Source organism: Clytia hemisphaerica, unplaced genomic scaffold (genome assembly GCF_902728285.1).
Source record: "Clytia hemisphaerica strain Z4C2 unplaced genomic scaffold, Clytia hemisphaerica genome assembly, whole genome shotgun sequence".
In the NCBI taxonomy this organism is placed as follows: Eukaryota; Metazoa; Cnidaria; class Hydrozoa; order Leptothecata; family Clytiidae; genus Clytia; species Clytia hemisphaerica.
Window position 1 is genome coordinate 387,241 of NW_027104495.1, and position 72,089 is coordinate 459,329.

At 35.8% G+C, this 72,089-nt stretch overlaps 5 protein-coding genes across 5 annotated transcripts in view; 2 read left to right on the forward strand and 3 right to left on the reverse strand.

The window, feature by feature from the left end:
- The first annotated feature begins 15,968 nt into the window (after positions 1-15,968).
- On the forward strand, positions 15,969-41,022 carry LOC136821657 (mucin-17-like). The gene is made up of 9 exons (XM_067077866.1): positions 15,969-16,262; positions 17,562-18,484; positions 21,227-22,151; positions 22,819-22,997; positions 23,563-31,780; positions 32,138-32,309; positions 32,814-37,318; positions 37,512-37,592; positions 38,194-41,022. Exons 1-9 carry the CDS (start codon positions 16,214-16,216, stop codon positions 40,710-40,712), a joined length of 17,571 nt encoding a protein of 5,856 aa, XP_066933967.1. The 5' UTR covers positions 15,969-16,213; the 3' UTR covers positions 40,713-41,022.
- A 5,004-nt stretch (positions 41,023-46,026) lies between these two features.
- On the reverse strand, positions 46,027-52,495 carry LOC136821658 (beta,beta-carotene 15,15'-dioxygenase-like). Its single transcript, XM_067077867.1, has 6 exons — positions 51,863-52,495; positions 51,065-51,229; positions 50,591-50,696; positions 48,054-48,197; positions 47,280-47,524; positions 46,027-46,734 (listed from the first exon to the last, which is right to left on the reverse strand). The coding sequence occupies exons 1-6, from the start codon at positions 52,253-52,255 to the stop codon at positions 46,120-46,122; spliced, it is 1,668 nt and encodes a 555-aa protein (XP_066933968.1). The 5' UTR covers positions 52,256-52,495; the 3' UTR covers positions 46,027-46,119.
- A 5,539-nt stretch (positions 52,496-58,034) lies between these two features.
- Positions 58,035-61,636, reverse strand: LOC136821659 (uncharacterized). The gene is made up of 9 exons (XM_067077868.1): positions 61,458-61,636; positions 60,972-61,034; positions 60,668-60,739; positions 60,396-60,497; positions 60,042-60,101; positions 59,764-59,823; positions 59,254-59,306; positions 58,501-58,615; positions 58,035-58,207 (listed from the first exon to the last, which is right to left on the reverse strand). The coding sequence occupies exons 1-9, from the start codon at positions 61,634-61,636 to the stop codon at positions 58,159-58,161; spliced, it is 753 nt and encodes a 250-aa protein (XP_066933969.1). The 3' UTR covers positions 58,035-58,158.
- A 378-nt stretch (positions 61,637-62,014) lies between these two features.
- Positions 62,015-69,324, reverse strand: LOC136821652 (uncharacterized). The gene is made up of 6 exons (XM_067077861.1): positions 68,957-69,324; positions 67,955-68,000; positions 66,460-66,528; positions 64,198-64,260; positions 63,375-63,492; positions 62,015-62,542 (listed from the first exon to the last, which is right to left on the reverse strand). The coding sequence occupies exons 1-6, from the start codon at positions 69,215-69,217 to the stop codon at positions 62,275-62,277; spliced, it is 825 nt and encodes a 274-aa protein (XP_066933962.1). The 5' UTR covers positions 69,218-69,324; the 3' UTR covers positions 62,015-62,274.
- Positions 69,325-69,702: 378 nt separating this feature from the next.
- LOC136821660 (uncharacterized) overlaps positions 69,703-72,089 on the forward strand; it is a 3,725-nt gene continuing 1,338 nt past the window's right edge. Inside the window, exons 1-2 of the mRNA XM_067077869.1 lie at positions 69,703-69,850; positions 71,430-71,596. Of these exons, the coding sequence (XP_066933970.1) occupies positions 69,798-69,850; positions 71,430-71,596 (220 nt within the window). The 5' untranslated portion in view covers positions 69,703-69,797. The remainder of the gene's footprint in view (positions 69,851-71,429; positions 71,597-72,089) is intronic.

Genomic DNA, 72,089 nt, shown 5'->3' on the forward strand with positions numbered 1-72,089 from the left:
ATAAATGGGAGCCATACCGTTCGATCCAAGTTGGCCAGAAAGTCCGAATTCCACTTTTTCACTTTTTGGTTAAAGTCAGTTAGGGACACGTTCCTCGACTAACTGAAAAATTGCAAGCAGCTATGAACTTCATTTTTTTTGTAAAAGGTCACTAATGGGTGTAGGGTGCGTCCTTTCTATAAATGGGAGCCATACCGTTCGATCCAAGTTGGCCAGAAAGTCCGAATTCCACTTTTTCACTTTTTGGTTAAAGTCAGTTAGGGACACGTTCCTCGACTAACTGAAAAATTGGAAGCAGCTATGAACTTCATTTTTTTTGTAAAAGGTCACTAATGGGTGTAGGGTGCGTCCTTTCTATAAATGGGAGCCATACCGTTCGATCCAAGCTGGCTAGAACACTTTTCATAACCACTTTCGATTTGAATCTGATTTGCGCTGACGCTGACGCCACGAAACTGACGCTAGCTTCATTTTGGTGCTTACCTTAGTACCCACGGCCCTGGGGTTCCGAAATTTTTCTCGTTATCCCGATTTTAACCCCGATTTTATCTTTCTCGGAAAACTAAAACGAAAGCGAAAGTCAAAAATGGCGGGAGTTTTGGAGTGAACAGCGAAAAAGCCAGAAAAGCTGCACCAAAAGCAAGTCAGCACCACATTCGTAGCACCACATTCAACACCACTTTCGCAGCACCACATTCGGCACTTTCGTTTTCGCTCCAGCACCACATTCGGCACTTTCGATTTCGCTCCCTCCAGCACCACATTCGGCAATTCCAGCACCACATTCAACTTTCTGCCCAATTTTCATACTGAAGGAGAGTATTCCTATTCTGGAAATTATGATTCCTATCAAGCCTTATCTATTGGCTTCAATTTCAAGCAAAAATTAAGTCTCTATCACCATTTCTCTTCGTAGCCTTGCGTTTTAAAGACACCTCGGTAGAGTACCAACAATCCTAATTTTGGTGTTTTGAACTAAAAATTGTACTGAAGGTGATTTTTCCTACTCTGGGAAGTATGATTCCTATCAAGCTTTATACATTACCTTCCATTTAAAGCCAAAATGAAGTCTCTATCACCATTTCCCTTCCCAGCCTCACGTTGTAAAGACACCTCGGTACAGTACCGAAAATCTCAATTTTGGTATTCTGGCCTTTAAATTGTACAAAAAAAGAATATTCCTATCCTGAAAATTATGATTCCTATCAAGCTTTATATATTGTCTTCCATTTAAAGCAAAAATGAAGTCTCTATCACCATTTCCCTTCCCAGCCTCACGTTTTAAAGTCACCTCGGTAGAGTACCGAATATCTTAGTTTTGGTATTTTGGACTAAAAATCATACGGAAGGAGAGTTTTCCTATACCGGAAATTATGATTCCTATCAAGCATTATCTATTACCTTCCATTTAAAGCAAAAATTAAGTCTTTATCACCTTTTTCCTTCTCAGCCTCACGTGATAAAGACACCTTGGTAGAGTACCAAAAATCGTAGTTAGGGTGTTTCGGACTGAAAGTTGTATTGAAGGAGAGTATTCCTATTCTGGAAATTATGATTCCTATCAAGCCTTATATACTAGCTTCCATTTAAAGCAAAAATGAAGTCTCTACTATCATTTCCCTTTCCAGCGTCACGTTTTAAAGGCACCTTGGCATCCCGCTTTGTTCAATGTATTGTTGGTCCCATCGTTGCCACCTCCCACCGGGTCTGTGAGCAGGGATGTACTATATGGACATGGCCAGAGCTCTTTTTAAAAAAGTAAAGCGAAAAAAATAAGTTCAAATTTCAGCCCTGATTTTGATACAAATTATGGACGACTCAGTTTGCAGTTTACTCTAAAGAAAATACCTTTGCTCTCGCAGCAGTAGAGGGGGAGGGTTAAGAAAATGGGGGTACGAAATGCCGGTAATTTTTTCTTGAAATTCCTTAATCTCGGTCAAAAAATTCTCAAAAACAGGTTCTGGCAAAAAGTCAATTAAATCTGACAATACTGGCAATATCGAAACGAATCGCTGGAAACTTTTTTGTGTAAGCTAATTGCCAGAGGTTGTAGAGCTATGACTAGTGAGATTTTGCTAAGTACCTGACTAGAAATAACCGATGTTGTTTGATGGCTCCAATTGATGCCCCTGTTTTGGTCCCAAAAATGGAATGACAAAAAACATAAGTGACTGTAGACTATGGTTGGCGCCGAAGAGAAAACTTTTTAATTTTGACCCTCTTTTATTTGCTTCAATACGACCATAATTTGGAATGATTTTGCCAATAACAGAGGTTCTTGGAAGTCCGTTAGGGATTAAAAATTTCCTTTTGTTTTTATAAACTTGGGGAGACCAGGGTCCTCCGCCTGCAATGACTCTGGGCCCTGAATCACGCACTATGTATAACCAGGCTTTTATCATAAGGAACAATTTTCGTGGCAAATGAGGGCCATACACGCTTCCATCCAACCATGCTTATTGCTCTTATAATTGCTTTTTTAATTATTTCTTTAAAATAAACGTCAACATACTTTTTGACTTGATTTGCTAGCGAGGCTACTTATTTAGTCATATAAAAGGTTACGTGACCTAGTGAAATTAGTTTCGAATTAATTCATAAGCCATAAAATATATCATAACTAGCGTCCCAAACGTTGTCACAGACGACTCACAATCCAAAATATGCGAATAACCATAAAGGAAGGTGGCTTTGAAATTTTAACACTACCACGTAACAATAGTGTTTAGACAAAAAATACGGCAAATTCTCAAACCATTTCTTATGAATATTATGAATATTCATTCGACTATGTATTTCAAAATCTTAAAAGCAAAACATTTTCGGTACTCTACCGAGGTGTCTTTAAAACGCGAGGCTGTGAAGGGAAATGGTGATAGACTTCATTCTGGCTTTAAATGGAAGGTAACAAATAAGGCTTGATAGGAATCATATTTTCCAGTATAGGAATACCCTCCTTCAGTTATGATTTTTAGTCCAAAACACCAAAATTAAGATTTTTGGGACTCTACCGAGGTGTCTTTAAAACGTGAGGCTGAGTAGGGAAATGGTGATAAAGACTTTATTTTGGCTTTAAATGGAAGGTAATGTATAAAGCTTGATGGGAATTATAATTTTCAGGATAGGAATACTCTCCTTCAGTACAATTTTTAGTTCAGAACACCAAAATTAAGATATTCAGTACTCTACCGAGGTGTCTTTAAAACGTGAGGCTGAGTAGGAAAATTGTGATAAAGACTTCATTTTTGCTTTAAATGGAAACTAATAGATAAAGCTTGATAGGAATAATAATTTCCAGGATAATAATACTCTCCTTCAGTACAATTTCTAGTCCAAAACACCAAAATTAAGATTTTTGGTACTCTACCGAGGTGTCTTTATAACGCAAGGCTATGAAGAGAAATGGTGATAGAGACTTCATTTTTGCTTTAAATGGAAGCTAATAGATAAGGCTTGATAGGAATCATAATTTCCAGGATAGGAATACTTTCCTTCAGTACAATCTCTAGTCCAAAACGCCAAAATTAAGATTTTCGGTACTCTACCGAGGTGTCTTTATAACGCGAGGCTATGAAGAGAAATGGTGATAGAGACTTCATTTTTGCTTTAAATGGAAGACAATAGATAAAGCTTGATAGGAATAATAATTTCAAGGATAGGAATACTCTCCTTCAGTACAATTTCTAGTCCAAAACACCAAAATTAGGATCGTTGGTACTCTACCAAGGTGTCTTTAAAACGTGAGGCTGTGAAAGGAAATGGTGATAGAGACTTCATTTTGGCTTTAAATGGAAGCTAATAGGTAAGGCTTGATAGGAATCATAATTTCCAGGATAGGAATACTCTCCTTCAGTATGAAAATTGGGCAGAAAGTTGAATGTGGTGCTGGAATTCCCGAATGTGGTGCTGGAGCGAAAACGAAAGTGCCGAATGTGGTGCTGGAGCGAAAACGAAAGTGCGAATGTGGTGCTGCGAAAGTGGTGTTGAATGTGGTGCTACGAATGTGGTGCTGGCTTGCTTTTGGTAAAAGCTGCAGAAAAAACACTGTCTGAAAAGAAAAAGCTGGACACAAGACAACATCAATAATATCCATACAATTTTTGTAAGTTTCTATGATATTACTTAGATATGATTCTAATGATTTGGTTAGAAAATTTAAAAACATTAAAAGGAAAACTTCAGCATCAGTTTAGATCATTTTACTGACAACTGACAAAATTTTGGGTTGTAATTGGTATAATAGGGCCAGAAAGAAGGAGGTTATAAAATCTCTATGTGTACCTAATAACAATCTTTTTTGCTTGTGGTGTCCGATCCAGATTTTGATGTGATTTTCAAAAAGGGAAAATTTTTGAGTCATGACATGGTATATGTTATGTTTAATCATAGTATAATCGATTTGGATGTTTTTCACTAAGTTTTGATGTGTCCAGATGTTACTAAGCGAACGTTCGATTGTGATTGAAGTAATCAATAATGATTGATAATAGTCAAGGGTGGTCAGTGACCACCTATCGATTTTATTGGTGAACGAATACTCACTCTACTCCAAATTATGGCATTTTCTACCGTGGCTGATTTAGACAAGTGTGTTTGTGTTCTATTTTAAACGTCCGGCCGCGTGTCTTAAACGTCCGGCCGAGAGTTCAAATTACCGGCCGAGAGTTTAAAACTACCGGCCGGATGTCTAAACTCTCGTCCGGTAATTTGAACTCTCGGTCGGTAGTTCAAAAATCTGCCAGGAAAGTTTGTCATGTAGTAAATTTACGTAGGACGGCCAACTTATGTACTATAGTATCATCATAGCATATAATAGACGTATTATGCAGGTTATATGTATGTTTTGTTTGATTAGGATGGTATAAAATGTTGTCCCTTGAGTGTATTTTTGTGTTTTTGCTCAATCTCTTTCTAAGCTTTAGGGCTAAAGCTAGGAATCTCCTTGGCTGTCAACAAACCTAATACCCTCGATTTTCTGTCACATTATGATCAACATAACATAAAATACACAACCTGCACAGCACATCTATTATATGCATACATTATGGTGTACCAATAACAAACATAACCTGCATAACCCATCTATTATATGCTATGAGGATACTATAGAACATAAGTTGGCCGTCCTACGTAAATTTACTACATGATAAACTTTCCTGGCAGATTTTTAAACTACCGACCGAGAGTTCAAATTACCGGACGAGAGTTTAGACATCCGGCCGGTTGTTTTAAACTCTCGGCTGGTAATTTGAACTCTCGGCCGGACGTTTAAGACACACGGCCGGACGTTTAAAACAAAACACAAACACACTTGTCTAAATCAGCCACGGTACATTTTCTCCAACCACTATCGATAGGTTCGATTACTTACAATCATATTGGATACCTTTGATTGTATTGAATATGTTTCCTATAGCAGTGTGTCAGAATCTGAAATCGAGTTTATCTCGCCAATAAAAATATGCAATTCATGCGCGAAAACCACTTTAGTTTTCTCCAACAAATCAAAATGCGCGATATGAGTTACTGTACTTGAGAAAACCCAGGGTGAACGTATATACACAAAATGGCAGAGTAATTACTGAAGGTCATGCTTATTACCATGAGTATCAGAGGCCAAGTTTTCAAAGAGAAAATATTAATTTATTCGAGCTGTGATACTCACGGTACATGCTTATGGCACAAATTTTTTGAAATTTTGGTACTTGAAATTTGATCGTTTATTGATAAATGGTTGTTCGATTACTTTGATCATTATATATCAATTACTTCGATAATCGAATTTATTGATTAGTACCGTCTGGTTGTGTGATGACAAATCTTACCTTTTTATGATGTGTGATGGCCTGAAAAGGGATGCTGCTTGACTTCATTAAAAAAAAATTTTTCTGACCCTGCGGCCGGGTCATTATGGGTTCATCTATATGGTTCATCATAAAGAAAATCAAGTTGAACGTTCAAGCTATCAATAGTTGTTTGATTAGATATTCCTGCTTGTAAATCATATTGTAAATATTCAGGGCTTACTTCATACTGTTTGTACATAAAAGTTATCTATAAAGTTCTATTTCAATGATCTTAAGTTATCAAAAATAGCAAAACAAATAATTTTTCCGGCCGGCTGCTTGAGAGCTTTTTTCCTTCATCCGCATTCCATAAACACTACTTTTTTTATTTTCGCCTCATTGCAAAAAATTTTCGAAAAGGTCAATGGCCAAATGAAATACCAACGAAATGATAACATAATCTTTTGAAAGTGTTTGTAAAATCGACATGTTTTATTATTCAAATTTTCCCAAAATTTAATCCAGCTTTAAAATTTCCAAAATCCACTAGCCACCATAATAAAGAGATTATATTCCAACAATAGCCTTTTAAACTTTTGTTGTTTCAAATTATAAATTAAAATGAATATTGTTCGATGCTTCGAAATCAATCTTTGGATTTTTTTCCAAATTTCTTAATTTACCACCCCTTTAACAATTTAACCCCGTTTGACACCCCTTCTCACAGACCCACTGAGAACCCTTCCTACTGGAAAAATTAGCCATAATATCGTACCCAGTGGAAAATTATACTCTAACTTTTGTCCTCGCCGAAAGTGATCAGATAAGCAAATCCCACTGCAAAGTATTGTGCCTTTTTTCAATCTTCACCGAATTTTCTGGCTCAAAAACAATTGAATTCAAATCCCCAGTCATAAAATACATAAGAATATCAATCCCCATCAATTTTTGGTCTGTTATTTTTACCCCCATCCCAATGGCTGAAAAGATCCTTACAGGTTTCTGAGAAGTTCGTGTGTTCTTAAAGAGTTCAAAACAAGACAATGGGCAAAATTTTATACTTAACAATTTTGATGTTATTAGTACAATGAGAATTCACTATAAAGAACTAGCACAATCAATTCTTTTTGGGACACAAAGTAAAGCACATTTTCTTTTAGGATGTATATAGCATTATATTTGAAAGAATTGATCTAAGGGATGTATATATTCATAGATAAAGATAACACCTTTAAAATACTATTTATAATTATAAATAAATACTATTATGTATAATTTCAAAACAAGTGTTTACCAGCAACGAGATGTCTTAAAGCGAAAGTGAAATATGAAGATAGTAGATAATATAATATAATAGTGAAAAAAGAAATTGTTCAGATAAAGTTTTCAATTTTAGTTTAAATAATTTTCTTTAGTTCTTGGTTGGCTCAGTGATGTATTTTCCTTCGTACAAGCAAGCGTTCTCTTGTTCGTTGAACATCAAGTTTCCTGGACAAGCAACACATCCAACAGTGACTCCTTCCCAACATCCAATGTATTGTCGTGATTGGTGTGGGTCAGCAATGTTTCCTGTGAAATCTGGTCCACGTTCTGGGCATTTGTCTGGACATTCGAAGGTGGTGGCTGGTTCCCATGGTTTTGTGGTGACACATTCGTCAGCAGAAGAATACAAACATTGGTTGCATCGTGGACTGAACTCCAAACTGAGTGGCCAGCAAGCTTGACAATAAGCATTTCCTCCAAGACATTGTAAGAAGTAGTTTTTGTTGAGTTTGTAGGTTGATGGATCAGAGTAAGCAAAGTTTCCATCAGCTTTTCCTTTACACAAAGTGTTTGGACAATCAACAGCTGGTGGTGTGGTTCCAGTGATTGGAGGTGCAGTCAATGCATTGCATGCTACCAAAGTTGTTGCCAAGAGGATAAAAGTCTTCATTGTTGTTTGTGTTGAGTTCTTCTTTACTGAAGTTGCTATTCTTCTTTGAAGAGGAGTGAGTGAGTTTGATTGATCAAGTCGAAAATCAGTGCTTTTATACTGAAACACATCCTGTTTGTTATACAATCATTCTTCATTCATTAATATGTAATTGCTCTACCGGGATTTTTCTAAATTATAATTAGCCATTTGAAGTAATCAATTAAAGATTGCTAATTAAGCTTTGGGACATGTTTTTTAATGAACAATATCAGGTTGTTATACTTACAGCTGCACGTTTCTTTTATAAGAACGAGCTATATAAGAATATAAGGCTTTGATAGCAAAAATGTTAAGAATAAGTCGAGAACCCTTTATGGCTTCTTTGCAGACTCTAAAACAGTCAATTTCTTAAGAAAATGGGCAAAAGTACATATAAAAGGGGGAAATTAAGAACATGTTAAAAGTATTTTTAGGCTTGAAACTAAAAAAGTTAAGAGAACCATATCAATCAAGCCAAAACCCCCAAAAATCGCCTAACTTTTTCAAAAGAACGTTTTGACTTTAACAAAGGATAAATAAATGAGATCAACATATTTTTATTTGCTACTTTACATGCTAACTATTTTATTCAGGCTCACAATGATACATGCATTATAGTAGAGGTTAAGTGCTGAATTTAAAAAGATATTCCTTGGTCAAAGTAGGGTTAAGAATATGAGGTTAACTGGCTCTGAGGTTAACCTAATGGTCCTTAAAGATTGGCCAAAACTGGTATGAAATATAAGGTTGAAGCAAAAATAAATGATTGGGTTTTACTATCTAATGATTGCGTATCAAGGTAAGGCTAACATTTCAAGTAGATTGTGAAATTCGAGGTTATTTCACAAAAACATCCTATTAACGAGGTTAACAATGATACTTCAGTCTAATTTTGGATATCAGACAAACAGTAGCCTATTATCAAAAACAACTAAACATGAAAAAATATATTTTTATATTTTTTTGTTTTATTTTATTTTTTCATAAAAAGCATATCGATGTAAGCCTCTAGTATCATTTTATTTTTGTCCTATAACTTAATACACATTCTAACAGAAGATATGGTTAAGAATTTGAGGTTACTTGTTACCATTTCTTAACCTCATGAATTCCACCTTTTTTGCTGGAAATCTCAAACATTTTTTAGACAAGCTTGATATTTGAGGCCTTTTTTGGTGACTCCCTGGCAATTTTTTCCCTGATAATTCAATAAGGGTCTCCATATTTCGAGGTTAACAAGAGTCTATAAATTGTCAAATTAATCTCAAATAACAAACCTTTTTCAAGTTTTATTTTCATTTTTGGGTGTAATAAGTCATCAATTATGACCACCCCTCAAAATTTCAACCTTTTTAGATAAAAAATAAAGATTTTATCAGTTTTATGGCCAATAATGAAAACTTTCCACTTTTTCCTTAAAATATTTAAATTTTTCTTAGGCGACATTGAGTTGAGATGGTCCAAGAACATCGACCCCAAGGCTTCAAAAATGTGTAATGTTGCTAAAAGCAGCCTACTATTTATGTAACAGTAATGCGTCAAAATTTTTGGTCGTAATAGGGCCAGAAGGAAAGAGGTTCAAGGTTATAAAATCTGTGTGTACCTTTAATAGCAATTTTTTTTGCTGTGATCAAGATTTTGATTTGATTCCCAATGAGGGCAAAAATTAACCATCATAAAAAGATAAAAAGATATATATACCAAAAGTAGCCGAATTTTCTGGCTCGAGAACAATAGAATTCAAATCCCCAGCCATAAGAAAGATTGGAATATCAATCCCCATCGAGTTTTGGTCCGTCAGTTTTACACCCACTGAATGAAAAGATCCTACTAGGTTTGTGAGAGGTTGGTGTGTCCTTAAAGAGTTCAAAAGAAAATCATGGGCAGAATGTCATACTCAATAATTTTGATGTTATCAGAATACACTGAGAACTCACTCAAGCACCATGAAATTTTTTTAGGAAATAAAGTAAAGCAAATTTTCTTTTTAAGATGTATATAGCATTATATTTGAAAGAATTGATCTAAGGGATGTACATATTCATAGATAAAGATAACACCTTTAAAATACTATTTATAATTATAAATAAATATTATTATGTATAATTTCAAAACAAGTGTTTACCAGCAACGAGATGTCTGAAAGCGAAAGTGAAAGATGAAGATAGTAGATAATATAATATAATAGTGGAAAAAGAAAGTGTTCAGATAAAGTTTTCAATTTTTAGTTTAAATAATAAGGGATGATGCATTGCTCTTTTCTTTAGTTCTTGGTTGGCTCAGTGATGTATTTTCCTTCGAACAAGCAAGCGTTCTCTTGTTCGTTGAACATCAAGTTTCCTGGACAAGCAACACATCCAACAGTGACTCCTTCCCAACATCCAATGTATTGTCGTGATTGGTGTGGGTCAGCAATGTTTCCTGTGAAATCTGGTCCACGTTCTGGGCATTTGTCTGGACATTCGAAGGTAGTTGCTGGTTCCCATGGTTTTGTGGTGACACATTCGTCAGCAGAAGAATACAAACATTGGTTGCATCGTGGACTGAATTCCAAGCTGAGTGGCCAGCAAGCTTGACAATAAGCATTTCCTCCGAGGCATTGTAAGAAGTAGTTTTTGTTGAGTTTGTAGGTTGATGGATCAGAGTAAGCAAAGTTTCCATCAGATTTTCCTTTACACAAAGTGTTTGGACAATCAACAGCTGGTGGTGTTGTTCCAGTGATTGGAGGTGCGGTCAAAGCATTGCATGCTACCAAGGTTGTTGCCAAGAGAATGAAAGTCTTCATTGTTGTTTGTTTATTGAGTTCTTCTTTACTGAAGTTGTTGTTCTTCTTTGAAGAGGAGTGAGTGAGTGAGTGTGATTGATCAAGTTGAAAATCAGTGCTTTTATACTGAAGTAAATCCTGTTTGTTATACAATCACATTTTGTTATACCGAGATTTTTCTAAATTATAATTAGCCATTTGAAGTAATCAATTAAAGATTGCTAATTAAGCTTTGGGACATGTTTTTTAATGAACAATATCAGGTTGTTATAATTATAGCTAATAGGTTGCTAACAGCAGACTAGTATTTGTAACGGTAATGCGTCATGGGGAAGTTGATTTTATTAGGTTTTTTCAATATCACTCAAATTAAGCAAAGAAAAAATGAAATTCAAGAAAGAAGCCAGAGGGTTAAAGAATGGGTAGAATTCTTGGACCTAAGTTTTTGATAGAAAGTTGCAATGTTGTCTAGAATATATTATTCAAGTGGTTTGTGAAAATTTCCAGTATTATTCAGTAATACCATAACAAAAAAAAACTTATCCAACAAGGCTTTTAAGAGCGGTTCAAAACTAGGGGAAGGGGGGGCTTCTCTTATTACACCCCTTAACTTTTGATTATAAGTAATCTATTCTATGGTCCTAGGTCAAAAAGAAATTGCATCATCATCTTTTCATTTTCACGTGCTAAGCAACCAGGACATGAGTTTAGGAAATGATAAGTTATATGAACCAGATGATACAATGTGCTTTTCATCCAATCGAAAAGTGAAAATTGGTTTCTCGATGACACTTCACAAGCCATTGTTTGAGATAAGGAAGAAACAAATCTTTATCTTATTCATTTCAATGTTCAATGTATCCTACAAATCTAAGCCACATTGATTCAGTCACTTAGTAAAATCTAATGGTAACTTGTGACTGTCATTATGAATATCCGGGGGGGGGTCAACTGATGCTGCTCCGGGGGTCAAAAGTGCTATAAAATGCTATATCCTCCACCCCCATATTCAATTTTTTTCTGGAAGAGCCCAATTGATGAACAAGAAAATAAATACTTTTCCGAGGAGCAATGGTTTCAACTTTGAGGAACTTATAATACATTTTTGGTGAGAAAAGACCTTTTGGAAACTTTAAGAATTTTGTTTGATTTAGATGGTAGAGCAAAAAAAAAAAAAAAGATTCCAGAATTACCTTATTACACGAATGTTACTAAGGCAAAGTATTTAACAAGTATTTTTGACTTTGGAATTCGCACGATCTGAATCAACACGAATTTTTCTGCTTTTTTAAGGAAGCAGCAGTAGCTGGTTTTAATTCAGGGTATTTTTATTAACACGAAATTTTTCAATTCGTGTTAATAAAATGGCTAGTAATATTGGTGTAATAAGATGGTACACCCCTTCTCACAGACCTAGTAGGATTCTTCTAGCCATTGGGGATCAGAATAACGAGCTGAATCTCGATGGGGATTGATATTCCCATATTTTACATGGCTCGGGATTTTAATTCTTTTATTTTCAAGTCAGAAAATTCAGTGAGGTGGAAAAAGAGTAAATATTTTGCAGTGAGGATTGGTTTATTTGATTGTTTTCGAAGGGGACAAAAATAGGAGGAAATTTTCCACTGGTCTTCTGCTTCATCAAAAATCAAAAACAAAGAAAAAGCAATCTACCGTGAATTTACAGTTGACGAGCTTTCCAATTCGATTTTTAAGGGAATATTTTTCATCGAATAAGGGAGTTTATCGAGTAGTAGAGGGTTCTCATAAAGAAGGAAGCCATATAATTCTTTAGGACCCGTGACCCACAACAATTTCAGGCGTGAAATTTTTATATTCCATTTGGAAGAAGAATGCATATACGATATCACGCATTTTTTTGTCTTCAATCACGATCACGAAAATCAGCAAACAAATGGCTAATCACGCATCCATTTGAAAACGTCCAAGTCACGTATCTCGGCTCAAAATCTTTTTTAAATCACGATCACGTTTTGACCTCTCATCACGCAATCACGAAAAAAGAATTTCCAAATCACGTAATCACGCTGCAAAAAAGTCCATGTCACGTCATCACGCAAACCGTTTGGGGGGACGTCTTATATCGTACATTCTTTTTCGATGTTAATTTTATTTTCCAGTCAAAGTAGGTCAAATCTTTTTTCTTTCTAAGATTGAATAATCAACAAACAAAGGAATGGAGATATTGAATAATGTTTCTGTTAACATTAAAATGACATTCTGCCATAAATATCTCTTTTCATTTCATATTCATTTTCCTTTATGAAATGTTTCCTTAGTGAGTTTCAAGGTGTGTGAGGAAAGGCTGTCTAGCAACGCAATTAATTTCGTTTGACACTTTCTTATTATTTGTCCGCACCGCGCTTCACAGGTGTCTGCCATAAACTATGTAATGATGTTTTTTTACACGTGCTACAGTATTACAACACAGGCATATATTATAGATTTTATGAAATTTATTGAGAGCATTTCATAAACTACTTAACTATGCGAACGATTTTTTCAGGTTTATGTACCCTATCTGGGAAAGGGTGTACATCCAATAGGGCCTGATGGGTTCGGGTGTGGTTAAACCCTATATTTCACAGGAATTGGTTTTTCATATGGGTCGAAAATATCAAGCACCCTCCCTACTGATCAAGAAAACACAGTTTGTTTGTTTTTATAATGGCTGATATCTTAATTTTGGTCTTGGGGTTTGGTCAAAGCGATACTAGGTCTTTGCGATGGACTGAAATAATGGCCTGATAATGGACAATTTAGTCACCAACCTTGTTTCCTGCGTGTTATCAGCTTTTTTATGCTTACTGATAACGCTACTCTCTGGTGTCAATCAGTAACGTAAATAAAGCCTGGGATACACGGGGACGAGGTTGTTTAGTCACATAAAAACTATAACGGGCCTTATCGAATGGCTGGGAAGTACTGTGGTGTTTAATGGGATCCCAATTAAAAAAAGTTTTCAAAAGTGTGTCATTTCATAAATTTAACTTTTTGCTTTTTTCTTTTAACGGATCCAAGAGAATTTTTTTTAAGAGAAAATGGATGCTTGTTATTTCAATCAAGGAATTCCTTGTTCTTGACTGTTAAATTTCACTATATAGAGATAATGTTTTTTTTAATGGTTCTCAGATTTCACAATCAGATTCGAGTTAATTTAGTGTTTGGACTTCCTTAAGACACCCTTTCTCACATAGACCCACTGGGACCCCTATCACACTAATTAAAAAGTTGAGAACATCCGAAGGATTCAAAAATTCTAGATCTTCCGTCAATAATATTGCTAGATCTAACGCTACTGTAGCGCGCGGTTCCTTTGATTTTCACGAGCCCAAAAAGAAGAAAAAAGGAGCTTTCGTTTAGGTAATAAAGTGTTTCGACTCATTGAGATTACTGTAGTACAAACCATTATAAAGGGTCATTTTAGTCAGATTTTTGATCTTATCGTTATAACAGCTCACAAACAATCAAAAAAGCGAAAAAATTTTTCTTAGTATTTTGTTAGTATTTTTACATCAAAAACGTTGTGTTTCAAGCAAAATCAGTCTTTTTCTTGCTTTATATTCCCATTTTCTGAAAATACCTAGTTTAGTGAATCGCGAAATTTAATACACGCAAAAATTTTCCAGAAGTCGGCAATCGTGAAATTTAATACACGCGAAACACGTTTTTTCGAAAAAATTTCGCGATTCGCGAAAATTTGTAACATGCGAAAATATATACCAATAAGGTAGTTTGTTCTTATAAAAAAACGTGTAGGAATTTTGTTATGTAAATGAAAGCCAATATATTTGTTAGTAAACATTTTAGAAGCATAATTTCTTCTCTTTCTCCCGACTTGCGAGAAAATTAATTGTAACATCTTTAATTACCAGGGATTTTTTCTTCGCTGATTAAAGAAAACAGTATCGTCTATCGTCTATGATTTTCTTCGCGGAAATTGAATTAGTTGAATTAAAGAGACAAAACCGAGGCAAAAACGAGTGCTTTAACTCTGACTCTCGAACATACTCTACACGTTTTTTTTTTTATAAGAACAAACTATATAAGAACATAAGGCTTCGAGGCCCAAAAATTTAAGAACATTCTAAGAACATTCTAAGGCTTTGGAGACTTAAAAACATGCATTTTCTTAAGAAATTACAACAAAATGCTCAAAAAATGCTGAAAATAAGAACATTTTTAGGCTTCAAATCCAAAAAACTAAGAACATCCGAAGGCTTCGAAAATTTTTGACGTTCTTATAAAAAAAAAAACGTGTAACATTATTCATTCAGCAATAATGCAACATATGCAAAAAAAGATGGGTGTTCTTAAGTATAAATGAATTTTAGAAATACCATTTTTCATCTTCATTAATTTCTAATTTTTTTTCGCATTTTCTGAATTAGAAAATATTTTTGGCATTGTAAATTAAATACCACTCGGAATTCTTTTTTCAACGGTGTATCAGTTTTTTCTTTTAAAAAATTACAAATCAAAATTAATTGGCACACATACAATTATTGTGAGTAGGATTTAATTAGCTCCTAAATCATGACATCTAGTTTCGTATTTGTAACGGAAGTTAATTACCGATTACTATTTTAATATTTAAAATTACAGAAATGATGTCACTTTTAAGTTAAGTGAAAGCCATGGAAACACTTCCTTAATTGCAAACTATTTCGGGCTCTAAGTGGCAAAAAATTATAACAGTCGAGCCTAAGTAAAAAGTTACTGGAAACAAAAGTTTACCTATTGTTCTCAAGTTGTGCTTAGGATCTTGCCATAAATGAGTGTCATTTTTGTTTTGTTTTCTAAAATTGTTCTTATAAAGGACCGTAGAAAAAGTCTAAAATTAGTTTTCTAAAATTGTTCTTATAAAGGACCATAGAAAAAGTCTACATCCTAGTAATCTCTTAAACTATACGTTTTTTTAGAACATTCAAAATTTTTGAAGCCTTTGGATGTTCTTAAGTTTTTGAAGTTAAAATGCTCTGAACATGTTCTTATTTTCATCATTTTGTGAGTATTTTTGTCCATTTTCTTAAGCCGTTTTTCCACAAAAACTTAAAATATTTTTAACTTGTTCTTAACATTTTGGCCATCGAAGCCTTATGTTCCTATATAGTTTGTTCTTATAAAAAACGTCTATTTTGAGTTATGATACGGATTTTCCTTTATCGATTTAATAATTATTATCAAACTTTCGTTTAAGATCTGAAAAACCTAAAAAAATCACTTTAAAATGAAGAAATTTCCAAAAATGAGCTGTGCCACAATTAAAATACAATGAAAATCCTTTTAAGCTACAAACCAGTAAACAAACATATGTTTTCAACGCTGTTTAAGTAAACTGATCTTTTTCAAACAAGTGATCTCCTAATCTTTTCAACTAACCAACCGTAGCGTCTTATAGTCAATGTTTTAACAACTGAAAAGTTTATACCCAATATGTGTCAAATTCTACTTTTTTTCGTTTTTCATAAGATTTAATAATTTATGTTGAATCCTAAGATCTTTTTAAATTTTATTTCTCGTGTAAGAAAATTTTGAATATTTTGGTGATTTTATTTTGTAATGTAATGTCGGTGTATATTCTATTGGAACTTGCTGGATGAGAAATTTCCTGGTAACCTAATGACAGATGATAACGTGATTTTTGTTTAGAAGATCTCGTCACTTCATCTTAATATCTTTGATATTATGATCGTTCTACAGCAGTGTTTTACTGTTTTGGTCATTCTAAACACAGGTGAGGCCAATTTCTAGATACTAATTTTGAAGGCAGGATTTTGTCTCCAGTGGGAAAATTCCTTAGAATTATAGACCTACTTGGAAATTAACTTTTATTTCACCCCCATTCGAAATTCAATGATTAAAAATTGCGCTTCAAAACTATTGCCACTAAATTGTTTAACCTTGGAACAAAGGAATTTCTATCCCCATTGGTATTTCAATAGGGATTTATATCCCCACTGAAAAAATAAGTTCCACCGGGGCTGTGAGACAGGGGTGTAAAAAAGCTTGCTCTCGTCTTTTTTTTTTAATGGTAGTGGCGAAAAAATCTAATCAAAGAATTGAGAAACTCTTGACCTTTAAAGCTCATTGTGAAATACACGAATTTTATAAGAATGTACTTTATAAGATTATTGGAACTTTAGAATGATGATATTCTTGAGAATTTTACCTGTAAATTGCCAATTGTCCCCTAATACTCAAAGGTTTCTCAAAAATGCCAAAATTTTGCTTGAGGTTAGTATTGCATGTTAGCTAATCTAGGTTCCCAAAAAATTAAGAATATCCAAGATGAAATAGAAAAACATTATTAGTCTTATAAAAAAGGGTGTATCAACGTCCTTCTAAAATGTTTACAAATTTTGCAATCCTTTTTGCTCATTTCAATTTCTGGTTGAGGAAATATTAAGCTACGGCACATTTTAAGATCCTGAATTTTATTGATCAATCTAATTTCGATTTAATCGTAGTTTGTTTAGGAAATGATTTCACTTTAAATGACTATTGCTAACTCATGTTCAAAACAACGCACCAGGTTTATAACGAGGGATAATTATTGTAGCAAACGAGTTTCCTTGAATATCTCTTTAACAAATCTTCAATATCAACATGGTGTTTTTGATTATATTTAAATTTTTTGCTCATAGTATAAGTTTACAATCGGTAGACAACTAATTTCCCCACCTTGATACCAGGTGTGCCTATTTGCCATCAACCTATGCAATACATAACGAACCTATTTAATTCATGATATGCACCATTGCAATGTTTTCCACAGACCCAATAGCTGATTGGTTGAAAGTGACGTATTGACTGATTTTACGTCACTTGCAACCAGTTAGCTATTCATGATGTCCATGATGTGATGTCAGAAGACATTGCAATGGTGCATATCATGAATATCATAATTATTTGGAACGTTCGATCGAACTATAATAATGTTTCGATTTATTCTCCGAAAAGTTTTCTCTAGATTTTTATAGCGAAAAGATTAGTCCAACATATTGTTATTGTTTCAATTTTTTTTCTCCCTTAGTTTTATCACATCCAGCTTTCCGACTCGAATATTCATGGGAAAACGATGATGACAACTCTCACATCACCGAACAAGACCCGAATTTTTACGAAAACAAAAATGAAGGGAAATCACATCAGTTGAATAAGCGAGACGATTTGAATGATGATGCTCGCAGGCTTTATAATGATAAATCTACTGTCGAAGATCCTGCAATGTCAGCTATGCAAGGCAGTATTTTATTGGAACAACGTAACGAACTCGCCGCGCTTAAGGATGACTCGGCGTTTGAAGACTCGGCTTTATCCTCTCTTCAAGAGGATTCTCAGAAAATGGACTCGGATGAACGTAAAGTCGACGATGACCGACGCCGTAAATTCGGAAAACATAAGAAAAAGTTCACAGATAAACCTGTAAAGTCTAAAGATGACGAAGATAATGTAGATCTGAATACTAAGATTCGTCAATTCTCGGAGTCGCTCGGTCCAACGACAAATGAGGATTCTAACGACAATGATAACGACGATGAACGAGACAAACGAAGTCATATTGAACGTGAGGATTTTGATTTGAGCGATGATATGTTGCAGGATTTTGCGACTTCTTCTGTTCCCATCAAAAAGCGTCATAAAAAGTCGTATATTCATCCGGTAAAATCGTCAGAAAGCCCGTCAGAGATTCTTGGTAATATTGCAAAGATTTTTGAAAATGCCAATGATCAAAATGACGCTTTACTAGTTCGTAAAAGAAAAGAAATGTCACGTGATATAATCCCACACCCGCGAGATATTTACTCAACACGTGTTTGGCCAATAGAATCGTCACGTGATAGTATTCCTTCTCCTGATTCGTCGAGAGAGCAAGATGAAAAAGATATCATCCCGAGAGCACCGAGGTTCAACGCCAAGTATGACGTCATAGAACACGACCCTCACATTGATAAGGTACATATTTTCTTCCTTTTTTTTAAATTTACTCTTTCTATCTTCAAAAAGTTTATCTGGTCATTTATTTCAACTGAAAATGAAATACTGTATAAGAATTTGATGATTTTAAATAAATCAGAATTTCAACTTTCATTGTTTTTAAGGCGGCAGTTTTTACGTTCTGTTATCGGTTTCTTTTCGAACTCTGTTTCTTAAATATTCAATTCGTCATTGCAACGAGCTCGTCAAAAGCTCGTTCATGGCATTCGAATTCTAGATTTCGAACGATGTGATCTCGTTTCAATCACGAACTTGGCCGAGCTCGGAATTTCTGTACAGTCTTTAGCGACCGGTTAGAATCATAATCGGAATAAGAACCATAAGAATTTGAGTGTATTTACTTTTCATTTTTATTGTCTCGAATATTCTTGGTACTTTGTGAAAGTACAATTGGCGCCGAAATATATTGGCACTTTTGGGTATTTTAAGGTTTTTCGGAATTTAAAGACCGGGCGAGAATTGCAGTTTCATCGAATCTCTCGATTTGGGAGGGGTTAAGCGGCTTCCAGACTATATTCTCAGTCTTATCCTAAGCTCAGAGTTAAAAATCTACGTTCCAACCGTACTTTAAAGCACTTAAAAATCCCAAATTTTAAATTTGAGGATATGAATTATTGGTATTTTTTTGAAAGTCCATTGAATTTATAATTTGGTTTAAATCAATCATTGATTTTAGAGATGTTGTCCCATTTTCACTCGCGGTCTTCTTGTATCTACAGGGTAGGTCAAATCAATCATTCATTTGAATATAGCGATTTCGTCGTTTTCGGCTTTTCTGATTGATCGTTTTGTTTGGAATTTTTTGTGAAGAGAATGTCTTGATTTTATTTTCAAATAATCATTTTCTACACCAATTTCTATCTCCTTTAAAACTGATTGTGAAAAATTCAACTAGATGAATGAATGAATGATAAATGTCACCTTCTCAGTTCTTCTTTGAGCGCTTACAAAATTTTCTCATACATCAAAAAAAGATTTTTCAAGATATTTTCATGTGCAGAAAAAACTCGCCAGTTGTTGAATAATTTAAGTCTTCCATAGGGTTTTTTTCTTAAACAGAATAAAAAATGAGTTTTGAGTGTTATTTTTGGGGCCCAAAAACAGTATTTTGATGCTTCATAATTCTATTAACTAATTTGGTAGAACTGGTCGTTAAAAGGCATATACCATCTTTCTATACAGCTTTCGTTGGACTGAGAGTCTCAAGAGTTTTACCGTTGGCTCGAGTCTTATTTCAAAAAGACTTCGGTGAAACGTCCTGTTGGAGTATAATTACCACTAATTGAGTAAAATATGCAGTAATTAGTTTGTTCTAATTTTCAATCTGTGGGTTTAAAGTGACAAAAGTGACAAAATAAGTGTACGTAAACGTTAGAGGCGATAGATAGATAAAGAACGCTTACAAACAATGCGTATTGAAATTCTATTGGAAATTCTATGTTTTCCGTCCATCTGCCAAACAGCGATAACGTGTTTTGATTACTCCTATACCCGACCGGACCGTGTTAATGATACGATCCGGTGCCCCTATCCAGCAGATACATGCTACACTAAAAAATCTATGAATGGCTTTCTTTTGAGACGATTTTGCACGTGGGAAGGACATTGTACTGAAAAGAATATATGTGGCGTGAAATCTGAATGCAATCTACATTGCTGCCACAAGGACACGTGTAACCATTCCAACTCGTTGTTGGTAACTCGGAATAACTCGATGTTTATGATTTTAAGGAATTGGTTGATTGTTTTCTGTATTTTAATCTTTTTTATTACATATCTGTAAAGCATTCTTCATTCTTTAACAATGAATCAAATGGATGATAAAGAGTTTTTACTGATTTTTGTATTTCAGAAAATCCCTTATTAAAGTCTATCTCAAGAGTATGTAGACACTTTAGCTTTTGAGCATTTTCTCAACATCCATCCAGTTATGCCATTTTAGAAAATTATACACCGTTGGAAAGGTATTTCCAAGGAGAATAACTTAAAGGATAAAATATTTTAAAAAAATTGAAAAATGAAGAAGAAAAGTGAAGATTTTTTCTACGGGCTCAAATATCGTGATATTAGGCTATTTAGAAAATTTAAGCCTTGCTGATTTCAAATCTGTGTTGTGTGTGTAGAAAAAGAATTACAGCACTGTGAAGTTGGTAATTTTTGCTGTAGTTGGTCATTTTTGGTCCTTTTAGGACTACTTCAAAGGGCTGTAACTTTTTATCCAAGATAGATACGCAAAATCTGAACACAGATTTGAAATCAGCAAGGTTTAAATGTCACGATTTCTGAAATTAATCTTCTTCATTTTTCAATTTTTTAAAAATCTTTGTCCTTTAGATTATTCTCCTTTAAAATATTATTTCCATCGTTGTCTAACTTTTTAACATAGCATGAATTGACGCTGTGAAAAGGTAAAAAAACTAAAGTGTCTACATACTTTTGTGACAGATTTATTAAAGAATGTTTCAATGGTTAGCTTTGTTTTGTAATCTTATTTTAACTGATTTTTTCAAAATGACTCTTGCACGAGACTAGAAAAATTGCTCAGAGCTATTGAATTTGTAGTAGTGGAGAATGTTGTCTTTTAAATAATATCTTTTTTATACTTTTTTCCTTTTTTTGGAGAGGAGGTGGAGGTATCATGGCAAAAATTTATTTTAAGGTTTCAAAATTAACTTCATTTGTTCCCCTTTGCATTTGCAGATCTTGGCGATGAAATCACTCGATCCGGTCTTTGCGAATCCATCTTACCTCATTGATCCTGAAGATCCAAATCCTCAAAACCTAATAAACGATGTTATTGCCGCTAGTAGTGTAAAGCGGAAACGTAATATCCCGCTTGATGAATATGAAACCGAAAGTGAAACTGGTAGTGTAGCGAGCGGAAGCGGCGGATTCACTGCCGACATTGAAATGACTGGCGAACCAGAATATTTGTTTGACAGTAAGGAAAATGCGAGGAATATCAAAGTCAGTCAAGATGAAGATGACTGGATTGTCAGCAGTTCTGATATAGCCAAAGCTGTAAAAGATAACATTGTTCAGAATCAAAAAGCAAAGAAAAAAGAGAAGAAAGAAGAACACAAACATTCGAATAAAAGAGAGAAAGAATTCGATAAGAAAGCTAACAATGGCAAGCAAAATGACCCTGATCAAGATTGGATTGCTGGTTCTGGTGATATTGTAACCAAGAAAACACAAAAACACGTTAAAGCAGGCTCTGAATTTAGTGGTTCTGGTAGCGGGAGTGGATCAGGGGAATATCAATTCGAAGTAAAACCTTACTCTCCGGAGGCTGAAAAACAACAGATCCAACAAAAATCGAAAACGGATAATGAGAGTCTTCGAAGCGAAGAAAAATCTGTACAATCTGTTAAACCAACGACTTCAGTTAGGCAAAATGTTCACAATATGGGCAACCAGACACTTCAGAATATGACAATGTCTCGCGAAGTTGATGCAGGCCCTCACACACTGAATGAATTGGTTGCTCCATTGAAAGAAGCTAATGAAACTGCTAAAAACACTTCAAACGAAATCATCAATCATCTGATGGACAAAGTTGTTCAGAATCCTAATTTACGGAATGATTATCTTTATCAATTAACGCATCAACAGATCCCCATAGGTAAGTTATTTCCCACTCTTTAAAGTTTCATTTACAATCTACCTGTAACTGTAGTGCGAAGTTCATGGGTTTAATCACCGGCCAAGTCAAAGCTATTGAAAGAGGAGCCTTCGAGTCGACTCAGACTGCGGTCGTAACCGTACTTATTTACTTTAAGAAACTATCTTCCTCACTCATTTAAAAATCAGCTAATATTTTTAAAAGACAATTCACTTACTTTAAGAATCTATCTTCCTCACTCATTTAAAAATCAGTTAATATTTTTAAAAGACAATTCACCCTCTTCTAAATCTAAAAATCAGATTTTCAATTTTGAACCATAGTCTGGAAGTAGTTGAGGGTTGACTAGAAAATGAATACGGAACGCGAAAGTTCTGGCTAACCACTCGATATAGATTTCAGGTGAAGATTTATAATTTTCTATTAATATAATGTAATAAAGAGTTGACACAATATCTATGTTTCAAGCTCAGAGTTTCATGGTGCTCAGGCACCAATCATCAGTGAAAATCTTGGTGCCTGAGCACCATGAAACTCTGAGGAAACATGATATTGTGTCAACTATTTATTATAGTAACGCTCTATTAACTTATCGAGCACTCTAAGAGAAGAAGATAAAAACCCTCTACAATAATTTTCTAATAACAGTTTTTCTCAACATTGCCAGGTTTTGTTGGATCCAGTAATGGAGTCGAGCCTATTGGCAACACTCCAACTGATGTTGCTCAACAGAATGCCATAGGTGGATTTGTTGGTACCAGAAATGAAGTTGAATCTATCACCAGTGATGGCGATACAATTACCGGAAATGTTCGTGGAGATATAGAAGGCGAAGATGATAAAGAGGTTTGACTCGTTTTATAGTCTGAATCGCAGACCTCTACAGATATACTTCCTATGTAGAGATAAATCCTGGTACAGATGTAATATTTCCTATATATCTATAAGAACTCTTTTCGCTAGAGAAAGAGCAGAAACCTACTCGTTTTACGATTGATGATTTCGTTTAAGACTTTTCTACTCGAGACTTTTCACATACATTTGATTCTAACTTAAGATAATAAAATTTGCCTCTCCTATTACGTACACCCCTATGTCAGTGTTTGATGAAGTTATTCCCATCAGCTGAGATTAGAATTTCATATAAAAATTCTTACTTAGGATACAAAATCCATATATGTTTCATTATCAAAAAAGTCAAAGGCGATGACTAGCAATTTTTCTCAGATGGGAATTAAAATAGGGATTCGAACTAAAGGTTTTTTTTTCGCATCACGGACAATCTTTTCAGTAAAGAAAATTTTAATACATGAATATGCTAATAACGCTTAAGAAGGTAAAGAAAGAAATTCAAGCTTTTTTAAGTGATAAAACAGAATTTTGACTGATGTTACTTGTCTTTCTTCCTTAGGTCGTAATGATGCCAGTTGAAGTAGATTGCAGCAGTGCTTCTGGAAGTGGAGCAGGCTCTGGATCTGGAAGTGGGTGTAATTATAAACCGATCGTTCCCAAAGCTCAAAAGGAGAAAGACAAGAAGAAAGAGAAGAACGCTGGTAAAGATTCCAAGGAGAAGAAAGGAAAGAAAAAGAAGAAGAAGGGTAAAAAGTCGAAAGGAAAAAAAGGAGGTGGAAGCTCCGGTGGATCCAACTCTGGAGGTGTCAAACCTGGGAACGATGGTAGTGGCAACCAATTGCAGCCACCAGCTCCTCCACAGCAAGTACCCAAAGCACCGAAACAACCACAACCGCCTCCTAATGTATCGAACCCTCCAACTCCAGGGCAATCACAAACTATGGTTCAACCGAAGGGCCCTAAGAATCAACAACCACCACAGATGCCTGCTCCTTCTTCCGGAAAAAGCAAGAATCAAGGATCGTATTTTGGGAAAGATAACTTCCCTAAACCAAATTTTGCTACCCAAATTACCTTTAATCCTAACGATAAAACCTGGAGTGCTGTTCCACAGATTCAACACGTTGGAGCTGTTGACAACAGTACTAAAAAGCATTTGAAATCAACTGGTGGTGAAGCCAAGCATGTTGATATGGTGTATGACCCAAAGGAAAAGATATGGAGCGCAGTAGTCAATAAAGACCAGAAAGAAAGCTTTGTGGGTGACAATGGAAAGAATAGCACTAAGAGATTTGGCCAGCCGAAAGCACATGGAAAACAAGGTGCAGATCTTGTTTACGACTCGAAGACTGGAACATGGGGCGCTGTCTCAAAGGGTAGTCTGAAGCTTAAAAATACCGACGAAGAAAAGAAGAAGTTTAAAGCGAAAAACTTTGAGGAGGGTGGTCAAAGGAAATCGACTGATAAGAAAATTGCTCAAATGGCTTATGATCATAATACCAAAACATGGGGTGCTGTTTCTACACCTACATTTGATGGCAAGGAGGATAAAAACAGTACTAAAAGGCAGGAGAATGGCGAAAGAAAAACTAAAGGAAAACAAGGAGCTCGAATGGAATTTGATGCTAATTCTAAGACATGGGGTGCTGTTTCGGGACCTGTGATCGGAAAGAAAGGAGATAAAAACAACACTAAAAAGCATGAAAAGCCTTTGATAAGGAGCTCAAAGGTTAACAACCCTGTCCAAATGAAATATGATCCAAAATCTGACACATGGGGAGCTGTCCCTGAAAAGCAAGGAAAATCGTCAAAGTATTCAAAGACTAAATCCTCTTCAAAGAATAACTCTCAAATGAAAACGAAAGTTACGATGTTTTCTGAAACCTCCAAAGCTATTGGTCAAACGAAAATTAAACATAACAAGAAGCGTGAAAAACGAGCAGACAGTATATTCTATGATGCTGTAGAAACACGTCAACCGCGAAACTTGAAAGCAAAAAAAACGAAAACATCAAAGCATAAGAAACAACAACACAATCCAAATTTAGGACGGATTGGAAAAGCAAAATCTAGAAGAAAACGTATCAAAATGATCATGATACGAAAACGAAAACATGTACCATTATCTTCGAAGTTGTTTACAGAAAATGATGTTGAAATCCAAGATGGTAGCGGAAGCAGTGAGAGTGAAAGCGGATCTGCTGAGGATGACGCGGACGCCTTAAGCGGTCGCTCGCTCATTGCAATCATACCAACTCAAGAATCTGAAGAGATCAGTGTTGGTAATCAAGATCCGAATTCAGGAATTGTTGAAATGAGCTATGAGAATACAGAGCCTGATTTAGAGTTGACCAAGAAACCTCTTCGTCAAAATAACGGTACCAAGAAGTCTTCATTCAAACTCAACGTGAAAAACTATTTCCCAAAACGATTGATTTTGGAGAATATACGACGACAGAAATCGCATCACAAGAGGGATCATATCGAATCTGGTGATGAGTTGGATTTAGATGAAGATGATTTCATGAACGAGGATGAGAATCTGGATGACCTAGAGGATGATAAAGAGGAAGAACAAACTTCTCAAGGAACTGGTCGATCTGTTATCACCAACACTGATCATAACCATCAGAAGAAGACATCAGAATCTCAACACAAAAGAGACGATTCGTCGGGTAAAACTCAAATGAACAAACAGAACACAGAATTTGACTCTCTAGGTCAGAATCGCCAGAAGATTGCAGAATCTGAAGTACCGAACCAGCAAAAATATTCGGCAAAATCTCCTAACCATCCAAAAGGATTTGCACCAATTAACCAGCTTTATCATGAAAAGTCAGAATCTCAAGAGCCTGAAGATAATGACTTGATGATAATGTCATCGTCCACTAAAAGTCACCCAAACATAATTGAAGACAGTGTCAGATACAGGAATCTAACATGCTGTGAAGAAAGTGCAAAAAATCCACATTTCAAACATAACTGCTGTAGTAAAAGAAGTACTATCGCAAAACGCCAGGATATCAGTTGTTGCAAGAACATAAAGGTGACTTGGGGCGGGATATCCAAAGCCACACCTCCTAATGAGAATAAACAAACATTGAATGCTAACCCTCCTGATATAGCATTAGAAGGAGGTATGGAGGTGTTTCAGTTACCAGCGATCTCATCAGATCTAACATTAACTGCACCAGGGCCTGTCACCTTGACAGATGTTGTTCATTTAGGTGAACAGACAAAAGCAACTAACAAAACAGACGATGTTGTCGAAGATTCCAGCATCAAAACACAGGCACCTCGTCCTACACCATCTTCGGTAACATCTACTACACAATCAATACCAAAGTGGATCGATTTCCGATTAAATCCATCCAAAGGTGTAGCAGTTCAGCCTGTTGTGAGTGAATCTAAGACGAGCAAGGACATCAAAGTTGTTTGGGGTTCTTTATCAATGTCCACTACACCATCACCAAATAAATACGGTGATTCTCAAAGTGCAAGTGGTATGAATGTCCATGGAGCAACTGTCAGCTCTGCAAAACACATGCCAATCAAAGTGACAAGCAACAAAACAACATCTGATGGATCTGATTCAGGAAAATATGGTAATAACCAAGATTATGAGAATAAAGAAAAGAGTCCACCTCCTCACGATAAAGAAGAATCTGATGGACAGAATAAACCTGGTAACAATGGTTCAGACAGACCAGGAGTTTCAACCAATACATCACCATCTCAAGGTAGTAACAGTAATGGAGGCGCTAGTAACTCTCCACCTCAAGGGAGCAATAAAGGATCATCAAGCTCAAGTCAATCAACTGGGCAGAATAAACCAGGAAGCAATACTCCAGATACTAACAGACCCGGAGCATCACCATCAGGAGAAAATAACAACAATGGAGGGGTTGGTAACTCACCATCTAGCTCTGGAGGGAAGCAAGGTTCATCAGCACCATCTGCAAATTCTCCACCACCAGGAAACAGTAAAGGATCCTCAAAACCATCAAGTGTAAATCAATCAAATACTCCTCCTCCATCTAATAAAGTACCTTCTATTGGTGATAACAATAGCAATAAAGGAAATGGAAAACCTAATGATAGCCAAGGACCAAAGTCTGCATCTAATAAGCAATCCAATGCATCACCACCAACTACTAATGGCAATGGCCCCAAATCTGGTTCTAAGCCTGATAAGTCTGGTGGAAGCAGCTCCGGGCCCTCATCCTCTTATCCAAATAAACCAACCCAAGGAATTGGATCTTCTCCATTACCTTCGAAGAATATGAAACAAGGATCTTTAGATTCTTCCAAGAATAACAACAAAGCCGAAAAAGATAACAAAGAAATATCATCTACCGATAAAAACAAGCAAGACGAGAAAGCATCCCGACCAATGCCGATACCAAAAGCTAACAAGGCCGACAAAGAGAAATCTGAATCGTCTCTCCCTTCTACACTGAAGACAGAAAACAAAGCACCATCATCGAAACCCACTTTTCAGTCTTCAAAAGATAAGAACAAAGAAAAACTACAAAGCAACCCGGGCAAAGTAATTCCAACATCAGGTCAAAGTGGTAAGAATCTTCCTAAACATCCTTCCCAATCGAATACAAATAATCAAGGCTCGAATCTACCCAAAGCATCTTCTAACAGCAACAAAGATAAATCTAATGACAAAGAAAACAGTTTGCAGAATCCAAGTCAATCACCAAGCGTCACTGATACACAACAAAGCAACAACGGCAACAACGGTAACCTTAAAAACACGTCCAAAGGCAAGAAGATTCGTGATTCTGATAAAGTAACTCAATCTTCGATGAAGACAGCTTCTCCCACATCTCGTCCAAAAACAACTGGATCATCAGGTCTGAACAGCAAACAAAATAGTGGCTCAGCATCCTCCAATACGGATAATGAAGAAGATGAAGACATTGAAGATGCAATTACCAACGCTGCAACAAAGACACCAACACCTGCTCCACAACAAACAAATCCTTGGGCGACCACTACAAGAACGGTTGCCACAACTACTACAACACTACAAACGAACACTACACCTACAACAACTTCAAGACCAACAACAGCTCGTATGACCACAAAGAATCCACAAGATTCAATACCATTCACACATCCGAACAATGTGGAAACTGAGAAGCAACCACAAAGTGGAAAGTCTCAAAACAACAAACCAACCAAAGTTTCTGGTAACCAAACAGCAAACAAGAATGGCAAAGCATCCCCAACCAAAAAACCTTTTAGTACCTCTAAACCAAGTAATAAAGTATCGTCGACATCCAAAGCTCAACAAGAGGAAAGTCAATCAAGTTCAAACCAAATTAATCAAAACAACTGTTGCAGCCCTGGGCAAAGCAGCCCTGGTCAAGGAAATTGCTGTCAGAATGGTAATACTGATTCAAATGACAATGACCACGGTAAAAACAACGCTGGTCAAGGGAAAATTGGTCAAAATGCAGGTCAAGGGATTTCTGGTCCAGGCAATAATGATCAAAACTCTGGGCTTGACAATACCGGCAATACTCCGGAAAGTACAAGTCAAGGAAAAACAGGTCAAGGTAATGCTGGACAAAACAATGCAAGTCAAGGGATTTCTGGTCCAGGCAATGGTGATCAAAACTCTGGGCATGACAATGCCGGCAATACTCCGGAAAGTACAAGTCAAGGAAAAACAGGTCAAGGTAATTCTGGACAAGACAATGCAAGTCAAGGGATTTCTGGTCCAGGGAATGATGATCAAAACTCTGGCCAAAATGCAGGACAAGGAAATACTGATAATACCTCTGATAATGCTAATCAATCAAATACTGGGCAAAGTAATGCAGGACAAGGCAGCGCAGGTCAAGGAATATCTGGTCCTGGCGATGCTGATCAAAACAACTCAGGTCAGAATACAGGACAGAACAGTGCTGGTAATACCTCTGGTCAAACAAGTACAGGACAAACCAATACAGACCAGCCAAATGCAGGTCAAGGGGTCGCTGGTCCCGGAGTACCCGACGACCAAGAAATCCAAGATCAAGAAACATCAAAGAACAAGAATGGACCTACTGGTTCTCCTACAATTGTTTACACAAAGACAAGCTACAAGATTATCTGTCTACCAATTAATTGGCCTTGTGCAAATGATCAGAAACTGACCACCGCTGCACCTACATATCTCCAATCATCAGATATGTCTAAACAATCTGATAATTCAACATCGAAGCCAGTTCCTGTCCCTGTGCCAGGTTATCCAGAAGAATCAGAGAATCAAACAGTCGTGGCACAGCCAGTACTGCCCTTAGTACCGGTTACTGGAGATTGCAATGGTTGCATCCAAGCTACCGGTGGCTGTCCTCCTGGCTGCGTCCAGCAACAACCTCCATTCCTATCGCCACCTTCTAGCTGCGTCCCTGGATTCCCATGTCCGATTGAAGATGTCAATATAGTCAATCCTTATGAGTCTACACCAGCTCCAATGCCCGGGTTACCACAGAAGTTAAACGTATGGGCAATCGAGACAGTTGAAACTCACGTTAAGGAATCTTCCAGTAATGTTACTTTAGAAAAACCAGATTCAAGTACAACCTCGTCAACAAATGGTGTACCAGGACCGGATTCTGATGAACCATTGACGCAAAGAATGGATACGAACAGTCAACCAACTGTTTCACAATCAACTTCGAAGCTGCCAACACCAAATGCTGCCAACAAACCTACTAACACTTTCAGCGTCAAAGGTCCAACCATCCAACAAACAAGTGCAAACATAAATTACCAAGACCTTCTTTATGCACCAACAAAGATTTCAAACACAGAAGTCACACCTGTAACAACGAGTACTCCTTTACTCTATAATAACCAATACAAACTTAATATCCAAGGTCAATCAGGCTCAGAATCACCAACGAATGCCCCAACGACCACTAATCGGCCATTGAATTCCACAACCACGACTTCATCACCAGGATCTCATGGTGGTGTTGAAGGTCCAACATATCCTCAAACTAACAGGCATGCTGAATATCAATCAGATTCATCAAATTCACCGGAGCCAACGTCACTATTGAGTGATCATGATGGTGTCCAAGGTCCTACATATCCACAAAGTGCAAACCGTTTTGAATCTCAAGAAGAATCACAACGACCTACTCCGATGAATCCTACAAATTCACCAACGACTCCTCAAACAACAAAAACTACAATAACACTTTTAAATGCTCAAATGAATGCTGTTTACGAAAGTTCTAATGACCAAAGACTCCAATATCAATCACCAACTATGAATCAAACACCATCGCCAACTCAGAAAGGTGCTACCAACGCCAAAACATCGACCACTCCTCGGATGGTTGATAATCAAAACCCAGTTGATGGAGCCGGTAATTCGTATTACAATTCTGACCATTCACCAACGTCAAACCAAACTCCACCTCCAACTCCAAACACTGCAACCAGCATCAGAAACACAACCACGCCAACACCATTGGAAGATCAAACGGTAACACAGAATCCTACCGAAGGTGTCAGTTCTTTTGACCAATCATCAAGCACAACTTCCACAACTCTTTTTCCACCAATTATTAAAGCAGAAGACAATGCCGAATATAACCCATATGATCAACCGGAATATGTATCAAACCCTACTACACCTCCAGCAACAACCAAATCCAAAACAACAAACGTAAAAACAACGACATCGCCAACTCAAAAAAACAATCAGAATTTCAATCCAAGTGAAGACATCAGCAAACCTTCGTACGAGCCGTATAAATCTCCTACCAAGACTTCAGAATCAACAACGACTATTTTCCCTCCAATCATTAAGCAACAAAACAGCAACTCGCAATACAATCCATATAACCAACCACAAGATGTTCAATTGAATCCTACTGCACCTCCAGTAACTACTCCATCTAAAACAACAAACTCAAAGACATCAACAGTCTCCGGTGATGATGTGAAAGATGATCAAAATCAAGATAGTAGCTCTTTCGACCAACCAGCAAGGACAACATCTACAACCGTCTTTCCACCAATTATTAAAGCAGAAAGCAACAATGCTGAATACAGTCCATACGACCAACCAGAACCTCAGCAAGTGAGCACTACTTCTACGACTCTATTTCCTCCGGTAATTATGGCAAGTGACAATGCAGAATACGACACCCATGACCAACCAGAATCTTCCCAATTCAGTACCACTTCAACAACTCTTTTCCCTCCAGTCATAAAACAAGAAAACAATAATGTGCTCTACAATGCTTACGATTCAGATCTGAACCCCACACCACCAGGAACAACTCAATCAAAAGTAACTTCCTCCAGAAACACAACTACTCCAGCACCGACTGATAACCAGGCAACAACACTAAGTGTAGATGGAGCTTTGAAACAATATAAAGAACTTTTAAAATCAGCTGGGTATAATATAGACAGCTACCTATCTGGTGCCCCTACGACCACCCAACCACCAACAACTAAGCTCTCTACCACCAAAGGTACTATTAGGATTGAAGCTAAAGAAGATGGTCTGATGCCTGGAGGCATGCAACCGCCTTATTTCAGTAACCAGGATCAGCCACCTACCACGCCCTCTATATCCACCACACCCACCACTACTCTGGTAACCACGCCCAACCCATACTTACCTACGACAAATCAAGCATCAACAATCAACCCGTATCTACCAAACAATCAAGACCAAACCAACCAAAATGTTGGACAATCCAATGGAAATGGCTACAACCAAAACTTCGCAACCAATCAAAACCAGACTTGTAGGTTTTCTTTTCTTTTCGTTATATTCTTCATTTTTTTAATAAGAACAATTTCATAAAAACGCGAGTCTGAAAACTGGTCAAGACCTAAGAACAAATTAAGAAAAATTCTGAGTCTCAGATTTCAGAAAAATTAAAAAACTACTAAATTTAGCAGATTTTAAACCCATTTTTAACACATTTTTACATTTTTAAGTATAAAGAAACTAAGAGTGTTAAGAGCATCGTAAGAACATTTATGCCTTAAAATTTCAAAATAAATTAAGAACAGCCCAGCCTGATCCAAAACTTACTGGTTCTTATATAAAAAAGCTTTTGTTAAGTTTTATTTCATCTTTACGATTTCCACTTTCCTAGCAACAACACCTTCACCGACGGAAGCCAATCCTCTTCCACCTCAACTGTATAATAATGCGCAACAAGGTGCACCCACTACGCCGCAAGCCACCACTGTCACACCCAAAACTGCAACTGACGATAATGTGCTCAAGGTTCTTCTCAGTGATACATTGGAAAAACAAAAGAATGGGTAGGACTTCGTTTGAAAGTATTTACTTTATAAATATTTTTTGAATTTACACATCTTTTAAAGCAACTACTAATATTCTCAAACACTCACAGCCAGCACGTTACGTTTTTTGAACGCTCGTCAAACACGTTACACCAGCCGGGCTACTCTCAAATCCATACTTTCGTTTTGATCTAATCAGGCTTTCATTTTAACTTTTCCAGCATACAAATTTCTTGAAAAATCTGGAAACTTTCAACTTTTATTTTTAAATCCAAAACCATGGCATAAATGCTTATAACTTAAATAGTTAAACAATGGTTTGATACTTTTGGAAAACTATTTTTATACTCTTTCAAAAAGCATCCCGTTTGTGACCTTTTAAATCAAGTGGTCAGGAGTTATAACCTTAAGTCTGGGCCTTGGTAAATTGAATTAGAACGCGTATACACGTCACTCGGATTTGAAAGGTTGAGCATCATTTTAATTCTTTAAAAATGATTGTTAACATTTGTTACACCATAGATCTGAGAATGCAACAGACAAGCAAACCGTTCTTAACACTGATGAATATCTACAATCACTGGCAATTACTGAACCTACCACTACACCACATCCAGGTGCAGAGTTCGATCCAAATGATCCTATTCATTACGAGATTGCCAATGAGATGAACAATCAGAACAACAAAGATAACCAATCATTATCATATGGGTTGCTTCCAATACCACCACCGGTGGACAAAACCAACGATTCTGTATCTCAACCATCCAATTACCATGACTTGGAGAATCCTGGTAATGACAAAACCAGACCATCACTTGATCCTACTAGTGATTTGAAAGAGGTTTCTCCTACTGGAAAGAACAAGGATGAGAGAAAACCTACCCCTGTCTCAGTCACATCTACTCAATTTAAGCAACGCATGAAATCAGCTAAATTCTCAGAACCGATCACCTCTTATCAAAAGCCTGAAGAATCACAACAAATGAACCAAAGTGAACTAGTACAACAACCGCAACAGGAAATGCAAGAATATTCAGGCTTCCCAAGTTATGAGAAATTTCTACAACACTTTTATGAGAGTTTTCAAAGCACGCCATCCCCTTCTACCCAACCACATTCAACACCAAAGCCATCAACACCAAAGCCTTCAACACCAAAGCCTTCAACACCAAAGCCTTCAACACCAATGACATCGACACTTCAACAGATGGATTATGGAATTGAAGGTCCAGGAAAAGAAGGTTCAGACGATTCTGAAGATGAGAATCCACCAGTAGATATCTTCAGTACAACTGTGGCTTTACCAAAAACAACTCCAGTACCTACACAGCAATATCAAAATTCAAATCTTGTGTCAACTATCTCCACACTTCTTCCGACAGAAGCTTTAAAAGTGGTTGAAAATGATAGACCAATCAACGAGATTGACCAATCTGCAGTATTACAAGATACAAAGGTAGAACCAAGTGTTGATCAACCCAGTGATGCAAATACCGAATATGCAGGATATAATTCATATGACGATTACTTGAAAGATTATTACAAAAAGATGAGTACATTGTTGAAAAATGTCACCAGCGCTACAAAAATACTACTGAATGCCACTAACAACGAGCCAGAACATAAAACACATAAAAGCAAATCTAAGGATGAATCTGTCGAAGAAGAATCACCATTCAATCCATATTTACCAACAGAGCAACCAGCATCTCAATCTACACCAATGACACCTGTTGCACAAAACATGGCTGAAGGTTTACCAGTACCTGGACCTGAAGAAACCACAGATGAAGATGGTAGTGAAGGATCACCAACTAATGATGATTTGGAAACCTCCAAGACCAAAGAAAAAGATGAATCAAATTCAGCCGAGAACCCACAACAATCTGGTACAGGATCGGTTTCCAAAGGTCAAGAATCAACATTAGATTCTGCTATCAAACCACAGGAAAATGCTGAGGATTCATCAAAACAACTAGATTCGACTACACCAGGGTCTAATTCAGGCAAACAGCAAGAACCTACACCCAACAAACAAGACACCAACAATAATATTACCTCCATTCTTTCAGAGATGAACAACTTTGATTTCAATATAGGATCTGTTAATCCAACTTCAACCACTCCTTTACCAACTGTTGCCAATGTTAAGGAATCGCTCGAATACGGTACATCGTATCGTTCCTCGACCAATGATGTTGATGCGACGACAGATATAGTTAACCCTACAACCACTTCCACTACAACTTCGGCGGCACTCCAGACTACCCAAGATACCATTGGAAATCAAGACCAAAGCCAATCTAAAGGTCAAGGCCAGGATAAAAATACACTAGCACCATCGGATCAACCTGAAGGCTCTGTATGGGGATTCTCTTCGTATACAGAATACATGAAACATTACATGGATAAAATAAGAGATTTCTATAATGGTAACACCACCCAAAGCTCTGGTAATATTGATAACACATCTATAAATCAGCCGACTCAAGATCCAACACAACCTACAACCTTGCCAACTTCAACAACTACTACCTCAACTGTAGCTCCAGCAGACTTTTCCGTTGATTCTTCGGATGACAACGCTTTAGAGTCTGAATATGAAGGGGGATTCCAACCAAGCTCTGAGGAAACAACGACTCAACTATCAGCTGAGGAAACCAAACCCACAAACAGACCTTTAACTCAAAAGCCAACCACAAAAAAACTAACCAGAGTCACCACGAACATACCAGCAACAACTAAACCACTCACAACTCAACAATCATTCACCTTGGATCGCCAAAAACCTGATGCAACAAAACCTTACACTATTGTCACAACCACACCTCAACCCACAACCCGAAACACTGATGCCACAACTCAACCAGAAGGCTTACAAACTCAAACAGCAAAAACTGAAGATACAAACACCCCAACACAAGAGAATTCCTCTGGGACTATCGTAACGCAGCCAGTGACTTCCCCAACAGGAAGCCCAGTGACTACCAATGGTCCAACAACAAAAGCAGTGACTACCAATAGCCCAACAACCAAATCAGTGACTACCAATGGTCCAACAACCAAAGCAGTGAATACCAATAGCCCAACAACAAAAGCAGCTACTACCAATAGCCCAACTACTAGAGCAAATACAACACCACAATCAACCACTCCAGCTTGGATGGAAATTGAGATCTTACCAAAAACAGACAGTAATGGTCAGGATCCGTCGGAGAATCCAACTCAATCGTCAACTTCAACCACCACACAGACAGAATCAAACACTGAAATCTCAACCACCACAGCTCCATCAACAACTGCATCGCAAGGAGAATCAGAATCTAATTCAAATCCAACAGAATCATCCTCTGATTCTTCTACATTCAAAACCAATAAACCAGTTTCTAGTGATGGTACAAACTCACCATCTTCATTGATGACCAACCCAATCACCAGACCAAATGATGTCACTACAAGAACCAATACTTCACCGACGTCTCGAGCAACAGAATCAAGCACCGAAGAAACAATCACTCAATCTTCAATGAAAGTAACATCACCAAATGCTCAAACTACACCAGCTACCAAAGCAGAGACAACGTCTTCATCAAAACTTCAAACAACACAAGCATCTCCAACAACTGGTCAACCAACACAGGCCCAAAATACACAACCATCTTCCACAAAGTCACCAACAAACCCAGCAACAACTCAGCCCCCAACATCAGCAAATAATGCCACAACAACAGCTACCATCACCACAACGGTGGCTCCAGAATCTCTTTATTCCTCGTCCAGCGAAGATGCATTTTCCATCACTGAATCAACCTCCACCACAACCACAACACAATCCCCAACATCTATTGAATCTTCCACACTTGCTCCACATGAAGATGCTGTCTTTATCACTGACTCTACAACAACGACCTCTTCGCCAACAACGATGTCAAATCAAGATAGCATCGAATATGTTCCAGAGCCAGTCACCACTCCATCTCCTGCAATGATGATTCAAGAAACACCCAATAATGCAGTATCTAATAACTCTGGCAGTTATCCAATACTAAATACGCCTCAACCAGTCAGTCAAGATCAATACTCGACTTCCGTTTACGGTTTTTCAACATACGAAGAGTACTTGAAAGATTATTACCAAAAAATTAATGATCCAAATCAACCACCTTTTATAGATTCTATCTTAACCATAAATGAGCCGAACTCAACTCAAACTCCAAAGATGCCAAATCCAACTCAAGCACCAGAGGTGACTGAAATTTCACAATCTAGATTTTCAAGTTATGAGGAATATCTTCATGATTATTACCAGAAGGTCAACGATGAAAATCAACCGCCTTTTGCTGACAGCGTCATCAAGATCCCGATAACGGCTCAACCAGGTGCTCCTACCGAAGAAATAACACAATCTGGAGTCTCCAGCTACGAGGATTACTTGAAAGACTACTACGCCAAAGTTGCCGATCAAAACCAGCCACATTTTGTAGATAGTGTTTTAAAGCTTCAAACGACACCTAAACCAGCCACACAGAATAAAGAAAGTTCAGCTCAAACTGAGGAAATAACTCAATCTGGAGTTTCGTCATACGAGGAATATCTAAAGGATTATTACGAGAAAGCGGTTGATAAGAATCAACCACCATTTATTGACCGAGTTATAACTGTGGCAACTCCATCACCAACTCCCTCCCAAGTCTTCAATAACAAAGTCACCGTACTTGAGGTGGATGAGGACGAAGAAATTTCACAATCAGGATATTCAAGTTATGATGCATACTTGAAAGACTATTATGAGAATATTGGTGATCAAAAGAAACACCCTTTCGTTGATACTGTCTTAACTCCAACACAACTACCTCAATATTCACCGGAAAAAGAAAGTGTCACTACACCAACAAAAGATGAGTCTTCAACAACTGTTTCACCAACAAATCAAGAATTTGTCACAACACCAGCTACTCCATTGGTCGCTGTTAACCCTGAGCAATCTTTCGAAGTTGTTGGAGCTCAACCACCTGCCCCAATAGGTAAATAAAGTTTCATCTTTTGTCTTTGTTTTTTATTTATTTATTTTTTTGCAACAATTGTGACAACAACAAAATGAATAGATATCATGTCATTGTCTCTAGCTTTTCCAAAACATAACCGTTTCGTCATAAATCAAGATCAGCCTTTTAAATATTAAATTTTCTAATTTTCTAACAACAATATTTTTCACAGAAAACAATGTTGCTCCATCACCGACGACCACTCCAATCCCTTTCATCATGTCTGAACTTCTACCAACACAATCTTCCCAAGGTAAGCAAACGCCTCCCCCAATTTAAAATAATATTCGACATTTTTAACAACAATGTGTATTTTTGCATTATATTCATCTTCAGACAAAATACAAAAGTAAATACAAGTCAATACAGTTAAGTTTACTTTGATTCATTCATGTTTATTGGCTTTTTGCGTTTCTTTGTTTTTAAAAATCTCCTTTTTATGTATTGCCCTAAACTACCCAGTTCAGTGTACTGGGTTTCAAAGTTGACCTATTGATCTAAGTGCAGGTACTCTTAGGTTCCAAATAAACGGGAGGTTCGAATAAACAGGGGGGGTTGGAAAATTTTCAAGAATTTTATAAACGGGAGGGACGTAATTACCGGGGGGTTGTAAATTGGAAATTGTACTTCTGAAAACCCAAAAATAAGGTAAATATAGGCTAAAATCAGGCTATTTAGAGCAAAATAAGACGCCGTCTCTTTGACAGCTGAATATTCATAAAAATTAATAAACGGGGGGATCCTAATAGGGTCCGTGGGGCTGAAAAATGTTCGAAAAATTAGCAAACGGGGAGGGGGTTATTTGGAACTTAAGAGTAATCAATAAAGTAAGAGTTTTTGTGTTTCCGTTTCAGAATCAAAGCCAGAAATTTCAACGTCGGAAATCCCAATAGAAGCAAAACTGGATGACGATTTATCTCTTTTCAAAGAACCGAAAGTCATCACAACTGTTGCACCGAATCTTCAATATCCGGTTGCTGGTCCACAGGATGCTTACCAACAAAACCAAGAATCTTCACCAGAGATGTCTGAACCAGGTCTCACCATAACCTATCAACCATCTCCAACTTCTTCGACGACCACAACAACTCCTCAACCTGGACCAAGCACTATTGAAAATTTCCCAAATTACAATATCTCCAAACAGAATTTCAACGTTTGGGATCGATATCAGCCTCAATATCCAGAGTTCAACCACCAACAACAACAAGCACCAGTTGATCCAAATCAACCAGAAACACAACCAAGTGAGGATGACTTTGATCAACAAGTTCTACCTATTGAAACGTTACCAGGTTTCGTTCCTCCAACACCTCCAGTAACCACACAATCACCAAAGGATTCCACACAAGATTCCAAAGACAAGGAGGTCACAGCTGCATCTTTACTCACCAAATTAGTTGGTCAACCACCTGCATCTCAACAAGATCAAAACAAGGGTTCTACTGAAGCTGTTAGCTCTGTTGTTGATGCACTTAACTCCATCTCTGGACCAACAGTTGGAGAAGAAGTTTTGAATACGTCATTATCAACAAATATTCCAACTTCTACTGAAGAGCAGGCAGCTAAAACTTCAGTCGAGGAAACAGCTCCAGTTGCAATTCAACCGACTCCTCTTGAAAGTCAGCCATCACAAGAATCTCAACCAAGTGTACAATCGTTTGCTCCTGTATCTACTAGTGAAACAACACTGTCCAGTGATTTCAATTATTTAGCTTCAGTTGACATGCCAGACGGAGCTCAGACTTCCCAAGGTATGCCAACAGTTGAGAATCAAGAGATTGCGCAAGTGGAAGCCAAGGCTGAAGTCGTTCAGCCAGAAAATCAAACTTCAACCCAAGAAAACTCACCGGTACCTGTGAACAAGGAACCACCTATCATCAGCTCTCAAACGAGCTCTCAAGCAGAAGAGAATCAGTCCCAACCACTAGAGAGTGCCAACCCCACTCAAGAAAATGCCCAGTCGCCAGCACAAAAAGTACAATTCCAAAACACTGCTACAGAAATCCCTGTTGGTAACAAAGGAACTGTCCTCCAAGAATCATCAACGGTTGAAAACTCTCTACTAGATACACAAAGCTCTACACCGTCTCTAAATACACAAACAACTACAACTAGTGATCAAGCTGTTTTATCCAATACTGGAGGTCAACAAAATGCAGGAGATTCTTCAAATACTACAACTAATGATCAACAAGATGCTGGACCTTCAGTAACAATCGCTCCACAGGTAGAATCGACGCCAGCGGCTACATCTGTCATTACTGAACAACAATCACAAGAAGGTTCCTCAAATAACCAAGATCCCATTGCCAGAGATGGTCAAATAACTCCACCATCAGAAGAATCAAGCCAGATCCAACAACCTGCTACTTCAGCATCAAGTATATCCAATATCACACCAGAACCATTCATACAAGATACGTATCCTACTCCGGATTCGAATTCTCTGGTCAAAGATAATATAGAAAGAGAATCTGTCAGTGAAGCACCAATCGAATCAATCCCAGAAGACAACAAAGCATCACTGGAGTCACCACCTTCATATTTCCAATCACAAACAGAACCTAATCAAGCGTTTTCCCAAGTGATATCAGAATCAGACTCCTCTTCCGTAAGCAATAACCAACAAGTAACAGCTTCAGAAGCTAGTGAGCTGATAGATCCAGAAACAAATGATTCATCCAACACTGGATCGATGGAAAATATCACAATCTCTGGTGAGCCTTCAAAGAAAATGTCATTAAGCCAGCTTATCATGCCGACAACATTTAGCGCAGACACATCGCAAATCGAAAGTACTTTAGCCAAGCATTCAGCAAACAGTGACTCGTCACCTGAGCTTCCAACGGATTATTTTGTAGATACCACAAGTGGTAATAACTTTGAAAAACCAACCGAGCGCAGTGGGAATAACAATGTTTTAATGGAACGCGCTAGTTACGATCATCCGACACCGAAACAAGAAAACATAGAAAGCAAACGAAATTTTATTCCTAAAGCGAACACAGATGCGGCAGCTTTCAACGGTGGTTTTAGTAAAACTCCAGGAGGAGAATCAAGTTATCTAACCGTTTATAAAAAGCCGAACTTTTTAGATTTACACGCTCTAAGTGATGGTGTAAATTGGCGAGAAATTTTGAATCCGGAGTATGTGATTAATCCGAGATCTTTAAATCGGAATGTAGCACGTGATCAGATCCCAGGACTTCATTCCAATGAGGAATTAATGAATAAGAAATTTAAAGAACCGTATATCAACTTTATTAAGAAATCATATTTTCCCAAAGTAAAACAAGATATTTTAGAAAGAAATGATTTAGAGATTTTACCTCCATCTAATGATGAACCAGATTTTCGTCGAAGACGTTGATTCGATTTGAGTGAATGAATAAATGAATGAATGGATCGAAGAAAGAATGGATAAAGTATTTAAAGGAAGAGATTCTTATTGGCTGAACCTCAGATTTTCATATTGTCGAGAATGATTCATCATATCTTTGTGTGGACTCGAGTACGCTAACCAAGTCTTTCAGAATCTGACTTCTTGACAAACCACAAAGGATCTAGATAAGTTTTTAATGAATTGTAATAGTTATATGTTTTCTATAGATAGTATATAAATGGAATTAGATATTTTAATTTCTAGAAGTTATATTTTTGTAATGCATTTTAGTAGATTGAAAATAAAGAAATAAAAAGAAAATGATAAATTAAAACTGAAAAAAAATAACTTTTCAATCACTTTAATAAAAAAATGCAACATTATTTGAAAACTTTTTTTGAAATCCAAAATTTCAAACTGGCATCAAACTTGTAACTTGGGAGTTAGACAATAACACTCTTTCAAAAAGCGTCATGGTCATACACGTTTTTTTTTAATAAGGAACACGTTTATAAGGAACTCGGGGCTGAAAATGGTCCAAAAAATAAGGAATTGTTTAGTAACTGCTCAGGCTGAGAATAATAAAACTAGTTTTAAGGAATTCAATTTTTGCGAATCCAAACTTAGCAGCTATGTAAATAAGGAACTCGATAAGGAACTTTGAGGCTTAAATTCTCTGTAAAAATAAGGAACTCCAGGGTCAGAGCAATGTTAAGGTTCCTTATACAAAAAAAACGTACCCTTTTAAACCAAGTGGTCAGGATTTATGTTATAAGTCTCTGGGACTCGGTTTATCGGCTGATTGTTAACGTATCGGACGGAGGATCGAGACAAAAATACCATTAAATGCTAGAAATTTCTGATTGATTGTTAACATATATACACATCAATCGGGTTGGATGGATTAAAAATGGCAAATTGATATGAGTTTTTGATTTTTGCAGAGTCAGATGACAAATCAAACATTGCACATATTATTTATTTCAATTCCTCCATGTCTGGAACCTTGGTTCATTTATGGCTCTATGAATAATCAAGGAATCCCCCTTTTGACCTAATGATGATGCCCGAATTTATCGTTACAGAAATGATTTCGTTACCAAACTACTTCTATTCCACCTTCTTACATCCCTGTATCACAGTCCCACTGGAGATGTGGAAGTCCCGGGGTTGGAAAACAAAGACTTATTAGGCTTTTAGTAGGCAAAAAAGTGCCATAAAAGTTGCATTTTAATCAAAGTTATGAAGTTTTACAGATTTTCTTTTTTGTCAAGAATTTTTCGTGAGCATAAACTTTCGCGAGTTTTTAAAGACATTTACTTTCGCGAAAAGGACCAAAGTTCGTGAAAATCGCGAAAGTTTCTGCTCGCAAAAGTTTGTACACCTAAAGTAAGCTACCTCGCAGGTGTGGATTGGTGCGTTTTTTCAGACTTTCCAAAGTGCCGAAATAAGAGAAAGTGTAAATACAAGGTTGTGAAAAGGTAAAAATTAGCAATTAAACTATATAGACAAAAATGTTCAACAAAATGCACCTTGAGAAAGATTGTCCTGAATTTGCTGAAATTCAGGTGAAATTTCTCTGCACTAGTAAATTTCTTTAAAGTTTTTAAAAGTGAAAAAGGAATTGAAGGTTTGTATTTCTTTCATGCACCTTTGATGAGTAGGTATTTCTTTAACGAAATTAGAGATTTTTGGAAAATTATGAATAAGTAATGTTGCAATTTTGTAAACTTGTATGTGCAGAATTAGCTCCAGCCAAAAATGCACCTTTTTAATAAAAACATCCGTAATGTCATCCAAAACGTGTGCTCATTTTCATTTGTCCAGCATTTATATCTATTTTCCAAAGAAATTGGGTATTTTAGATTTCCCAAAGCCTTAAAATATTCTTAACTTGATTTTGGCCCTCGAAGCGTTATGTTCTTATATAGTTTGTTCTTATAAAAAGACGTGAAAGTCCCCTCCAGGTATTCTTATTCAATCACACAATACCTTTAGTGACCTGGACGACTATCAATATTTCCCCTGCTTTAGAATCCATTGTTATATAATTTTCACGTGCCACAGTGACCCAATATTTCAAAAATATTTCATTCTTATTTTGTACTGTTTCTCTGAAATGTAGTATCGGCCTAAGAGGGCTTTTACGTTGGAGAGTGTCTTGTTCCAAGATAAACAATTGATTCCCTACTGTGTTCTTCATGTCAGATATCATATAATCTGTCATAGACTAAAGTTTCATAGTTATGTAACGCTGAATTAACTAACTGCATCTCTCTTTGTTAACAGAAACAATATGTGGTGTCACCTTTCACGCAAACATATCAACATTCAGTATTTCATATGGGGATATCAAATAACAACAGGTCTGTAAAAGCAACTTCACTTTAATCACAATGTTGCAATCTTGTAAGTGGAAACACCTATATTCCACTCCTATGGCTATGGAAATTAAAATTTGTCTTAAATTAGTCTACACAGACCTCTCCAAAACCTCCAAGAATCCGTTAGTGGATACTAGTAACCTAAAGCCTTGAATGAATTGATACATCCCTGCGTCACAGGGAAAGATTTAACAGAAATTTTGTTCCCGGTGGGAAAAATACCCTAGAATTTCAGCCCCACTGGAAAATAGTCTTTGATTTTATACCCATCCGAGATTCAATGTTTAAAAATTGCACTCCAAAATTATCCCTACTGCAATTTTTAACCATTGAATTTCTATAATCCCCATTGGGATTTCATTTATTTATTTTCCACCGGGGCTGTAAGACAGGGACCTTTTTGCTAATTGAACCTAAATTTCTTTTTAGCAGTTCAAATTTCTGATTTTGTACCGTATCACACCCTGTCTGTCTGTGCTCCACTTGATGTTAAGCACCCAGTGGGTTGGAAATTTAACCAATAGGAAATTCACTGGGGTGCAAAATATTTTTTAAAGTATCGAGTGGGGTGGTAAAGACTCCCTTGGTGTGAGAAAAGTTTGTGTCATTTTGATTTAGATGGATCCATTCTTGCACTGTGACAGAAATGTTTGTTCGGGACAAAGGGGGCTATTGAGGTTCAGTATGTTATATCAAATTTTATCAACTCTGGAGCGGTGTAATGTTTGATGAACATGCTTTAAACCTCTCCTAAATTTTAGAGGCTAGATCCTAGTATTAAAAAAAAAGAAACGATGTTTTGTGCCGAACGGAGCAATTTTTGATTTTCAAGCCCTCTCGTTTGGCTAGAACCATTTTCTTTTCTCGAATCTTAAGGGGTCAAATTTAATCGACTATTTTAGCATCTTTACATTTTTCATTTTCTGGTCTGTTTTGCCTAAGATTTTCCATAAAAAAATAATTTTTAAGAGAAATATGGCAACGAAGTACCATAGAAGTTGGGATACGATAACATTTTTGCCTTTTTCAGGTATTTCACCTTCAAATAGTTGATTCTAGAAGTAGGGGGAAGAGAAAATTCTGACATGTGGGGTGGATCACACTGAGTCACAGCAGCAGGGGTGTTATATTTGCAAGAAAAAGGCATCCAAAGGCATTTTCAGATTTTGAAACAGAATAAACCTTCCATTCACTGCGATCTTTAGAGTAATGTTTAAAAATCGGGGAAATCGAAAGTCATTTTTTGTTATAAGTGCTATAAAGTTTCTTACAGTAAAATGAATCCATTCTTCGGGTCAATGTACATTTTGAACAGAAAAGTATTTTTTTAAAGAAAGTTGTTCAAAATCGGATAATTTCGGAAGTGTTTGATTTCAGTTCCCTCATTATCCCGCCACATCCCACGTGAGCTCCCCCAAAATCGGAATTGGAATTATTCCCGATTGGAAAGGAGTAGAAATTTGAAATTTTCACTGAATATACGTTTTTTAGTTCTTCATCAGATATAGAAAAAAATCATATCTTTAGACATCGTCAATTTTTCTTTATGACCAATAAATTAAACATTTTTTGAATCCGATAAATCCGATTAAAGATCGCCGTGATTAAAAATAATTTCATTACATTGACAAAATAATTAAAACCTTTACACCGAGAATATTCAAAAAATACAGTTGACTCTCTCTAATTCGATTTTTAAGGGACCAAGAGTTTTCTTCTAATTAGAAATAAGGATTCGAATTACAGAAAGTATTGTATACTAATTTCTAACTGAGGGGACTAATATCACAGTTCGAATTATAGAAATTTCGAATAAGAGAGGTTCGAATTAACGATTGTACATAAGACTGTACTTCTCAGGATGGAAAGTTTGTACCAAATAACAACATTCTACAGTCAGGCCTGACAACTTCAAGGAAGGCGAACAGAAAAAAAGCATAACCAATCTTTGAATGGCAAGCTCTTTTACTTTTGCTTTCTTATTCAAGTTTATCACCAGAATAGCTAATTTTACTAGCCCCTCTAGCTGATGAATCTATCCATAAGTCATATTAAGCTTTTGATTTTTTTGGCACAAAGAATCAAACAAACAGCTTTTCAACCTTTAGATCAAGAAAGTTCAATTTAATTTTTTTGATTCATATTATCTTGATAAACCAGCTTAAATCATAAATATCATGACATAAAAACTGTCATTTTAGAAAGATATTATAATTTATAAAATCATTTAAAAAATGTACAATTGAAATAATTGAAATAATTACATGTTCTTTTTAAAGGTCATAATGACAATATTATCTTTAAAAAATATTCCAAAAATCTTGCGCTTATAATTGCAGAAATTGCGGAAAATCATCCTAAAATATTCTTACGGCACATTCTTATGTTAGGATCCTAATTCATACTAGAATTAACATTTAGTACATACGTCTCAAGTATAAAATGGCACTTTCGTAAAAGGAGTGAGCCTAACTTGTGGATAATTGATAATTTATAATTGTAAATGCTCTTAAAATGGCATTCTTAGCTTGAGTAGCAAAATTCCATGACGGTGATATTCTTAGCATATACTTAGTTTTTTGGCCTTTTTCATCATGAACATTCTTATAAAGTGTATTCGTATAAAAAAATGCGTGTCAATTCCATTTGCTTTGTGCAAGAATTCTTTTTTTTCTTTTGCGCTACTTTAATGGGATTATTTTTCGTGGGAATTAAATTTCACGGTTGAGCTCATCCGCGAAATTTTAAGATTTTGTTGGAAAAGGTAATTTCGCCGATTGCATCAGCAGGAGACAATATTTTCATGATTTTGTGTCTTTTAATTTCCAAATCATAAATACTATTTATTGGCCATTTATTGATGAAAGTTAACATTTAAAGAGTATTTATCTGACTTTTTTTGAATTCTGTTCAGGCGAGTGGACTTAAAAGTTATTATTAATTCACGGTTGGTTGTGTTACTCAAAAGTTTATTGATAGAATGTTTTCCTTTGCAGCTTTGCAACTTCAATTCAGCCCTGAACGAAATTCCCATGAATTGTCAAGGCAGGAGCAAAAGGTAATGTTGCACGTGCAATCTCCGAAAACGTGCGTGCATCTAAGATCACCAAGAAGGATGGTTTTCCTTTCACCCCAGTGACAGAAGATACAACTACACCATCATCTTCCAATTTAGCTCCTGGTTTTGCGATAAAATATCCTTCAGACACAGAATAATGTTCACCAGGATACCAATTAACCTTGGTCTTGTTTTGGACATCAACTTTAGATATGAAGTGACCAAAAGGTGTGTCAACTCCATATGTATATCTATAAGGTTTCCCATTACACATTTCATAATTGATTGTTGGCATTTCAAAATCAGCAGCAATGCACTCGTAATCACGACCTGTTTTATCTGTAGGCAGATCTAAAACATCAGCAGTAGTGTCCTGTAACTGTGCAATAGGTAGCCTGTAGCGATAGAGGTTGGGTAGTTTCACCCATTCGCCTTTGTGGCCTTCCCGTAACTGTTTGAGGTATAAAGCACTGACGATGGATGCGTCGGGATAAGCGGCTACGTCCACTATGATATCACCGTTTTCTTCGTAAGCGTTGACGTGATGGAAAACAAATACTGGATTCACCTGAATGGAAATGATAACATTCTTGTTAGAGGTTTTTCAGGATTTCAAAAGTTACTGAAACTTGTAACTTAAAGGGACATAACAGTACTTGCGAAATTTGTAAACAAACTGTATGCAGCAGATACAAAATCAAAACAAATGTCACATGTCAAAATAAAAAATCAAACCAAATATGGCTAATTTTGATTGTTCAATTGTTTTACAAGTTTGTTTTGGACACGTGATTTTAATTGTTCTCTTTAATGACACGTGGTTTGTGCAATGTTTACATTTTACTACTGTAATGTCCCTTTAAGGACAATCCGCCATTATGCAAACAAATGGAACCTTTGAATCCATAATGGCGGAAGTTATATAACTTAGTATTTCAAAAACGTTTATAACCACCATAATGGCCAAGATATTAGATTGGATACGAGACCAGTTTCCAGGATTCTGTGTTTCATGACTTATAAAGATTTCTTCAGCTAGGAGAGGGAACACTGAAATGTCATCTTCTTTGAGGACGTGACGTCGAAAATACAATAAAAGAATGATTAGTTTACCTTAATTCGTCTCATTTCTTTACCAGTTTTTCGATCGATAACACGAATCAATGTTCCATACTCTGGTTTCCACTTCAATATATCCAGGAAAGATTTCTTAAAAATATTCATAGTCATCACTGCAAAGACTGATTTGATGTAGAAAGGATTTTCGAAAAGGATGAAATAATTGTCTGTCATTCCAAAGCTGTGGTAGTAGGCTGATAAGCTTTGGCTGGTTGGAATTGACGCCACAATTTCAGCTCCTATAAATTGAAGAAGTAAGTTTTTTTATCGTTTTCGAAAAGTCCTGTGTTTCGCTCAAAACATGTATGCCAGCCAGCTTATGAAAAAAGATTTGGCTTAAATCATTGACAAGTCCACTGACCTTAATATACCTTGGACTAAGCTCTATCCGCCATCTTTGATCGAAGTATTTTTGGAGAGGCCCTTACAGTGTTAAAAAATAACATCGTCAGAAGTATTTCAGGAAAAGTAGACCTAACGCTCTTGATGCATTTAGACTGCTATTGAGTAGTGTTATCATTAGTGTACCACTTTTCGAAAATCTCGATATATAAAGGTCGATAAAGGTTGGTCAAGTCCCACAAGAGATCAACATCTAGAATCATATTAGGTGGCCTTTTAAAACCACATGAGAACTGATGACGTTTTATCAGCGATTTTTTATTTCTAAGATTTATTTGTACTGAGTTTTCTCATACTTATCTGGCACAAAATGTTGTCTCAAAGCGTAAGGGCATTGAATGAACTTTAAATCAAATTTCCATATACCTTTAAATGGTTCTTTTTCTGTTGATCCCGGTCGCATCGGTATTTTGATGACATCATAACGACAGGTCGGTTTTTGTTTGACGGAGAAATTGTATAGGTTTCCTTCAGAATCGTAGTGAGGGTGCGCTAACCATCCTTGAGCTCCTGTAATAAAAAAGATGACTTTCTGGTTGAATCTGACTTTTAGTGTACTTGTTTTTATTGCACTTCAATACAGCAGATTCTTCATTACTCGAAAATGCACGGAGAACGCAAGTTTGTGCGAGTTAAGGAAATTTCGAGATATGGGTTAAGATTTATTATGTGTTTTGCTTAATAAAGAGACCTATAAGCTTGTTCGAGTTATTGAGGCTCGAATAATGGAGACTGTATATCTATTTTATGTATCGTATGTGGAATTCCCCTGAAAATACATTATCATTGAGTTTAAAGCTTGAAGGACTAGAGAGGTACTTTTTGAATGGGATTTTAATGAAGCCACTAATTTCCATTGAAATGTAACACCCGGATGGTATTTTCCATATAAACGCTGGATTTAAATTACTGATTCAAGTTTCATTTTCTAGCTTCGTAAGTCAAGTTTGATTCACTTTTACCTTTCGAAAGATATGAGATTCATTTCTAGCCCTTTTTTAGACTTTTAACTCAATGGGTATAAAATAACCCCTTTTGTAGTAACTTGCCCTTGTCACGGATTCAGGTTTCGCTAGTCAAGTTAGAATTTCTACTTGTTGTTATTTGATAATGATTTGTAATTTATACATGTGAGTTTATTTTGTTTTGTTACAAAGTTACAACAATGAACATCCTCGACTTATCAGCTATAGTAATGAGATAGCATGTGAAAGTTAAGAGATTTTCTTCAAACCTACACCTATAGAGTCGAACACCCAATATCATTTTAAGCAATCTAGAATTCCAAAGATTACTAATATATCAATAAAACTTTCTAAACTTGTACCGAAACTAAAACCCTATTACCTTATTGGCCCTTTTTACGCCGGCCCTGATTTAATGCCGGCCCCTTTTACGCCGGCCCTTACTACGCCACAGTCTAAATTTGGGCTTATGCCAATTAGAGCCGTTAATGACGCCAAAATTTGTAAAAATACCTACTTATACTTCAAATTAGTAAATAATGTTTAAAATTTACATTAAAATGTCATGTTTCGGTAGTAAATTGTTGAAAGTTCGAAAATTCCATTCAAAATCACTGATTTTCGTGAGGTCTTAAAGTCTATTCACGATAAGTGTGCACTCTTTTTTCATTTACCTATTACTTTTGAAGGAATTCTTCAATCTTTATAAATTTGGTATCATTGGAAAGATATTAGTGAGTGAAACAATTTGAAATAAAAAAGTCTTTAAAAAAATTCTAAAAACGAAGATGAAAATGAAGAAGAAAAAAATGAAGATCTTGTAGAAAAGTGCTATAACTATCATTTTCACTGAAGTGAATCCTTAATCATCGAACGTCATCACTGTGAAAAAAATTCTCAAAAATAATCATTCAGTCAAAAGATATCAAACAAAGTTATAAGCTGATTGACGTCTAAAAACGCTGTTTTCTGCAGTTTTTTGCTGTTTTTTGGGGTCAATCACTTATTAACTTTGTATCATAACTTTATATTGAATAAATATTTTAATGAAATTTCTTCACAGTGATGATCTCCTAAGATCAAAGAATCTCTCCAGTGAAAATGAAAGTTATAGCACTTTTCTACAAGATCTTCATTTTTTTCTTCTTCATTTTCATCTTCGTTTTTAGAATTTTTTTAAAGACTTTTTTATTTCAAATTGTTACACTCACTAATATCTTTCCAATGATACCAAATTTATAAAGAACGAAGAATTCCTTCAAAAGTTATAGGTAAAAGAAAAAAGAGTGCACACTTATCGTGAATAGACTTTAGATATGGAGTAATAATTTTTGTCATACTTAAAATCCTTTAATTTAGAAATAGTGATCGAAAATTAACGCCACTTTTCAGTAAAAAATGCAAAATTTTGGCCCTTTTTACGCCGGCCTTTGTTACGCCACGTGCACAAAAATAACGCCAATAGGAGCCGGAGTAAAAAGGGCCGATAAGGTATACAATTTTCCACCCCGAATGTTACCTTTTTACTGGAGAAAGTTAGCTTGATAAAATAACAAAGGATGCAATACATCAATAATAGAAATTAACTAGAAACACTAAAGAAATCCCATACCCGAAAATTGGATCATTTGCTAAGATTATAAAGAGTTTCTTTCTATTGTGTTTCTTGTATCACCTTTTAAACTTTCGTTTTCTTTTAACTGGTCATTTATAAATCCTCAAATCACGCGATAACAAGTACGATTGATTTAAAAGCTCCAAAGGGGCTGGATCCAAAGCTCCTGGATGAGAAATGAAGCCACATTTTTCCCATCCTAAACAGGTAACCCGTGTGTTTTTCACTCAAAATTTCCGAATGCGGGGCAAGCTTAAAGCTTCACTTTTGTTGATTTAGAAAGGTTGATGTTTCTTCGGGACTTCAAGTTCAATGAGCCTTACCTATGCCAACTGAATCCATCGTGTTTTCAGATCTCAACGTTTTCAAGGTATCTTTATCCAGCTGTAAAATCCATGGTGTTTCTGTTGAAGCCCAAATCTCGCTGTCCTGTATGTTAAAAATCGTTAGAGTTAATTTTTTAGGGTACAGAAGCATGCAACTAGCCAATTATATTAATGTCTACTGTACAGCTGGAGTAATTTTCTAGGGTGATGATTTCCGAAGAACTTTCTTCTTGGTATTCTAGATAAATAGAACTCGTCGGCAAACATTAGATCAATATTGCTAGTTATAGGTACGTTAATGGAAAGACCAAAAATAAAAATGAATAAACGGGGGAGTCCAATAATTAATAAGCGGGCGAGGGACGTTTCTTTGGGACCTTAGAGTATAATGACATGGTTTCTACGTGTTACAAAGACAGGATGCACCACATTCAAAGCCAAACGACTTTAAAATAAACTTAATTCACTTACCTTTACATTGATGGGTTTAACGTTGCAGTTATCATTTTTCAAAGCCGGGATAAAATACAGGAACATTCTCTTGAAGATATTTGAACATGGATCTGGAGGAGCCCAGGTCCCGAAACCCATGGTAGAGATTCTGTTATATTTTGCGTTTTTCTTGTGAAAGTCAGACTGTAAAATAGGAAATAGAGAGATAATTTAAATTTGTTTTTCAAATAAAGCACCCACTACTCGCAAAAATTCAAAGTAAATTTAAAGTAAGTTTAAAATATTAAACTGTCAGAAAGTTCCTAATTTTGTAGATTTAGGTCTAAATTAACAACCCCTTCCCCCCGATGGAAAAAATACCCCACTGGGAATTGATTTTGATTTCATCCCCATTTAAGATTCAATAGAAATAATTCCACTCATAAGTAAATCTCACTGGATTTTTTGACTTGAAAATAATTTCTATCCCCATTGGGATTTCAATAGAAATTTTCATCCGGACTGTGGAAAGAATTACCACCGGGGCTGTGAGACAGTGTTGGTAAATTTATCCAGCTCCTTGTTTTATTGAGGATATTTCTATGAAAAGATGTAGGGTCTATAATGCTGACGAAGCAGAATTTCTCGAAACTTGTGATAGCAGGGCGCAGGATGGAGGGAAAGTTGTTCTTTCGTTGAATTAAAAATAATGCCGTTAATTACTTAATTTGGATTCTTAAGCAATAAATAAAACATTATAGGAAAAACAATATACAGAAATAGAAATCGAGACAACAACAAATGAGTCCCAGGAAGTAATATAAACGAAAACCTTACCTCCAAAAAGCGATTCGAATAATAAACGTGTCCATTTTTTATCTGAAATTTGTGTATCAAACAATCTCCATCAAAAACATGTTTATATGCTGTATTACCCCATTCAAATTTACCAGGCCCAAGACGTAAAAAAGATCCTTGTAGCCAATCAGGGATCACACCTCCTTCGTTGAGCTCACATTTGATTGGTTGAGTCAGCTCTGGACTAGTCTTTGTTAAGACTTCACCCATTTCACTGTATCGGGAATCTTGGATAAACACAGACTGAGCTTCTTGTACGATGTTGTCATTTTTAGAATTTGGAGTTGCCAAATGTTTGCCATTACTGTCGGAGAAATAGAACTGATCTTTGCTAGAATCGTTTGTGAATTGCCTGTATTTCTGTTGCGACATTGTTGTATATTTTTGACGTTCTTTTCTTCTTCAAGTACCAGCCCAAGACACAGTTTTGCGAAAAGTTCAGTGCTTTTCTTTTTCTCGACTGTATCCAAGTCAGCTCGACAGGTAAATGGTAAATTCTTTAGAAAGACTTTGTCTTTTTATGAATTCAAATTCAAAAATAGATTCAAAAATATTTTTCCTTTTATCATATCATACCACACCATAAAAGGCATCGTGGATTCCCCTGAGCATCTCTTGCACAGAGGGCACCCAAAACGAAGTATCTGTTACAATCAATTTGTATGGACGATTCCCTTCTGATTCGGAATTCAGATCTAGGAATCACCTTTTCTAATCAATTTTTATCAAGCTTTACGTATCAAATTAAAATACTTTCGTTCAAGGTCAACCGACATATTAGTTTTTTCAAGGTATTTTAGAGATCGGTCTGTTATTGAAAGATTTCAATTGAGAAATTTGAACATAAAATGTGTTGTAACTTTTTTTAATCTTTATTATAGTAAGTATTGATTAGGTGCATTGTAGCCGGCAGCAGAGCTACGCAATACCAAGCATTGGCTGAACACTTACTTACTGAAACCAAAACATTGCAACAAAAGTTGTAATCCAATGCTTGATATTGCGTATCTCTACCCTGAGTATCAAAGATTGAGTTTTCAAAGAATATAAACAACCTCTGAAGATCAATAATAGAAATTTTATCGCACATGTGTCGCAATCTAATCACTGTAGAAAGAATCAAAGATGAAGAGCAAATACCTGGGGGTGGCACACCAAAGCCCTCCTGTTTGGTGATTTGCACGTCCGCAACCAAAATTTTTTCAGACTGGGGACACGACATATCAAAGGTCGACTATATCTCCGATTTGGAAACTGATTACAGTATATGGCCCCCAAAACGGAGACGGCCCCCAAAACGGAGACGGCCCCCAAAACGGAGGTTTTCATTAAAATGAAGATTTTGACTTGTAGATTTATGAGAATTAAACGATTTTTGTTTATTTTGAAAGAATGATGGTTATACTTCAAAATGAGCATGTTTTTATGAAAACGGGGTATAGGAAACTTTCTACACCTAATGCCGTTCAGAAAATGCAAATACATCTGTGACTTTAGAGGCTGGGTAAAAGATATAGCATCTTGAAGGTCAACCAGTATTTCGGAGCCCTAGAATCAGCATTGACAAAACCAAAAATTCTAAATATGAGAAACAGCAAAAAATCTTGGAATTCTATTCCTATCACCTTGAGTTAATAGTTTATAACAAAAAATTAACATTATATATAAATTTTTTCGCTGAATCAGCAAAAACGGCAAATTCTGTCATTTTTTTACAAAATATAGGAGAAAAATATCTTTAAAGCTTAATATTTTCAGTTTCCGTTAAGCTTTTTTTCTAAAATTTAGAGATGTTAAAGTTTTTTATGCAGCAAAAACTTTTGTAAAATCTCTTTTCCTCTAGATTTGAGAGAAATTTCAAATTTGATCGCCGTTTTGGGGGCCACATACTGTAGCCTGTACTAGACGTCACTCGCGTTTTGTCTAGGCAATTAACATCTATTCCACTTTGCGACTTTTTCGAATGTTTTGAGCACCCTACGCGTTCGACTCTTTGCTAAATGCACGTTCTGTATTGTAGCCAACAAAAGATTCTCCTAACTACATTTTTATTAGGGAAGGTCTGTAGTGTTAACACGGCCTACGAGTTGCAATCCCACAATTAAAAATACGTGCAAGTTGTTATGTATCTTTTGTCAAATAATGCAATCAACGTGCAAAAGAGATGAACGCAAAGGTTGATGTGATTGGAACTCGTACAAACACATTCAGAGTAATGATTATGTCAAAAATAAAATATATTTTTAGATTCAGCGCGGTGCGCTATTCCATCACCCTTTGCGTTAATTACGCTTGCACGCAAATTATACTCAATTACAAAGAAAACTTTACAACTTTCACGACTTTTGAATTAAGACAAAAGAGAAGTAATATTATGATGTTTGCGTAAGCAAGCGCTATTCAGTTGATAGCTTTGAGGACGGCGTTTTCCTTATATGGACTTTTGTTCCCATTATAGTCCATTATAAAATATCGTTTAGCGAGGTCACTTTTGAAAGCTCTGTGGTTGAAAATTGCGTGAATTTATCTTTTTTGATATTTTATACTTGACTTTTTACTTTTCCGTTTCAGATTTTTAATTGAATATGTTGCAATAAGTGAAACATATACATTTTCTTATTGATAAAAAGATGAAAATAGTAAGTTATGTAATGTAGATGGTGAAGTATCGGAGTCTAGAAGATGAGATCTATCTAGGTCAGATTTTTCGAAATGTTCAGGTGGAACTAAGGAAATGGAAAAACATCATATATCTTAGATATTTGACGTCATCGAACCCTTGCAATTTTGAGCCAGATCCAATTATCCCTTTTTGCAAGCGTATCATTGATTTCAAATCCCCGAATGGAATGACCTAGATCCGAAATTCCTGGATGGAAAATGAAGCCACTTATTTCCCATCCAGGACATGTGACCCGTGTGTTTTTCAAAACAAAATTTCTAAATGCAGGGGCAAACTAAAGGCTTCACTTTTTCTTGCTTGAGAAAGTTTGAAGATTCCTCTCTTGCCCCTTGCCTCTCGGGGCTTCAAACTCAATGACCTGCATATGTTTAATATTTTTTGTCGAGATTTTTTTTCCTTTGCAAAATATCAGATGTAATGAAGTATGTAGTTAATGTGTGTAATATGAAATTTGAGGTCGAAAAAATCTTTTACAGTTTTCTAAATTTAGATGAAATTGAAAAATATGTCCTTTTTATTGATTCTTTTAGTGTTGACTCGTTAAAGGGATAGTGATGGTTTGAGACCATTTGGCCTTGATATGGTAAAAACCCTTATTTTTGTCAAGATATTCTAGTTACAATTTTTGGGATTCTTAGAACATCTTGTACCAAAAATTCAAAATACCACAACAGCATTAACAAGGTTGTTAAGTTTAAATTTAATAAAATTTAATGATGGATGACAGGGGCCCCCCCCAGCGGTTTGCGTGAATGCGTGAATAGGCATTTTCGGTTGCGTGAATGCGTGAAAATTGGGAAAAAAATGCGTGAATGCGTGAATTGAAAAAACTTACGTGAACGTGAAAACTCACTTTTTGATTGCGTGAATGCGTGTATCTGGGCTATTTTGTGCGTGAATACGTGAATTTTCCCTTTTTTCCACGGATCATGTGCAGTTTTCCCGATTTTTCAATGTTTCCCCGATTTTTCCCGAAAATTTTCCGATTTCCTGAAAAATCGGGTTATTGCATGAAACTCGAGGAAAATTTGCGTGAATGCGTGAATTTCGAAAAAAAAATGCATGATTGCGTGAATCGAGGGTGGGGGGGGGCCTCATGACAGTACTTAGAGATTGATCAAGCACTAAATATCCCAGTCTATACACTGACCCCATCTATGGCTAATTTCTAACTTCATAGCTGTAGAGTATTACAAAACGATAAACGATATCCACAATTCTTTAAAATCTAGTTTGTGTAGTTTTTGTAGTAGAGCTATTGAAATATTTTCGTGACGTGAAATTCGATCTCGTCTCTAGCAATGACATGTAAACCACATGATGACATTATTCCAGGTGTGTGAAATTCAATCTTGTGTCACGCAATTTCAGGGCCCGCGCCACGATTTTAAAAGTGAGGGGGCCAACCAAAATATAGTGAATAAGGAGGCGCAACCATGGAAAATTTTCGATTTTGACCTATCTTATTTGGCTAAAACAGCTTCCTTTTTGTTCTGATTTTCTAAAAGAAAACTGTTAAGTTTGTTTGTTTAAAACAAAAGAGTATAATTAGACTTATTTAAGTGTCCATCTGTCCTCTTTTAAAAAGGTTCTAACCAGTGGCGTGGTGGCAGGGGGGACCAGGGGGCCAGCCCCCCCCCCCAGCGGAGCCCAAGAAGAAGCGAAGAAGGGGCGCCCAAAAATAAGGGACGTTAAGAAGGATTTTTCAGGCTCCCATATCGAAAGATTGACAAATGAAAAAACAAAAATGGCGCCCCTCATCACCTCAAAAACTCAAAATTTTCTGGCTCGCTTCGCTCGCACACTCCCTTTTTTATGTTCATAATGAGCGTATAGAGAGGGGCGCCAAAAACAAAAAGTCTTTAAAAAGGGCGCCATATTTGCCTTGGCCACTGAATTTGATTTAATGAAATTCAATGAAGTCTATTTCACAGGATCTGTGTTACTTTACAGATTTTGAAATGAAATTGCTTATTAAATAAATCTATCATAACATCTTCTTGACTTTGAAAATATCAATCTACAAATTGTTTTTCTCGAATAACTTTTTATAGAATAGTCCCGGTGGGGGGGGGGGGGTACTTAGGCAAATGGAGGGTACGGTATGTGCCGCCCTTAAGGGTACCTTTTTGAGCTTCCAAAGTCCCGCTAAGGGTCGGAAAAATCAGAAATTCAAATTTCAGTCCCACTAAGGGTCGGAAAAACTTTTTACCTCCTAAAAGATCGAAATTTGGTCAAAATTGGTCAAATCAGTCCCGCTAAGGGTCGTAAAATTCACAAAATTTTCTTTGGTTTTCTCTTTTTTAGTCCCGGTAAGGGTCCAAAGTTCGAAAGTCGGGCGGCACCCCCCCCGTCAGCTCGCAACCCTAGTACCCCCCCCCCCCGGATTGTAGCTCGTCCGCTGCTTTTGTCTTCCATTTCTTATCAAGACAAGATGGGAAAAAGAAAACATAAAAGGAAATCACTTTAAAAACAAAATATGAAGCTCTCCGTGACTTGGAGGATGGTATGTCCATCCATCAAGTACAAATACAAGAAATTGCTCAAAAGTAAACCTGGGAAAGACTTTTTTTATCGAATTAGGTCAAAAATACGAAAACTCATCTAGTTCGAAACTCATGTAGTTCGAACAAAATTCTCGATCCCTTGAGAATTCGAATTACATGAGTTCAACTGTATTTTCAAGATTTTGAGAAAAATAAGCTTTTAGAAAAATTTTCTGAAAATATATTTTTAGTTCGGTAGAAGATACACAAATGTTTTTCTCAGCTCTTCAAAGTTGAAATACTCTTCTTCGCAAAAGTCTTCATCTTCTTCTTCATCATCTTTTTCATTGCGATTCTTACATTTCCAGATTTACGGATAATTGGCCTAACAGAAAATGTATAACATGCCACACTTTTTTGGGCTACATCAAGTAGAACATTTTGTAAGTGGCAAATATAAAAAATTCAATATGGTCAGAGCCCTTAAGAGGATTATTTTTCGATTTTCGCCAGACGAGAATTTAAAGATTTCGCGTGGAGTTTTTTTGGAAAATAACAACGTAGATCTTAGATGTTAGTGAAGTTAAGTAAATCAGCAAAATCACGACGACGACGAACGAAAATTTAACAGGCTAGTGAGTTTCAACCAATCAAATTTCGTTTTTCCTATTACATTTTTTGTCCGTCGTTGTGATTGTCATGGTATGCTTAACCTCAGTGTTATTGTCCGTTGCAGTGATAGTAAAAGCGGGACAATGTGGTGGTATGGCGTTATGGCGGTATACGGAAAAATTCCGGTGGGAGAGTTTCAAAGAAACGAAGACTGGCAAACTCTATCGACTGTAAACTCTTTTCGGCAAAAAAACCGTTTGCGAATTTCCATCGGCTATGGGCTTCTTTCTTAGATAGTGATTTGTCTTAGACTTAAGCGTAGTCTACGTAAATCCAAACAGTTAGAAAGTCATATATCTTAAAGGTTTTTAAGAATTTTTATTTGGTTTTTAAAAAATATAATTGAAAAATATATACCTAAGAAATTAAAAAAGAACTATTTACAGTATGAAATATTAAATATACAAAATATAAAAATTTTTGGCAAAGCAAATTCAAAATTGGATGATTTCATTGTAGTCTATCTTCTGGTCATCGTTATATCTGAAAAAAAAACAGAGAGAAAAACAATGAAAAACAGTTTCTATGCCAAAAGAAGTAAAATAGTATCCGAAGTTATATATATTAAAGTTCTGTATTTCAACGCAAAACTATTAGTACACGTTGGATTTCTATTGGATTTCAGAATCTTAATAGACGGATTTCGGTTGAAATTTGTTAATGAGTTAAATCAGTTAAATCAAATGAAAAACGCCGTCTGGAGCTAGGGATTTTAGTTCTACATTTCTTGACTTTTAAGTTGAGTCGATCAGGATAGAATAAGAAATAAAACTTACTCGAAGTCTGCCCAGTCGACACTGTCAATTTTGACACAGCTTGGTTTAGCCACAGTTATGGGCAATGCAGGGGTGTCAACCAATTGGCTTTCGTAAGAATTATTTACAGGTGCCTCTGAGAAGAATAAAGAAGATCAATTTTGTTTGTGAAGGTTGATGTGAAGTTTTTTGCCAAGATAAGAGAGTAAAGTACCCATTAACCCTTAGACCACAAGGGACGCGTATATGCGTATATAATGATATCCTACTATATATATTTAGCATAATTTATTTTTACATAGTATTATCTTATAGCATATACATATGAATGCGACGAATGTCAAAGACCTGATAATGAGACTTGTAAAAGGAAAAAAAAAAAAAGGTGGCAAACAAGAAAAATCAAAACAAACCTGAAAAGATAATCTATAAAAAATTTTAATGCGTATATAATACTGAGGCCATAGCTCCTGACCACTTTATTTAAAGGGGCATAAACCAAATGTTTTTAGAAAGAGTATATGTAACAAGAACTTTTGAATGGTACCAAAATCATCTTCTAAATCAAAAGCTACAAGTTTTGAGGACTTCAAATTGCTCGAAGTGACTGAAAATCATGTCTTCAAAAGAAACAGCGTGCGCAAAGGAGTAAGATTATTATGACTCTCTTCTTGGGATACATTGCATTTTGAAATGGGCAAAGACGAATAATTCTCCCACTGGGTACAACTAAACTTTTCAAAATACTGATAAGCACACTAAAGATGAATTTACCTTTCTTTATTGGCTTGATAATTTTTCGATTGATTTTTTCCTGCGATTTGGCACTGAAAAAGAAAGAATAGATAAGAGTTCATGATTTTCATAATGAGCAATTTTTGTGACTCTAGAAGAATTATTTTGATCCTCAGAACCAATGAATTGGGCTGGGGAATTAAATGGGGTCGACCTTGAAATTTTTCCAAAACCAAATCACTGTCAGCCCTGTGAATAAACCCTTTTCATAAATTACGTCACAAACATCACTTGCCTCGTATTCAAACAATTACTATGGTGATTATGACCTTTGAGACATTAAATGATTATTTCATGAATAGGAAGTAGTTTTAATAAAATCCATTGGGAGTTAATCACCACGGCAATAATTTCAAAACGAAGCAAGTGATGTTCGTGACGTCATTTATGATAAGGTCTATTCTATCTAAAAGGAACCGTTTCCCCCAATCTTGCTCTTCGTCCGAGTCCTCTTTTCTGTCATCTTGAACCTAAAACTTTATCAATTACCTGTTCAACCGGAAGTCTTGGGAACATTTCACCTTTGGAACTTCGAGTGATCCAAAGCCACTACAAGAGAAAAATAAATAAACAATCATTCTTTGAATATATTAAGTGGCTGGGTAAAAATTTAGTGCTCAAAAGATAATTGTTTCATTATGAATCACCGAAGTTTAGACCTCGATGAAAACAAATAATATGTACATAGAAAATCATTTTATAATACCGCTAGTAGCTAAAAAATGGAAAATTTGTTAAAAAGAAAATCAAAACACTATTTAACTTACGGCATATATTGCACGTATTCGGCCGGCACAAAAAGATACCCGTTCATTTGTACGGGCTTCCTAAAAATAAAATCGAAACATTGTTAAAAGTAGGTAGCAACATTGCATCCATGTATGTTATCATATCTGGCATTAAAACAACTGATAGAAGCTTAGATAGAAAAAACCACCCTTGTAGGGGTATGAATCTGCCTGTCCTTAGAAACCATGTAATTTTAGGGCGTTTCTGAATCCACATCTAATCTGAACTCGAACAGTGAAAAATTTGATTTAATAAAAGTTCTAACCAAAAAGGAGAACAAGGGTAATATCAAGAAAAAAAACTTGTTTCAGTGAAAGTTTGATACTACTTACGGGATTAGCAATTTGCTTTTTGGTTGAAACTTGTTTTGTGATGATAGTTGTTTTTGGATTGGTTCAGGTCCACCACAAACTTCTCTTACGACAGTAATTTTCCTAAAACAAGAATCACCATTATTAGAAGTAGACCTGTTTGTTGGAGTTGTTGAGTTTGTGGTTTTACCGTTTTGAAGTATTCATTACTTATTGACACTGTGGTGAATTATTCCTGGAACACCATATTCTAATTCCTATTATCAATCTGAAAATGTCCCCTTGAAACTTACTGTGATGCGTCATTCAAGCGCCAGTCCCGTGATTTAAATACTACTTCAGATGTACCTTTTGATTCGACAATCCTGTAAAGAAAAGTTTGATTAATTAAACTGAGAATAATTGAAAAAATTCAAAATGTGTAACTTTAAGCTAAATAGGAGAAAGGTTAAGTCATTGCCCGCCAAATGTACCACCCACTCTCCGGAAAAGTATAACACCAGTAGAAATAAATCATAACAAATGGGTATATTCGCTTGGAACCATCGACAGTGCATACGCACTTTCAAATTGTAAAGTCTTTTCATAAATTCTTACAGTTGAGGTGACTTGACAATCTGCTTGGGCTTGGGAATTCTTTTCAACGATGCGTTGACGGCTCTAAAAAGAAAAGACCACATTACATCAGGATGATTGCAAATATGACACCCCTGTCTTGCAGCAACTTCTTCCTATAACGGGGATGAAAATTTCTTTCGATATCCAAGTAGGGATGGCTATTCTCCCCACTGGGACGAATTTTTGGCCAAATATTCCAGTGGGTCGAGTGTCCCATCGGGTCTATGACACAGGGGTGTAAATAAGTGAAGAAAAAATGGATTCACAAATGCCAGAAAATGGGGCTCCAAATGTGATAATCGAACAGTAAGCCAACCTCGATAATTTGAATTTTAAGTTCAAACTGGAATGCTTTAACTAATCAAGGTCTGTTACAATAAGATTCTAATTCGTTGACGTACGAATAAAGTCATAAAAGTCTTGCTTATAATTTGGCTAATAAGGTCAACAAAATAAAGTACTTACTTCTCCTTTGCAAGTTTAACGCACAAATCTGCGTTTTCTTTTTTATAATGACGAATCTTTGATTCTTTTGCCAAGCAATCATTGCTGGCGATTGTATGCTTAATTTTTAAAATTTCTAATTCCTTTGAAAGGCGAGCAATATTTTGCTTCGACTTCTGCAACTTAATCATAGTATCCATTTCTTAAGAATATAATCTTATAAGAACTGAACAAAACACGATTAATAACCAACTGACTAAAATTCGAATTGATTCTTTTCCGAAGCAATGTTGAATTTAAATCACCTTAAAAATAAAATCTGACGTCAAATATTTTCTTTATAATACACAGAAATTGACGTCACCATTTTGAAACCATATTTAGATCGTTTTATTTTGACCACTAAAGCACACGTTTTTTTTCAACTTGTAAAATAAGTCCAATAAAGGCCTTTTACTGTTTTTTTGCCAGCAACCAGCTTAAAATAGACCTTCAACCATGAACTTCTGATGGATTGCCGAAAAAAAAAGTTATCTAATGTAAAAGGAAATTTAACGGGCAGCAGGAATTTTTCGATATTGTGGTCTTTATTGTTATAAAACCATATTAATTACATCAGTCGTTGAATCTTTAAAACATAGATTGTTAGATATTTATGTTCATTAATGTCATATTATATGTACATCCTACCCAATTAGAATTCCAGTTTTTTAGTCCATAAAAACCTTCGCCATCCAAATAAAATTATTTTCAGGATTGTTCAATACTACTGTAATAGCACCACAATTATTTCACTTTATCATCTATGAAAGATTCGAAACTGTCCGCATTCTTCGATTTATCTCCTCCAATAGCCATGGTGAGGGATCAAGCTTCTTTCATCACGTTGATGAAATTCATGAAGAGCAACTAAATCACCACGATTCCTCCATTCAGGATGAATAACAAATTCGTTCGGACAATAATTCGTTGTCCGATAGGCCAATGCACCAGCATTGGTGACATCTTCGTTGTGGAAAATGTACCGCGATCGAGTATGTTTCTTGGAGTGTAATTTTGGTAAGTTTTCCACACTTCGTGCTGCGGAAAGTGAGGAACTGCATCGACTAGAAAACAAATATATATCAAGATTGTTATCATTTGCTCGATCTTAACATTCAGCTATTTGAAGCCCGAAAGGCTAGAGATGATTTACTTCCCACGCGTGACTAACGGATTTTCAGACATGCGGCCCCGGTTTTCTTATACTTTGGTCATCAAAAATACTTTAAAAATTCAATTTTTTCTTGCTTGGTAAAGGTTGAAGATTCCTCTGTAATCCTACGAGCCAATTTTTATCAAAAACTATCATCATGATCATTTTTTAAATACTCTCGAGATGCATAAATTTATTGTTGTCTTCGTTTTCAAACAGATTTCATTGCTATAAAATTACATATTCACAATGATAATTGTGTTGTTTACACCTCATGAGACATTTTGAATTTCAAGTACTTTTGTTTTAGAGTTAATGTTTGCCTTTTGGGAATTTAAATTGGTTTAAATGTATGAAAACGAGGACAACAATAAATTTATGCATCTCGAGAAGAGTGTATTTATACAGGTTATCCGGAAAAATAAGCACAAGATCAAACCGCATGTAAGAGCAAAATGTATGGTTCGTGATCATAAAAAACTTTTATCTTTACTCTTTGCCCACTTTCGATTCATGGGGCCATGAGCGAAGGGGGCCGTAAATCCAAATTTTATCTGACAAGCGGTGTAGAAGTTTTCTACCGACACGCTAAAGCTCTGAACGCTGAAGTGAAGGTCGGAAAGTTTTTTATCTAAAAGGTTTAGATTACGGAATATCACCAGACCGTGTCTAGGATTTTGCAGCAGAAAGCCTGAACCCCAGCCCTCGTTTTCAGGCTCACGTGCAAGGGTCGTTGAGCTTACCTATCGATTTCTCGTGAAGGGAAAGTGACAGTTCTTCGATGTGTTTGCTGTGCTGGATGATGGCCGTTTCTTGATTTTCTTGTGATTGCTGCAAGTATGTCGATGGCTAGTTCTTTTTCTGAGAAAAAATATGTATTTTGAGAATTGGCACTGGTCTCGAGGAGATGAATGGATGCCACAGAGCGTCGAAATACTTCCAAGTAGAGACATTTAAGCTTTATAAAAAAGAATCTAGGTTCAGCAGATCTCAAGCATATTAAGCCAACAATGAAAAAAGGCATATTAAGCCAACAATGAAAAAGAGCTCCGGCAGCGCGGACCTGATTAGATCGGTGGGAATGGTGCCATTGGTAACACTTTAAATCTATTCGATAGAGGGCTTTATCAAAAACTTTGGTGGTTTTCTCGTTCGCTCTTTGACGAAGTTTGGTTAATAAATAGTAAAAATCTCTCTACAACTATCAAGTAAAACTTCTGTTAACTTTAAACAAAAAACGACGATTTCAAAAACAAAATTGAGTTTCTGACATCCCTGTGTCTCAGACCCGCTGGGACCCCAGCCCCACTGGAAAATTTCGTCCCTGGTGGAATAAATACCCTGCAATTTCAGCCCCACTGGGAAATTGACTTTGAAAGTCAACGAGAAAAGTTACACTCCAAAAAATTTCCCACTGCAGAGACAGTATAATTTATATCCCTATTGGGATTTTGATAAAGAGTTTCATTCTCACTGATGCAAAAACTACTACCGGGGCTGTGAGACAGGGATGTCTGCTGTACTCTATGTCTAAATTTGCACGGAAATGGTTAAGCAATCTCTTACCTTGGTTTGAAGCTTTTGTGAACCATTGGTGGAGGTCGACTATATCTTCTTTTAAAGCTCCATCTATAAACAAAGAAACAGTAAAAAATCAAGAAAGGAAGGGCAATTAGCAATTCGCAATGTAAAATTCAACTCTCTCTAATTCGAACCTCTTAACATTCAAATCTTTCTACAAATTAAACTAGAAAGTTGGTCCCTCATCTAGAAAGTACTACAAAATACTCCCTGTAATTCGAATCTTTCTCTAATTCGAATTAAACCCCTAGTCCCTTGAGGGATCGAATTAGAGAGTGAGACGACTCTAGTTAAGCAAGAGGAGGGGTCGGTAAGTGGTGGCAAACCTTTTTTCACCTATTCATGATATGAACCATCACAATGTCTTCCAGGTACCCAACAGCTGATTGGGTAAAGTCAGCCAATACTTCACTTACAACCAATCAGCCATTGGGCCTGTGATGTAATGTCAGAAGACATTGCAATGGTGCATATCATAAATATCTGTCCCTGGTAAAATCACACAAGCACACAAAAAAAAAGAAACAAGCAACATGCTGAATGGACCTACCTGATGATGAGAATCAAATAAAAATAGGGCAAATAGCAAGAGAGTAAAAAATTGTAGTGGGCAACTTGAATAGATTACCGTGAGTATCACAGCTCAAATTAATATCGAACTGTGAAGTATAGCTAAAGTCATATGACTTAAAAGTCCAAAAACCCCATTTTCAGGGAAATTTGGCCCAAATTTCCCCGAAAAATTTATTTTTTGAAAATCTGGCTCCATCAAATTATAAAAAATTACCATTTTACATTACTGTACAGAAAAAAATAAAAAGCCAATCGCGAGAAATGCTCTTTTCCCCTAAAAATGAGATAAGGGAATTTCCCCAAATAAGAAAACCCGATCTTTACGGCCATACGGCCAAAAAAGAATTTCCGAAAAAAACTGTTTGAGCCACTTTTTAGAGAACTTTGCCCTCTATCTTAATGCAAAAAATCAGAAAAAACTAATAAAACAATTTCACACAAGTCTAACTCAATTTTTAGGCACTTTTTGGCCCAAATTTGCCCAAAATTTCGGGCTCCGTAACTTTATGGAAATCACCATTTTACATCAAAGTGCAAAAAATCAGATAAATCTAATAAGGCAATCCCGAGAAAAGCTGGTAACAGTCCCATTGAGGTTATGAAATTTCAAAAAAATCACTTCAACGCGGGGTCCAATTTTTTGCGTACCACCCCGACACCAGCCTCGGATAGTACCCCCCCCCCAGGTCACAGGCCACCAATAAATAATACAAATTGTTCAATCAAAGATAAATGACAGATTGAAATCGACCTTATGGAGAAAACTGAGAAATGACACCTAAAAATTGATGACAGGTTACGAATTTTCATACTTTGTCATTAGAACCTTGCACATATTTTATTAAGAACAAACTATATAAGAACATAATGGCAAAAATATTAAGAGCAAATTAAGAATATTTTAAGGCTTTGTGGACTTGACTTGACTCTAAACAAAAGATTTCTCACAAAAATAATCGCAAAATGGTGAAAACAAGAACATATTAAGAACAATTTTCAATTATTCCGTAGGCTTCAAAGTTTTTGGACGTTCTCATAAAAATACATGTAGAATAAAAGTTAAGAACATTTGAAGCCTTTATGGACTATGAAACACCCAATTTTGCACAAAAATTCTCAAAGTGAAAACATGAACACTATAAGAAGTTCAAAAAGATGAGAAAAATTTTAGATGTTTTTATAAAAAATGTGTAATGTATCTTCTTCCAATCAATCAAAATATTTCATCATTCCAGAATACACATTTTTTATGAGAACAAACTATATAAGAGCATAAGGATTTGATGGCCAAAATGTTAAGAACAAATTTAAGAACATTTTAAGGCTTTGCAGACTCTAAAACATCGAATTCTTTAGGAAAAAGGGCAAAAATGCTAAAAAAATAGTGGAAATAAGAACAAGTTGAGAACATTTTAAGGCTTTGCAGACTCTAAAACACCCAATTTCTTAAGAAAATGGACAAAAATGCTAAAAAAATGGTGGAAATAACAACAAGTTTTAAGGCTTTTCCGACTCTAAAACACCCAATTTTTAAGGAAAATGGACAAGAATGCTAAAAAAAATGGTGAAAATAAGAACATGTTAAGAAAATTTTTAGGCTTAAAACTGAAAAAGTTAAGAACATCCAAAGGCTTCAAAAACTTTGGATGTTCTTATAAAAAAACGTGTACTTACTTTGTGATTTCCTTGAGCTGGCTCTGCTAATATTCGATTCTCTTCGTGTACTCTGTTCCAAATGGTGTTCTGAATAACATTGAACAAAACTAATCAGAATACACATTTTTTATCAGAACAAACCATATAAGAACATAAGGCTTTGCTGGTCAAAATGTTAAGAACAATGTTAAGAATATATCAAGGCTTTGTGGACTCTAAAACACCCTATTTCTCAGGAAAATGGTCAAAAATATTCACTAAATATGGTCAAAATAAGATTACGTTAAGAACATTTGTAAGCTTAAAACTCAACAAGCAACATGCTGAATGAAAATAAGAAAAAAGTGACAATAATTGAACAAAAATTCAGAATGGAAAAATAAAGCTTGTGTGTTGAATAATGTAAAATAGTAAAAAGGAATTTCCCCAAATACGAAAATCACTTAAACCATTCAGGCCCAAAAAACCCTATTTTTAAGCAGTTTTTGGCCAAAATTTGCCCAAAAAAATGTTCCTTAAAAATCTGGCTCCGTCACATTTTAGGCATTGCCATTTTGCATCATTTTGCAAAAAATCAGAAAAAAATAACGAGTCAATATTGAGAAAAGCTATATTTTCTTATTTGGTTAAAGGGCATTGCCATTTTGTGCCAAAAATCAGAAAAAACTAATGAGCCAATCCTGAGAAAAGCTGGTAACAGACGGACGAACGGACGAACGAACGGACGGACAACGGTTAATTTATAGTACCTCTACCCCACCGGGGTAGGTCCAAAAAGTTAAGAACATCCGAAGGAAGGCTTCAAAAATTGTGGATGTTCTTATAAAAATTCGTGTAAATCTTCCATAAAAAGTTTATTCTCATTGGAATACAGGGCTGAAATTGAGTGAAGGACAATCTTAACTTGATCACAGATTACAAGAAAGCCCGAAGGCCTAGATGGCGTGATTTGACTGAAAAGTGTGCCGTATTTTGGTAGGAAATCCTAACTAGGTTACGTGACAATACAATAGAGATTCAACGCTTGACCAATCAGAAGCTTTGCAGGTTTTCGGAAATAATAGAAACAATAATTTTTGCGATATTCAATTTTTTTCGCCTGCGATAGCTTTAAGCACGACATCCAGCCTTTCGGACTTTTATAAATCTGTGAGCTTGATGATTTAGCTGAAACGGGGTGTACATATTTTGTAGTGTTACTGTAATTTTAAGTTCCGCTTCTTATAAGTAAGGTCTAAACCCCATTTTTTCTTTCAAAGTCAGCTATTTACAAACACAAAAAAAAAAGAATTGCCCATTTTTCTTATCACAGAAGAAACTATATATCAGAACATAAGGCTTCAGTGGCCAAAATATTAGGAACAAATTAAGAACATTTTAAGGCTTTGTGGACTCAAAACACAAGATTTCTCACTCACAAAATGGTGAAAATAAGAACATATTGAGAACAATTTAGGAGTTTCCGAATTTTTTATGTTCTCATAAAAATACATATGTAGAATACAAATCTCACCGGAATTCTGTCTCTGTAGTAGTTTAGATCTGCCGCTGGGTGATGGCTGGATGGTAAAAAAAGAAAATGAAATCAGCTTTTTTTAAGGGGCAAGAATTTAGCGATTATTTTCCAGTTCAGATGAAAGAATTAAAATGCATGGGGATCCTAAAAATTAACGCGTTGGTAAGAGATTATCGCCTTAAATTCCATAGGGTATACATTTTTTTTATTAGAACACCTAAAATTTGGCTGAGCCTGGATGTGCTAATTTTTTTTGGCAGTTTTCAGCCTAAAATGTTCTTAAATGCGTTCTTAATTTTTCAGACTACTCTAAATCGACAATATCATGCAAAATAAAGAGCACTTAAAATTGATACAATTTTGACAAAATTTGACTCTCGATTTTAAAAAATCCAAGTTCGGTTAAAACTGCTTGAAAAGAGGAAAAAATTGTAGTTTCTTGTCATTTTTTTTCTAAACTGAGGCTGGGCATGTTCTTACGATGTTCTTAATTTTTCGACGAATTTCAGCCTCAATGTTCTTATAAACTGGGTTCTAATAAAAAATAAAACGTGTATTCTTACCAATTTTTGGCTAATTTCATCATGACTATTATAATAAAGTATATTCTTATAAAAAAGTCTATAAACAAAAGCTCAAGCATTTTTACCAGCTGAGAATTTTGATTAGGAAAACATGTAACCTTTCAATAATACATTCTTTTTCTTTTATAAGAACAATTTTATAAGAACATTTTATAAGAAAATTGAGGCTCAAAATCGTCAAAAAATAAAAACAATTTAAGAACAATGCTGAGCCTGGAATTACTCAATTTCAAGCAATTCAGGGGTCAAAGTAGTAAAAAAAGGATATAAATCCAAAATACCTCAATTTCACCCTATAAACAAGAACACAATAAGAGCAATTTGATGTATTTGAGGCTCAAAGTGCCGCAAAAAAATACGAACAGCCGAGCTTCCTCAAAAGGGGTTGATTGAAAAATGTTGAAAAATATCATACTATAATTTCATTCCGATCTTCATCTTCATGTTGTTGTAGTAGTCTATCGGTACCATTATGGATTACATTGTTGACGCCTGTTGCCATGGTAGTTCCTTTATCAGAAGTCATGGTGTAAACATGAGGAAAAACTCCTTTACCTGTGAGATCATTTTTCAATTTTCGTCTTCGAGCATCAAGAAAAGCTGGTGTTACAGGTAGAGACTGGGTCCCTCTAATACCTTCCATTTTATTGTTTGCTAAAACGTTCCAAATCGACATGCCTTCAGATAATCGAGCGACAATCTCTTCTTTTTCTATACTATAATATGACCGGCAGACACTAAGCTTGTACTTGACAACACATAATAACAAAAGAGTGTCAAAGAATTATCTAATCCATAATGGTAGATATAATATTACAAATATTTCAACATCTATTATATTTGTTGCGATTACTCTTTTCATATATATTTTTTTTATTGAAATTAGAAAATTGGTCTATCTTTTGTTTGAAAGGTGTACAATGACAAAAGTCAATAATTAGCGTTTACTTAATTGTCATGGTTACAAAATATAAGTGAGAAATCACAGCTGACTTAGTCTGTGATTTATCTCTCTCTCTCTCTCCTAATATTTTTACACCAATTTTTTTGTTTGCATTTTGTCAACTGTTGTTTGATTTTTTGATAGAAAACTGATTAAAAATTTGTTTCATCAGATTAAGGATGAAGTGAACATTAAGTCTATTTTACGCTTGTAAAAATACTAAATTTTTCTTGATTATTGAAATATTATTTGTATTTGGCGAAGTTTTTGGAGTGTTAAGCATTGAGTCAAAATAGAGTAACCATTATTTAACATGTCTTTGAATGAAATCCAACTAAGACGAGATCAGTATGGAAAACTTCCTTTGTAAGTATTGTTACCCAACTGCACGTCCGTTTCAACGTCCATTACATGACTTTTTATAAGAAGAAAAAAATTTTGGCTCAGGCTGGGCTGCTCTTTATTTTTAGAAACTTTTATAGGCTTAAATGCCCGGGGGAGGCACTCAGGCGAAATTAGGAACGGGGACGTGCCACTGGTCAGGAGGGTCCCTTTTTATGCTCTCTGAAGGATATCTGACAGGGTCCCAAATTTACTACCAAAAAGGGTCGTTTTTTGATTTTTGGACGATTTTCAGGGTCGAAATTAGAAAAATTAGAAAAAATCTTTTGTCTACATTTCGTCGTTCGTGCCACTTTTCAGGGTGAAAATGGGAATTTTTTTTCGATTTTCCTTCCGACAAGATCCAAAATTTATCAAACATTGAAATCTGGCAGGGTCCACTTTTTCAAACTCCAGCGACACGTCCCCGTCAGCCGTCAAGGTCAGTCCTCCCCGGGCTTAAATGTTTCTTGCGATTTTCTTAATATGCTTAGTTTCTTTACTTGGAAAATTAATTTAGAATCAGTTAAAATCAGTACTTTCTAAAATATTAGACTCGGACGTTTCTTAATTCATTCTTAGGTTTTGACAAATTTTGTGATCTTATGAAATCATTCTTATAAAAAGAAAAGCGTGTACACAGGTTCTTCATAAAAACCATTCATAAAAAAACGCTTCAATTCAAAAGAATAGACCTTATCGGGGTTTTTGATTTTTCTAAAAAAGCAATGCATTGTGGGATTGTTTCGAGTGTATTACAATAGAATTCCCTGGAGGAATTCCTAAGAGATTTCTATTGTAATACACTCTAAATAATCCCACAATGCATCGCTTTTTTAGAAAAATAAAAAACTCCGATAAGGTCTATTCTTGACATTTTGTGTTATACTCTTTTTCATATACACGTTTTTTTATAAGAACACTTTAAAAGAACATAAGGCTTTGATTATCAAAATGTTAAGAACAAGTTAAGAACATTTTAAGGCTTTGCCGACTCTAAAACAGCCGGTTTCTTAGAAAAATGGGTAAAAATGCTCAAAAAATAGTGAAAATAAGAACATCTTATGAATATTTTTAGGCTTAAAACTCAAAATGTTAAGAACATCTGAAGGCTTCAAAAGTTTTGTATTTCTTATAAAAATAAAAACGTGTAAGAAATTTTTTACAAGAATAATGAGTCTCAAAAACGATATAAAGTTAAGAACAATCTAGAAACAAAGGATATAAAGTTAAGAACATCTAGAAACAAAGGTGAGCCTGGAATATTTGGTATTTTAAGCAGTTTTAGAGTCAAAATATCAAGGTTAAAATACTTCAATTTTGCTCCAGAAATAAGAACAGAATAAGAAAAATTTGCAGCTCGAATTGTCAAAGATAGGAACAGTCAAGCCTCAAATAAATAACTGACTCTTATAACAGAATAAGTCTCTGTTACCACGTGAAGTTCTAACTTTAGAAGTTTGTTATTCCCATCATATCTTAAAACAATAAAAACACTCCTTTTTAGGAGCAAAAGTCAACCCTTGTCAAAATCTGATTTTAAATATTTTTCCTTTTTCATTAGTCTAACGAATTGGTCACGCCATGAGGTAGCAGCAATGGAGAGAAGCTGGCATACAGATCATTGGTGTAAAACCAAACATAAACGGATGACCTTCTTCACCACAGATCAAAAGAAAACGACCAACTTCTATCCAGGAGGATTTATGAATCATGAACTGAAATCTAAAAGTGAGTTAACTCTTTTATAACACCTCTTTCTCACAGACCACTGGGACCCCTTCGTACTGGGAAAATTGGCAAAATATCACCCCCAGTGGAAAATTATACCCTAAATTTTGTCCCAGCTGAAAATAATCATAAATAAACCAAGAAACTTAAATAAAAGATATCCTCCTTAATTTCCTGACTTGAAAACAATGGTATAGAAAACATTGGAATATCAACCACCATCGAGTTCCAGTCCGGTATTTTTACCCCCACTGACTGGAAGAATCCTACCGGATCTGTGAAAAGGGAGAAGAAACTACTGTATCAACGTTTTGATTGATCAAGCATCCCCCTAACAGTTGACACCTTCATACAGCTACATGAGGCCTAAAATAAATCACTAAACATAATGATTACAGTCAACTCTCTCTAATTCGAGCCTCTACCATTCGAACCTTTCTCTAATTCGAACTAACATATTGGTCCTCACAGCTAGAAATTAGTATAAGATATT

What these genes read in the sequence shown, in the direction of transcription:
- LOC136821657 (XM_067077866.1), top strand. Translation starts at nt 16,214, where the DNA reads ATGATCGTTCTACAGCAGTGTTTTACTGTTTTGGTCATTCTAAACACA. An exon ending in AAGGCGAAGATGATAAAGAG is followed by an intron (nt 22,998 to 23,562) that starts GTTTGACTCGTT and finishes TTTCTTCCTTAG; the next exon opens with GTCGTAATGATGCCAGTTGA. An exon ending in ACCAACACAATCTTCCCAAG is followed by an intron (nt 37,593 to 38,193) that starts GTAAGCAAACGC and finishes TTTCCGTTTCAG; the next exon opens with AATCAAAGCCAGAAATTTCA.
- LOC136821658 (XM_067077867.1), bottom strand. Translation starts at nt 52,255, where the DNA reads ATGTCGCAACAGAAATACAGGCAATTCACAAACGATTCTAGCAAAGAT. An exon ending in TTAAACCCATCAATGTAAAG is followed by an intron (nt 50,697 to 51,064) that starts GTAAGTGAATTA and finishes TTTAACATACAG; the next exon opens with GACAGCGAGATTTGGGCTTC. An exon ending in GATGGATTCAGTTGGCATAG is followed by an intron (nt 48,198 to 50,590) that starts GTAAGGCTCATT and finishes TTTTTATTACAG; the next exon opens with GAGCTCAAGGATGGTTAGCG.
- LOC136821659 (XM_067077868.1), bottom strand. Translation starts at nt 61,636, where the DNA reads ATGGATACTATGATTAAGTTGCAGAAGTCGAAGCAAAATATTGCTCGC. An exon ending in ATTGTCAAGTCACCTCAACT is followed by an intron (nt 60,740 to 60,971) that starts GTAAGAATTTAT and finishes TTTTCTTTACAG; the next exon opens with GATTGTCGAATCAAAAGGTA. An exon ending in GAATACGTGCAATATATGCC is followed by an intron (nt 59,824 to 60,041) that starts GTAAGTTAAATA and finishes TTTCTCTTGTAG; the next exon opens with TGGCTTTGGATCACTCGAAG.
- LOC136821652 (XM_067077861.1), bottom strand. Translation starts at nt 69,217, where the DNA reads ATGTCGATTTGGAACGTTTTAGCAAACAATAAAATGGAAGGTATTAGA. An exon ending in AAGATCGGAATGAAATTATA is followed by an intron (nt 68,001 to 68,956) that starts GTATGATATTTT and finishes TTTACCATCCAG; the next exon opens with CCATCACCCAGCGGCAGATC. An exon ending in CCTTCACGAGAAATCGATAG is followed by an intron (nt 62,543 to 63,374) that starts GTAAGCTCAACG and finishes TTTGTTTTCTAG; the next exon opens with TCGATGCAGTTCCTCACTTT.